Raw genomic sequence first — 72,089 nt, 5'->3', positions numbered from 1 at the left:
CTGGACATGTGCTTTGTGAGATATCTTTTCGTCCTTGTTATAAATCCCCCTCCCCATTTTACTTCCACCAGGCCAGCTGGGTTGCTTCCCTTGTAACTAAGCATCTTAACTATCGCAGAATGCGGCAGAAGGTAGCTCAGTATATGGAAGACATAATGGTGAATCCTATTCAGCCATTTAAAGAGTAGCCTCAGGAAGTAAGGATATTTCTGTTTCTGGGATCATTCACGTAGGAGCTGAATGACCTTAGATAACTGGAAGTCATAACGAGAATCTTGCACTTGGGCTTCAGAAAGTCTTGGAATTGACCCTGGGCCCTGCCACTCTCTCGCTGTGGGTCCTTGAACAATGTTCTTAAGCTTTACTGAGCCCGTTTCTTCTGCAGAAAGGGGAGAATTGGCATACCTCATAGAACTGTTGTGAGGATTAAATAACCTATTAGTTTGCTATTGCTGCTGTAAGAAATTGCAACAAACTTAGTGGTTTAAAAAAGAATAAATTAATTATCTTTCGGTTCTGGAGGTCAGAAATCCAAATGGGACTCACTGGGCTAAGGTCAAGGTGTCGGCAGGGCTGTGTCCCTCTGGAGGCTCTAGAGGAGAACCCACTTCCTTGGCTTTTCCAGCTTCTAGAGGCTATGTGCCTTCCTTCACTCATGGTCCCTTCCTCCATCTTCAAAGAGCATCACTTCAACCTCCGCCTCTATCGTCACATCTCCTCTGACACTGACCCTCCTGCCTCCATCCTTCACTTCCAAAGACCCCGTGATTACACTGGACCCACCTGGATGATCAAAGATAATCTCTCATTTAAAAATCCTTAACTTCATCACACCTGCAACACCTCTTTTGCTGTGTAAGGTACCATATTCACAGGCTCCAGGGATCGGGATGCAGACATCTTTAGGGGGCCATTACTCCGCCTCCCACACCTAATGATAGAAAGAGCTAACTTTTATTGAAAGCCGTCTAGGAGGCACTGTGCTAAATGCTTTCATGCAGAGTGTTTTATTTAAGCATCACCACAGTGCCAGGGGAGAGACTCAGAAAGGTGAAATGATTTGCCTTAGGCCACCCGACTAGGAGGCAGCAATGCCAAGAACCAAGACTTGTCGTTGGACTCTCCAGAGTCCTCTCTTAACCACCAATGAGAAATGGCAAACCCACAGGCCTTACTTCAGGCACATAAAGAGTCTGTGGTGAACCAGAAAGTACTCACGCTGTCTTATGAGGTCAGCGGCTCCAGAGCTCCAGCCCATAGGCGCCAGTGTTCCAGGAGATGCCATACATCTGGATTAGTCATGTGAAATGTCCCAGTTTTGAAACTCTGGAAACAAGTTCAAACGTTTAAAAAACTCTGTGCTGCCAAATAATACAGGTTGATGGGTGCACCTCACCCCTACACTATTTAATAATACAGGTTGATGGGTGCACCTCACCCCTACACTATCAATTTAATAATACAGGTTGATGGGTGCACCTCACCCCTACATTATTGATTTAAGATATCTTTAATAATATACTATATATATTTTTTGTATTTGAAGATCTCTGCCTCATCATAATGACTAACAGTTAGTTAGCATTTATTATATGCCTGGCATGATGCTACATGCTTTACTGTCTTATTTCATTCACTAGTATGTGTTCTTAATTAAGAATTTAATTCCATACTTGGGAAGTTATTTTTATTTTCAATGGGATTCTTATTGGCAAATGGAAGACTTTGATGAAGGATCTTACAGAGCAAAGGTTCAGTTGATCTTGGTTCCAAACTTGGCTCTCCCATTTCACTAACTGTGATGGTGGGCAAGTTAATGCACCTCTCTGAAGTGATTTCCTCACCTATAAAGTTTGTTCATAGTTTTCTGGAAGGGTTTCTATGACAATATGATTGTAGGTAGAATTCACTTTCCAAAGCACCATACAGATACTACTTATGATTCACACATAATTCACCAGAAGAACCAAATCAGGAGGTAAACAGCACAGAGACGGTGGACCCTGTTATAAATAGACGATTGAGGTTAAATGTGACATTTCCAGCTAGAACTCGTCACATATTGGGTCTCAGGGCTGGAGGGAGCCTCCATTGCACAACTTAAACTGTCCTGGAACGAAGACAGACATTTGCTGGCTGGGAAACAGGAGTTATGAGTACTACCTTCTTGAGTTTCTAACTCATTGGAAAGGTCTGTGTTCTACAGTGGAGACTTACATGCCCAAAGTGGCAGCAAAGACTGGGTCTCGGGGAATCTGGGTGCTAGTTGTAAACTGGTTACCAATCAGATGGCATTAGGACTTTTTCATTTTCTTGACTCAATATTCCCATCCAGCAAATGGGGCAAATTGGAAAAAAAATCATGTAATCTATGATCAATCCTGTTACTTTAAAAAACAGACTAAAAAGAGACAAGGGAATTCCTTGCCAGTGGATCTCAAAACTTTTCGTATTTTCTGAAGCTGTTTCTGTTTTGGAGAGTAGAACGGTGGTTACCAGGAGCTGGGGTGGGAGCGGTGATGGAATAAGAGAGATGTTTAAGGTACCAACTTGCAACCAGTAGATAAATAAGTCCTGGAGATCTAATGCAGGGCCTAGTGATTGTAGACAACATTACTGTATTATAAACAACAAAAGAAGAAATGATAATTTTGAGACTCTATAGAGGTATTAGCTAACACGACAATGGGAATCATATTGCAATTACAAATTAATCAAATCAATATGTCATATATCTTAAACTTATACAATGTTATATGTCAAACATATTTTAATTAAAAAAGTGGTTTCTGTTTTACAGGCATCTGGACATCAGAAAAAATGTAAATGAAACTTTTATTATATTCGTGTTTTAAAAGTTAAAAGTTCAAACAGGTGAAAATAAACTTTCCTTTCCTCTTTTGGTTGTGGTCTTCTAGCTTTCATCTTCAGACAAAGCCAGTTACAGGTTTCTGGTATATTCTTCCAGAGATGTTCTATGCCAGTGGTTCTCAAGTGGTGGTGATTTTGACCCTAGGGGACAGTTGGCAATGTCTGGAGACATTTTTGGTTGCGACAACTGAGGGAGGGGTACTACCAGCATCTTGTGGATAGAGGCCAGGGATCTTAAAGATGCACAGGGCTGGCCCCCCAGAGCAAAGAATTATCTGGCCCCAAATGTCAATACTGATGAGGTTGAGAAACCTTGTTGTATACCTATATTAGCAAATACAAGTATGCATGCACACACAAACACATGCACACACACCCCCTTTTTATATACAAATGGTAGATACACCACACACTTTACTTCATCTTTTCCTTTTCACTTAACCATGGAGATTGTTCTGTATCTGCACAAATAGATCCTTTCAAGCTGCAGAATGTCCTGCTGTATAAATGATCATTTATTTACTCAGTCTCCTATTGAGAGACATTTAGATTGTTTCCAGCTTCTACAAACAATATTGCTATGATTCTTGTTCACAAATGCCCAGATGCTAGCATATCTGTCTTATAATTCCTCTAAGTGGGACAACCAGATCAAATAGTATGTGGCTTTAAAATGTCGATTGGTGTTACCAAAGGTTACAACTAATTTTACATTCTCACCAAGGATGGAAAGAGTGAATCTTGCTGGCACGTTAACAACGAGAATATGGTCCTTCTGTCTTTCAGTTGACTTAGCTTCAACTAATCACACACTTTAAACTAACTGTAATTTCCAACCACTCATTTTTCAACAAATATTTATTCACTGTGTCAGGCACTGGGGTGAGGTGGGAGAAGAGGAATACATCTTGGTGTCTCTCAAAGGTACTCGCAGTAGACTAGAGGGGCGCACAGTTTGTACTAGAGTGTGGTAAAGTCTATAAATTAGGCCAGCGTAGAAGGGTACCTCATTCTGCTTGGTGCTTTCATGGGGACCCAGGGTGTGTCTAATCTTCTAATTTTTCAAGAAATGCTTGGAAATTAGAGTTTCATGTGACAGCTCCTCATTTTTAAATGCAGGCAAAAAATTCAAATGATTTTAAAACATTTTGAGAGTCAGAGAAACCAGGTTTGAAGGGTGGAGCTAGCCTGTGGACTGTAAGCTGTAAACCTCAGACGTTCAGCTTCTATTGCTTCTCAAGGAGACTAACGGATGCAAAACCTCCCTCCACAGGGACCAGTGCTGTGGTATATATGTTTGCATGCATCCTTATTTCTTCAGGATAAATTCTCACAAGTGGAATTGCTCAATAAAATATGGTTCCAAGGCATCTGATATATATTGCCAAGGTGGCTCCCAGAAAATTATGCTAACTTCCATTTCTACCATCAGTACATGAGTGCTTTCCCCGGTTCCCTTGCCAATGCTGGGTATTAATAATAAAAACATCCTTCTGCCAGTTTTACAGTTAAAAATATTCTCATTGTTATATTATTTTTATTATGTATGATATTCCTGGCTAAAGTTAAAATACTGACTTTATGAAAGTTTGGTGAGAACACAGACCTGGAACACTCATACACCACTGGTAGGAATGCAAAATGGAACAACTGCTTTGGAAAATAGTTTGCCAGTTTCTTAAAATGTTAAACACACATCTAACCTATGACTCAGCCATTCCATATTTAGGTGTTTATTCAAGAGAAGAGGAAATAGATGTCCATATGAAAACTTGTGCACAAATGTTTGTAGTGTCTTTAATTGCAACAGCCCCAAACTGAAAATAACCCACATATACGTCCATCAACAGATGCATGGATAAACAAATTGTGGTTTATCCATTCAATGGCATACTACGTGGCAATAAAAAGGAATGCACTGTTGACACATGTGATAATATGGATGAACCTCAAAATCATTATGCTCAAAGGTGCCAGGCAAAAGTGTTACATACTGTATGATTCCATTGAACTCTAAAAACTCTAGAAAGTACACACTAACCTATAGTGACAAAAAGCAGCTCTGGTTGCCTGGTGATGGTAGTGGGGAGCGGAAAAGAGGGATTACAAAGGAAATTTGCGAATAAAAGATATACTCACTAAACTGATTGGTGGTGAAGGTTTCATAGGTATACACATAGGACTGAACACAGCAAACTGTACTGTTTAAAAATGTGCAGCTTATCGAGCGTCAATTACATGTCAATAAAGCAGTTAAAAAAATATCCTTCCACGTGTGACAATACTCTCGTTGTTGTTTTGTTACTGTCATTGTTGTTGTTTACCAAGCAGGGACACTGAGCAGGAGCAGCCTGCCTGTGAACCGCAGGGTTCTGGGAGCGCATTCCAACTAGGCTAGGGTGTAAGCCCCGCCCCCTGGAAGTGCGCCACGAAGGCAGCAGCCTCACTCATGAGCTGGGTGAACATCACTGCATTCACTGACAGCCTCTTCTGTTTCTTCTTGCGGTAGTTGCCTTTTAGAAACCATCTATAAGCTCTCTTCGTATACTAAGTAAGGCTCTCAAATGAGTGTCTGTTGTCCAAAGATGTTTTCCAGCTTTGCATTTTGGAACTGAGTTTTGCTGCTCATAAACCGGTCACATTTACTTCTGATCTGATAACTTATTTCTTGGCAAAGCACTGCCCTGTGAACTCCTTTCTTGGCACCTAGGATCATGGCTTCAGCACCTGTTATTTTAGAAAACAGGTTTGTCCAGCAACTTGTATTTGTAATCTTCCTTGTGATTTGTTTGATCAAGCCCATTGTCTCCGAAGTCGGGGTGCCACTGGCTTACAGGGCAAATGCATTAAGCTTTGATGGGCATTCTGAGGTGCTTACCAAAAAACCCCACTCTTAATAAAATAACTGTCAAGAGTGCTTCTCCTTTTCTCTTCTCTTATTTTTATTTCTAGCGATCACCCTCATTTATCTAGGTACTGTTAGGTCCATTTTTTCATATAAGGACACTAACTTTAGGAGAAGTGAAAAGTCTTATCCAGGGTCACATGGGGAACAGGTGAGGAAGCTGAGTTTTGAGCTCATATTGGTCAGACTCCAAATCTCAAATTGTCTCCCACTTGCCACCCTGGGCTTCAATCAGTTCCTTAGGGGGTCTGTCTTTCTTTATCTTAAAGGACAAAGATAGAAACATGTTTCATCTTTTAACCCTGATAACAAACCTAAGATCTTGTGCACAATAGGCCTTGAGGTCTAGTGGGTTTGAAGAGGAAAAATAACAGTCTGTGTGGAGTGAGATGGGGGGTGGTTTCTAAAATGTTTTCATTTCAGTCCTACACACAAACGTACAATGGATCAAAAAGTAGTAAGACAATAAGCTCACTTTGTCACACACTGTTCCAGCGGTCAGATTGTGCGTGATAACACCAGGGTGAAGTTTCTCAACTTCGGCACTACTGCCATGTGGGGCAGGTAGCTCTCGTTTACAGCGTCCTTGGCCTCTACCCACTAGATGCTCTGTGGCGACTGCCAAAATTGTCTCCAGACGTTGTCAAATGTCCTGGGTGGTGGTGGGGGGGGGGTGGTGACTAGAAGAATTGCCCCTGGTAAAGAACCACTGGTCTGTGATTAATAAACGCTCAACAATGACTTTCAGAGCTCCAAAGAAATATCCTTAGGTTATAGGGCCAGTAAAAACACACCGGGCATTTATCTCTCTCTCTCTCTCTGTCTCTCTCTTTCTCTCCCACTAGCAAAACTTCCTAGTGGAAGCTAAATGTTTGATTAGCACGCTTAGAAGCCTGAGAAATGTTTACTTAAACATATGGTTGATTCAAAGAAAACATTTTATCATCCTTTCCTCATTACAGATGATACTCATTGAACTCATACTATTTGCCAGTCTCAGTGCTAAGTCCCTTAATGCGTGTTATCTCATTTAATACTCAGAGCTTTTTAAAATAGGCATGAACATTATCCGCAAGTTACCGATGAGGAAACAGATTTAGGGAGATGAAATAACTTCTTCAGAGTCACTCAGAAGAATTGATGCAGCTGGGATCTTCACCCGAATTTGTTTTATGCTGGGGTTCACTCACCATACCGATTTCCAAAATTATATTCATTCACAGTAGGGCATTTAAAAAAACCCAAAACAAAAAGAAGAAAATAAAATCACTGCTAATCTCACCATCTAACAATCACCAGTGTTGACATTTTGTTAGGAATCCATCCAGTCTTTTTTCTCTGCATTTAAAACGTTTATGAAAGGTGGGATGTGTTTAATATTCTAATTTTTCTCTTGACATTTGGGACTGCTTTTCCATCATGATGTTAAATATTCTTCACCAGCATCATTTAAAAGGGCTGTATCATATTCCAGCAGGGAACATTTAGGCAATCTCCCAATATCAGACATTCTGGTTATATATTTTTTCTCCCTCCCTTTCTCCCTCCTTTTCCCCTTCCTTCCATCCTTCCTTCCTCTTCCACGTTATTTACTCAGGATAAATTCCTGTCACTTGAATCCTGGTGTAGTGGTTGTCATATTTTTAAAGCTTTTGATGCATTCTGTCAAATTGCATTCTCCCCAAAGGCTGTATTGATTTACAGTTTACCTGCACTGTGTGGATAGATATATTTGTTTCTTCCAAGTAACTCAGGACTTTAAACTTAAAACACACACACACACTTGCAGATATTACAAAGGAAATCGTATTTGGTTTTTATTTGCATTTTTTGACTCCTAGTAAGTCTGAAATCTCTTTATGAAACACATGAGAAATGTATGCACTTTAAAAAAAGTAGTTGGGGCAGCAGTGGTGAAAGACAGAGTCTCTGAAATATGAGCAATATTCAGATACCTTTCAAAGAAAAGAAGTCTTGTAGACGCCAAGTGTTAACATATATATATGTAACTATACAACATAAACGCACAGTAACATAAGAGAAGGCTTACGTCCCTTACACTCATAGTTCTTCGGGAACCCTAAGATCAAAGCAAATTTACAGATGAACACAAAACAAAACTATGAAAACTGTTAAACCCAAATAAGCCACAATAATTTAATATGGTGGTTGAAACAACTGCACAGAAGTGAAATCTGGAAATCTCTGCAGGCAGCTTGGAGTCCCAGTCACAGGCACTTTCTGACGGTGCAGTGACTCAGCCCGCCCACCACTTCTCAACTTCGGGACCAGAGGGAGAGAAACAAAGCCTTCCTGGGGCTCAGATGCACCCTTTACAAGTTCAGCCTGCCTCTCTCTTCTTCCCATTCACTCCACAAATAAAGTAATATAACTTGGAGCCAGTGACCGTCAACCCAAGCACAGGAACCAGCAGCACGCTCAGTTAGAATGCGGAAAGGTTATTTTTAGATGATTTGCAAAAGGGAACATAACATGTGAATGATTTTCTTATAGGGAATTCAAAAGCCTCACTTTGCTGGACTTTGAAATCACTGAGCAAGGATCAGACAGACTGAGAGCAAGTCAGAGCCACAACTTTCTCACCTGTAAAGTGGAACAGTAATAGCTACCTTATGGGACTGCAGTGGGTTGTGTGAGAATAATGCAGGTAGGCTGCTCAAAACATGCCAACCTGTCCTCAGTTCCTCAGTTGGTTTCTGTGGGATTTTAAAATGACTTTGGCTACGTTGTCTTTACAGGAGAAATGATGCATTCCAAATCGGGATCACGAGTTATTAAAAAAAAGTCCCTAAAATACAAGCTCCAGGGTCCCCACTTTGCTCCACTTAGCCCAGGGGTAGCTTGAGGGCTCTACACCAGGATTTGTATTCATTTTTATTGGTACAATTCAATTTGATTAGTCTCTGTGATCAAACAGTTGGCTGCATTCGGAGGGATTTTCTAAGTGAGAGAATTACTGGCTTCTATGCTGCACAAACACCAGGAACCTGATTCACAACTTTCTGCGTGGGGTCTGACTCCTACGGAAGGCTCCCCAGAGATCTCTGCTCTCCTTCCTGCCATGTGACTCCAGGAAGGCGGCGTTTCAGCCTCTCGCCAGCAAACTCTTGGGAAAATAAAGCTGGCCTCACTGGAGGCACATCCCTGTCAGCCCGGCTTGCTGGAGTGAATCTGCATGCACATTTTGTTGATGTTTCCTGCGTGTCTGCTGAAAATGTAGAAGAATTATCCTCCTTTCTGTCATAGCAGGAGCAGGTGAGGACGCATTTAATGCTTACAGGTTTCCCCATGGGCCCTCTGGCCCCCTATTTCGAGCCTCCCTATTGCTGTGACTCAGAGTCTCACACTCACCGTGAAACCCTGCCAGTCCCTCCAAACCTTTCTAAGAAAGCCTCTGGAAGCCCGACTTGATGATGATGATGGTGATGAATTGGGGTCCAATTTGTATACAATAAATTGCAAAGATTTCAAGTACAGTTTCATGAGTTTCGACAAATATCTACAACATTGTAACCACCGCCCTAATTGATATAGAACCTTCCATCACCCGCATATACTCCTTCACGCCTCTTCCCAGTAAAAACCCTCCCACCCCCATAGCTATCCCCATAGCTCAGGTTTGCCAGTTCTAGAGCTTCATGTAAATAGAACCAGGCAAAATGTACACTTTTGTGTGTGGCTTCTTTCAGTATTATAAGGTTTTGGAGATTCATTCATGTTGTTGTGTGTCTCCTTAGTTCATATTTATTTATTTATATATTTATTTTTGTTTCTTTTTTTGGCCGCATTTTGCATGGCGTGTGGGATCTCAATTCCCTGACAAGGGACTGAACCCGGGCCGTGGCAGTGAAAGCCTAGAATCCTAACCACTGGGCCACCAGTTCATTTTTAAATTGCTCCTGGGTCATAGTCCTCTGTGTGGAAAACCAGCACTTTGTTTATCCATTCATCTGATGATGGACATTTATTACTTCTTTTCCAGTTTTTGGCTACTCTGAATAATGCTGTAATGGATATATCTATATAACTCTTTTTAGAGACATGTATGTTTATTTCTCTTGGATAAATACCTAGGAATGGAATTTCTGGGTCATAGGGTAGATGTAAGCTTAATGTATATGTAAGAAACTGCCAACTGTTCTCCAAAGTGGGGAACTTACTTGGTTTTGAGATTCCTGATTAAAGTGTGTGCCTCATTACCTGCCCTTTAGTAACACAAGAGCTTGTATTTTTCTTTGTCTGGGTAGAATGACTGCAAAAGATGGCTGTATCTCTTTACCCCTCCTTATATTCATATCCTTTGCAATGTCACCTTTGCAGTGCCTTCCATCAAGAGGTGGAGTCTACTTCCCACTCCTTGAATATCAGTTAGATTTGTGTCTTGCTTTGACCAACAAAAAGCAGGGGAAATAACAGTAAGCCAGTTCCCAGCCTGTACCTCCAAAGGTCTCATGTATTCTGTGCATGTTTTGGGACCCTGCTACTGCCATAAGCACAGGCCTGGCATGGCCTTCTTGAGGATGAGAGGCCGCACAGAGCCAGGCTCAGTTGTCTCAGCTGAAGCCACCACGGACCAGCCTACAACCAGCCGACCTCCTCACCTGTGAGAGGACCCACTCTACGTCGGGAGAGCCACCTGCTCAACCCACAGCTGACTACAGAGGCCTGAGTTTAACTCTGAAGAGAGGAACCACTTGGCTAAACCCACAGACTCAGAATCAGTAATAAATGCTTATTGTTTTAAGTTACTGAATTTTGGGGTGATGCGTTACACAGCCATACCTAACTGACACATTTCTATTAGGACAGGTCTTCACCTCTTCCTCTACCACTTACTACTTGGGTAAACATGGTCAATTTATTTACCACCTCTGAACCTTAAGCTACCGCATCTGTAAAATGGATATTGTAATGCTTACTTTACAAAATTGTTTTGAAGATCAGATGAGTAACTGAAATAAAAGAATATAACAGTGCCCAGCTGATAGTACGTACTCAATAAACTCTTGCTATAGTAATAATAATAATTTTAAAAAATCACCACATGCTCTTTGTGCCGTAACACATTTTCTTGCAGCAGAATCTTCCATATTTTAGAAGCAGAAGTGTCTACACATTCTGAAGGTGTGTCCTTCCAGGTTGGAATATGAGCTCATTTTTTTTTTCACCAGACATTTCATAGTCACATGATATAGTTAAGCTATTCGTTTTCATTGACTGAGAAAAATATAATGGCAAATGCACAACTGTAAATTCTCAAGGGCTGTTGCAGTGGATTTGTATTATGGGAAATTACAACAACATTGCCAATACATTTAAAAGCTAGTGGTACATGAGAAGTGAGATCCATGTATTTAACTGACAGATACTATTTTATGTATATACCAAATCTGGGGTCTTTATAATAATTTCCTCTCTTCGTGAATCCATCCATCAGCTTTCACCACTGCTGGGGACTATAGCCCAAAGGTTGGAAACCACTGATCTAGGTCAACAGTGGCCTATAACACAAGGTCCTGTGTGGCCCAAGCTTTCCTCAAGCTGCTTACTTTTGGCCCTTATGTCTCTATATTCACCTCTATATTCATTCATGTGTCTCACTTATTCATTTTGCTCCATCCGTGGCAGCCTTCTGGCCGTTCCTCAGCCACCCCCCCAAATTAGTTTTTTGCTCTTTTACTGCCCCCCCACCCCGACCCCGGCAGCTCTTCACACAGGCGGCTCATCCTTTATTCAGACTGATGCTCAAATATCCCCTCCCTAAAAAGGCCTTCCTCAGCTCTCCACGTAAAGTACATACACCTCCTTCTACCCATTCTTCTATTTCCTCTGGTTTTGTTTCCTTTTGTGCACTTCTCTAATACTGTTTAAATGGCTTATTTCTTTATCTTTTTCTTGACTGTTACACCCTGCTACAGGATAAGCCTCATGAGAGAAGGCAACAAGCACTGTGCAATGCCTGACATGTAGTGGTGCTTAGTAAGTTTTATTCTAATAGATTAATCTTATTTTACAGATGAAGACCCTGAGGTCCAGAGAGGAAGAAGACAGCCAAAGTCATGTCGCCTGCGAGCAATTAAAATCAAGGTTTCTAAATCTCTTGATAACGTTCCTTCACACCATCACCCAGCCTCATCCAACCTGAATTAGTAAGGATTCAGTTTAAATGCAAGAAAAGCAATTGTTTGGGACTTCCCTAGTGGCGTAGTGGTTAAGAATCTGCCTGCCAGTACAGGCGACACGGGTTCGAGCCCTGGTCCGGGAAGATCCCACATGCTGCGGAGCAACTAAGCCCGGGCGCCACAACTACTGAGCCTGCGCTCTAGAGCCCGTGAGCCACAACTACTGAGCCTGTGTGCCGCAACTACTGAGCCTGCGCTCTAGAGCCCGCGAGCCACAACTACTGAAGCCCAAGCGCCGAGAGCCCGTGCTGCGCAACAAGAGAAGCCACCGCAATGAGAAGCCCACGCACTGCAACGAAGAGTAGCCCCCGCTCACCACAACTAGAGAAAGCCTGTGCGCAACAACAAAGACCTAATGCAGCCAAAAAAAAAAAAAAAAAGAAAAGCAATCAAGCAATCGTTTTAATGAATTAAATATAGTAGAAAAATATTTTTCTTTCACATCATCTTGATGGTAAGCAAAGATTATGGGTATCACTGGGTAACAAACCATGTCAAAATTTTGTGGCTTAAAAGAATAATTTATTTTTTTCATGATTCTGAGGTTCACGGGGCTCAGCTGGTCACTTTTCCTGCTCAGTCGGGGCTTTGGCCACTGAACAGAGAGTTGAGAGGAGATCTGCAATAATACCATGTATTATTTCCACCATACATGTAAATAATCTCAAGAGCAACAGTAAAATGTAGGAAAAGCGTTAGAAAGTGAAGAATTCTGAGTATCTGTTTCCTTTAAGTTATATATATACACATGTACATATATATGTGTATACGTATACAACACGCATGTGTATTATTGTTGTAAAATATACATAAAATTGACTTTAGCCATTTTTAAGTGTACAATTCAGTGGCATTAAGTACATTTACAGTGTTGCCTAAGCATCAGTACTATTTCCAGAACTTTTTCATCATCCCAAACAGAAGCTCTGTCCCCATCAACCAATAACTTCCATTCCCTTCTCCCTCCCCCAGGCCCTGGGAACCTCTGTTCTTTCTGTCTCTATGAATATACCTATTCCAGGTACCTCATAAAAGTGGAATCACACATTTGTCCTTTTGTGTCTAGCTTCGTTCACTTAGCATATCCTTTGTATTTAATATCCTTCATTTAATCGTAAGCGTGTAGAATTTAATTTTTTCAAAAGCTGCGTTTAACCACCAGCTTGTGAGATTCCTGAAGATTTAACCACCAGCTCCTGCACGCTGGCAGAGCGGGCTCCAGCGCAGCCCTGAGCCAGCCCCCGGTCCAGCCATCGTGGGTCCAGAACTCCAGCGTGGGACGCTCGACTCCACAGCCCTGCTCTTCATCACTGGTCTCAATGGATTTCCTGACCCCATTCTATTCCATCACCAGCGACCTCATCACAAACCGTGGCAGATGTAGGCATCCTAACCCCCCTTTAGAAACGTGGGAGAACACCTGGGAACACGAATGGTGCTTCTGTAGCAAGGTCAACACTTACTGACTCATATTAGGCCAAATACATAGTAAATTTGACCCTCCCCAAAGCCATTCTGTATTTTTAAGGCAAGAAAATTGAGAAAATAACTTGCTCTTGAAATAGCAGTATCATGTAAATTTTTTTCATCACTTAGAAATGAAGTCTCTCGCCAGGAAATTGTATGCTCACATCACTCATTCACCTGCACCTAACTGGACTGTGCACCCACCCTCATTCGATAAATCTCTGGACAGAAGATGAGGACACGATTTACACACTACAGTTTTTTCCCCGCATTTTCTTTGCAAGGGTGCAGCCATTTTCCTCGTAGGAACACAAGTTCATAGTGAAATGACTCAGTCGGTGAATCTGACAATTAGATTCGAAGGGTTGAACAGCGGGTAGGGCAGCAAATGATGGCGGACAGCCCGCACAGCAGCTGGAGCTCGGACTGGGTGCCCTCTCACGGCAGATCTTCAGCTCTGTTGGGGATTCTTGCCTGTGGGCCTCCAGGCAGGTTGCTCAGCCCCTCGGAGCGTCCCCTGGTCATCGTCCCATGGCCGTGCGATGGGTGGCTGCCAAGCCAGCCTCTCAGCAGTTTTCCCCTTGTTCCCTCTGCCCAGCCACACACTCCTGCCAGAGGGCCTTTGCCCTCGAGGCGCCCTCTACCAGACACTTTTCCCCAGACACCCACGACGCTCAGTCTCTCACTTTACTCCATCTTGGCCGAGATGCCACCTCTTCATACAGGAATTTCTTGACCACTTCAGCTGAAAGAGCACCCCTCTCTGCCAGAATCACTCTGCCTCCCCTTCCTGCTCTATTTTCTCCACAGTCATTTTCTCCGCAATGGTCCAGGATGTAATTGTTTTGTTTTGTTTAATAGCTTTATTGAGATATTCACATACCATGTAATTCTTCCATTTAAAGTGTACAATTTAACGGTTTTTAGTATACTCATAGCCTTGTGTAACCATCACCACAGTCAATTTTTAGAACATTTTCATCATCTCAGAAAGAAACCCAGTACCCTTTAGATATCATTCCTTATTATCCCCTTTCTTAGCCCTAAGCAACCACTCATCTACTTTTTGTCTTAGATTTGCCTACTTTGGATGTTTCCTATAGATAGAATCATGTAATATGTGGTCTTTTGTGACTTCTTTCATTTAGCATAATGTTTTCAAGGTCCAGCCATGGTGTAACATGCATCAGTATTTCATTCCTTTGTATGGCCTAATAATACTCCCTTGTATAGATATGCTACATAATTTTTTAAGTCATTCAGTAGTTGATGGACATTTGGGTTGTATCCTCCTTTTGGCTATTATGAATAACGTTGCTATAAACATTCAAGTTTTTGTATAGACATGTGTTTTCATTTTTTTCTTGGGAATATATTTAGGAGTAAAATTTCTGGGTCCTAAGGTAACTCTGTTTAATCATTTGAGGAACTGCCAGATGGTTTTCCAAAGTGGTTGCACCATTTTACATTCCCACCGGCAGCATATCAGGGTCCAACTTCTCCACATCCTCTCCAGCCAGGACGTATCTGTTTACCTGTCTGCCATATCCACCCCTGGGATGTAAGTGGTCTGAGGGAAGGGACTTTGTTGAAGCTGTTCACTCCTGTACACCCCTCCCCACTCTGGAATATAGATGATAACATTGGATGAATGAATGATTCTATCCTTCTTCTTTTCCTAGAACCTAGCATAGCACTTGGCATTTATGATGGGCTTGGAAATCTTTAAAACTGAAAATACTGGTGATTGCAGAGTCCATTCGAAATGCATCATATGTGCATTTAATTTTTAGGCTGAAGTTAAGGTCATCCACCCCCCTTCCCTCCTACCATAAAAATACACACATTTTCACAAACAAATCCCACTCTCCCAGTTAATTCTCACAACTGCAAACAAATCTATGAACTCATATCAAGGCCACAGAGACTTAACATTCGAGCACCTGGAGGTAAGCCCCATGATAAGCAGGCCACTTTCAAGCTCCCCACCGTCCACCATCTACTGCTGGGACAGAGTCGTCGTGAAGACGAGGCGATGTGCGTGCCTGCAAGCACACCGGCATGGACAGGCTCCCTCCCTGTGCTCGTCTCTTTAGTCCAGCTCAGAGGATCTTCAACCTGGAACGCGCATAAAAAGGATTCCAGAGCTGTATGTGCCAAGCCATACCTACATCACGGGAGATTTAGGCTCAAGGGGGTTTTCAAGCGTAACTTGGATAATGTGATTTTAGGTTAATCCTGACTTTCAAAATTATCTTCCACCCCACATCCTGCCTCAGAAAGGATGCCTCTTCACCGTCGCTCCAGAAATGGACTCCAGCAACAGAAGAGGGTCTGAGGGCTTAACTGGGGGGACTGTTGAATCTTTCATTTATAAATGATACAGCACCTGCCAGTCACACTGATAAGTGAACTGGCACGTATCACACGAGCACACACAGGTACCAGTAGACCTTCCTAGCATTTCCCAAAGGACTACAGGGGAGCAGCCACAAGGATGGATACCATTTCCCAAACTCAAAAGACCCTGTTGCTGTGTAGGATGTGTTCATTTCTTTCTAAAAGTACTGCTGGCCCATGCACTGTGCTGGGCACTGTCCAAGACATCGGGGGGTGGAGTCAGTGATTAAAATCGAGTATCTGCTTCAGGGAGTTTACAGACTAATGGAGAAATCAGGTAATGAACAACTAAATGTGTTGATTTATAATATAGTATCAGGTGGTGACGAATGCTGTGAGGGAAAAAATACAGCATGTAAAGGAATAGGGAGTGACAGGAGGGAGAAGCTATTTTAGATGGTGTCCAGGGAAGAACTCTCTGCAAAAAATGTCATCTGTGTAGAGGCTGTGATGAGGGTGTCTGGGGAAGAGCATCCAGGCAGAGGGAACAGCAAGTGCAGAGGCCCAGAGGAGGAATAAGCGTGGTGTGCAAGGACCAGCGTGAAGGCCAGTGCTTGCAGTGAAGGGATCAAAGGGAGGCGGGAGACATGAAGGATTAAGTTGGAAGGTACCCAAGGGCCAGATTGTGTAGGACATCATAAGCCACGATAAGGACTTCGGGTTTTATTTTATTAAGTTTTATTTGGATGGAAGTCATTGGAGGGGTGCTTATATATTGCTTCCCTTAATCCTTATTAAAAATATTATCTTACTTAAGCCTTATAATAATACTGTGGGGGTAAACATTGTTATCCCCACTGGGACACCAGAAAAGTAAGGCTCAAAGAGAAAAAAATAACGTGTCCAGGGTCACGCAAATGGTCACTACTAGAGTCAGGATTTGATTCCAGATAGCATGACCACCTGGCCCGATTTCCCCAGGACTGGCCCAGTTTTAGCACTGAAAACCCTGCATCTGGAAAACCTCTCCCTCCCAGGCAAAGCAGTATGGTTGGTTACCCTAATTCCAGGTTTCTTTGCCTCCAAACCCCATATGCAAGGATGATTCCAGAACCCTGGAAGAAAAGGATCAGAATTCCAGGGCCTGCAAGCTCCCTTTCTGAATTCTGCCAAGGAGGGAAAAAATGTCATGTTAACTGCTCCCTCGAAAGAATTTCATCAGGGGCTTGGCAGCTAAGAGAGAAGGGTACTCCTTACCTACAGTGACTATCTAATATATCATACAAACTGGGATGCTATGAAGGTGAAAAGGATGCTATGAATAATCACATGGAAACTGCAAGCATTGTCCAGGGCAGTCCTGAGTAAACTGGGCCAGAGGACCACCCAAACTGTATCTGGTTGCAGAATCTGCAGGGTGGATCTCACCAGCAAGGCTCCAGCACCGGTGTGTTTCTCTTCAGCCTTTTAGCTCCAGAAGCTCTGATCAAAGTCTTTGTCTGATAAAAAGCCTGAAGTCCTCTTAGCAGAATCAGTTGAGATACATGTGCCCTCTGCTCTCTGTCCCATGTTACAGTTTTCAAGCTTCAATAGTCACAGGGATAGTTTCCCTCCCTTAAGTCACCAATGACTCAGTTTGATTCTGTTAAAAGCACTGGAGCTTCCCAGTCAAAAAGAACTGGCATAAGTAAAACAGAAATAGTAGCTACTATTTCTGAGCATCGATTACATGTCAGGCACGGTTCTACATCATTTAAGCATCAGAACATTCCTTGGAGGTGATGCCATTATCCCCATTTTACAGAAAAGGACACTTAGGCTCAGAGTAGTTAAGGAATGTGTCCAAGGTCACACAGCCTGTATGAGGCAGGCATAAGAGTCTGAATTCAGGAACATCTGACAGCAAATCTTGGCTTTTCATTAGTACAGTCTCTATCTTGTGTGGAGATGTTTGATCTATATTCCCTTGAACGCTTGTGCTAATTGCTCTCTCCACAGGAATCTTTAACCTGGTGCCCATGATCTCCCCAAGTGATCCTTGGATAAAATTCAGGATAAATAAACAAACACATAAACACATAACACTAACCTGAATATTATTATTTTTCTTTTCAAAAATGAGAGGAAATTAGCAGTATTTGAAACTTTGTCACCAGTGGAAACCAGATACGTTCATATCACATCAGTTAAATAATTTGAAATATCATTTATAGTTATTTCCACTTCAGAATTACTGATGTTATTAGACTTCATATTGGTCTTGTCATTTAGTGTGTTAATAAAAAAGCACATATATTATCATAGTACGTATTTGTTAAAAAATTTTGTTTAGTAACTGCGTTTTAATATAATTGGTTTTCTTTGCAAGTCTATGCATTTTTATAGATTTAAAAACCATTCTGGGCTTCCCTGGTGGCACGGTGGTTGAGAATCTGCCTGCCAATGCAGGGGACGGGGGTTCGAGCCCTGGTTTGGGAGGATCCCACATGCCGCGGGGCAACTAGGCCCGTGAGCCACAACTACTGAGCCTGCGCGTCTGGAGCCTGTGCTCCGCAAGGAGAAGGGCCATGATAGTGAGAGGCCCGCGCACCGCGATGAAGAGTGGCCCCTGCTCGCCGCAACTAGAGAAAGTCCTCACACAGAAACGAAGACCCAACACAGCCAAAAATAAATAAATAATTTTAAAAACCATTCTGAGAAGGGCATAACAGGCTTCCCCAAGCCCCCAAAAGGGTCCACGACATAAAAAGACTGAGCTCCTGTAAAGAGCTGGGAAGTGGGTCATTTGTTTAATAAATGATTCACTGTTTGGGCACAAAGTTTTAAATAATTTCTTTACAATATCACCAAAACTTGTACATGTAAGAGGCAGGGAAAGCCTTAATGGAAATATCTCATTCATTCGTGCGTCCCTTAAACAAACATTATTTGGGCACCTACTGTGCATCAAGCCCTGTGAATGGCACGGGAGACGGGACAGACCAGAAACTCTGCTTTCACAGAGCTGACCTCGCAAAGGGTCAGGGCAACCATACAACAATCATCACACATATAATTAGGTAACACAAGGGTGACAGGGCCTGGGGTGGGTGCTCTGGGAATTCCCTGACTGCTCGCCTGAGGTCTGAAGGACGGGTAGGCATTAAATGGGCAAACAAGGTGTGGAAAGTGAGCTGAAGTTGACTTACACAGGCTCATAAGAGCCGACTGATAGATCTGAAGGGATTTTGTGATCTGGTTGTTAAACACAGCCACTATTAAAAATTAAGCTATAAAACTAACAATTAAATGAATTATATTTAAAACAGAAAAGAAATACCTCTAGCACTGCTCCAGACGTCATAGCTGGTGGGGCCTAGTGTACTCTTACATCACTCGACGATGCCGGTGGTCAATGCTACTCATTTCAAATGTCCCCTTTCCACTGAGAGCTCTCGGGAACCCCTACAATTCCCATCACCTCCTATTTCTCTCCCCTGCTTGCTTTACTTTCCTCCATAATTTTTATCACCCTCTGCCCTACTGTATAACTGGATTATTCATCTCCTGTCTTTACCATTCTAAGGTTGAACTCCATGAGGGCAAGGAGTTTTTTTCCTGTTTCCTTCCCTGCCAGGTCTCTAGTTCTAGAACTGTCCTGGCATATAGGAAGCCTAAATAAATATTTTTTGGACGCATGAATGCTGGGATTTGAACACTTGTTACGAGTTGACTGATGATTTTAAGAGTCTGTTTGCTTAACCCCCATCCCTTCCTGGCTAAACCAGGGGCAGCACTCTGCCCTGCAGCACACTCCATTCTGACTCACGGGTTCCACCGCCATCCGAATCCACTTGACGGTTGGGAGCCTTCCTCATGGAGCTCATTTTTTAATACCAGAGAAACTCTTAAAGTCAAGACTCTAATCTATGACTTGAACTTGAATCCTAACTCTTCTTATGCAGGAAACTAAAGATACAGATCCAAAAGGCTTTACAGAATTTTAAGGAAAAATCAGAAATGTAACAAAGTGTCTCCTAATGATCCCTTCAACTGCTCTTTGACATTAGGAGTGCACCTCCTTAGCTAGAAGCACAGTAGTCAGATGTGCAGTCCTAGAGCAGCCTGCCGGGGTTCAAATACTGGCTGTGCCATTGGCTTTGCAACCTCGGGGAGTGAATTAATCTCTGCCAGCCTCAGTTTGCTCATCTGTCTAATGGGAATAATAATATCACAGTTCAACCACTCCAAGAAGCCGCCGAAAGGCAACACCATGAACCAGTAAGAAAGAAAAAATTGTTACTAATTATAAAATAACCCACTGACTCTAAGGCTTACAGGGACTTTAGAAATGTTTTAAGTAGAGTTGCTGCATAAAATACAGGATGTCCAGTTAAATTTGAATTTCAGATAAAAAATGAATAATGTTTTAAGATCAGTGTATCTCATTTGGGGCATACTACTTGGGACATCTCTATATGAAAAAATTATTCATTGCTTACGCAGATTTCAAACTTAATTGGGGTCCTGAATTTTATTTGCTAACTCTGGTAATTCTAGTTATAAAGGCCAAAAACGTTATGTCCTAGACTCTGTGAAATATGGTAGTGCACATCGCGTTGGGAGGTGCGCGTCGAATGGATTAACATAGGAAAAGCCTTAGATCAGTGCCTGACACACAGCAGACCCCCACGAAACGTTAGGCGGTGTTGTATATAAGATAGCTCGTACCAGTTCACCAGCCTGGACCTCCTGGAGAACCCACCATTCCATCCCCAGGCCTTGGCTCAGAACTTCTCACCCTGCAAGAGTCCAATTTATTTATTCAGTCAAAAGAGACTCCTTTTTCTTTCTCAATGAATGGAAAAATACCCCTCTAAAAAATGCAATGAATGGAGAGCTTCAACTTTGTTTTTCGCCCCTTTTCTGGACTGGTTCCCCCACGGTCTCAATCTTTTGAACGCCCCCAGGGTGGGAGGTGGGGGAGTCTGTTGCAAATCTTCTCTGAAGTCTGGAAAGAGAAATTTTAGATGAGTCCCTGCAGTGAGCTCCTCTCCTCGATGGTGCCTCCACCCCTCCAGGAGCCTTCTAGCACCTACCTGTGGGAGCTCAGGTGTCTGTGGCCAATTACATTTCTTTTTTTTTTTTTTTTTGGACGTGTTGGGTCTTTGTTGCTCCACGCGGGCTTTCTCTAGCTGCGCGAGCGGGGGCTACTCTTCATTGCGCGAGCTTCTCATTGCAGTGGCTTCTCTTCTTGCAGAGCACGGGCTCTAGGCAGGTGAGCTTCAGTAGTTGTGGCACACAGGCTCAGTAGTTGTGGCTCACGGGCTCTAGAGCGCAGGCTCAGTAGTTGTGGTGCACGGGCTTAGCTGCTCCGCGCCACGTGGGATCTTCCTGGACCAGGGCCCCAACCCGTGTCCCCTGCGTTGGCAGGTGGACTCTTAACCACTGCGCCACCAGGGAAGCCCCTCAATTACGTTTCTGTCCTACTCATGAAACTGCTTAATTAGCCTAATAGCCTAATTGCAGGGCTGCGGTCAGCAGGCTGCATGGGAAGGGGTATTAACCCTGTATTTCCCTTGCACAATGCAGGCTCCCAGGGTCCCCTGTGGCCCCTTTTACCAAGTTCCCTTGCAGTGGCCAGAATACACTACAGTTTGCTCGGAATCTGTCTGTTTCAAAATAACAACAATAATGTAAAAATAATAGTAATATGTACTCATGGTCAAAAATTTTAAACAGAAGTGTAAAGTGAGACCTCAAAGTGATCTGAACACTCATCACCTGCATTCCAGCTCCACTTCCCGGAAGTAAAAATTGCCCACAGTTTCTAATGTACACAGGAATGTCCTACACTCAAATTACATATACATATATATGTATTAGTCTGTAAGCATATGTGCATATTTGGGATGTATTTACATTTTTGATACATAGTACCAAACTGGAAAATACAGTCTTTCTTCTGTTGATGTTTAGTTTTTCTAAATAATAATAAACGACATCAGTAGAACGCTATGTACAGTGCACTGCATGTTTTATATATGCATATATAAAAATATATACATATATTGCATATATTCACCCATACATGTCTGTTCCATTTATTTTGCACAAATGGAATTATACAGTATATATGCATAGGTGACCTGCCTCGCTGGCTGTCTTTAATGTCTACACTTTAGAGCCACCAGTTCTTTCGGTGCCTTTTTTTCTTTTTGGTCACACCCCTCCGCACGTGGGATCTTAACCACTGCACCACCAGGGAAGTCCCCGGCCGTTCTTTCTTATAAGGCTGCATGATATTCAATAGGAGGGACATGCCACAATTTATTTAATGAGCCTATTATGAAACACTTAGGTTGCTTTCAGATTTGTGCTACACTCACACACACACACACACACCACGCAAAGAAGCAAATGAAACAGGGAAACATCCTTGAGTTGGTGGTGGTGGTGATGGTGGTCGTGCAGCTTCAAAGTAGCCCTGTTGGCTGGACCAATCGGAAGGCAGCAGGCAGTGGGACCCTTTGTTGGCCCTTTAGCTGCTGGACCCTGGGACACCCCAGATGGTTCCAGGGAGAGGCCAAGGCAGCCTGGGTGGTGGATTGATGGGCCTGAGGAAGCAGCTGTTGGCCATCTGGTATGGAAACCCTCCTGTATTTTAAAGTCAATATGCTTCTCCTGGTCCTCCTTGTTGGCTATTGTCCCTGTTTGAACATATCCACATATTTCTAACCCTGGAACTTCTGGATCAAATGGTATGAACACTTCATCTCAATTACGCTATTATCAAAATTTTCTTTGGAGTCTTTTTTTGGGGGGGGAATTAAAAAATAATATTAATAGATGACATTTATAAGAGCTAGGCACCCACTAAGCGCTTTATACATCTGATAGCCTGCAGTCCTCCCAAGAACGCTGTGGGGCTGGTTATTTTCACCACCCCCATTTTACAGGTGGGAAAACTGAGACTCAGAGGCTGACTTGAGTCACATAAGTCAGAGGTGGTGCTGGGATTCAAACCTATTTCCATAGGGCCCTGCAGCAGCTGCTTGATTGACTTTCTATCAGTAAATCCTAATGAGACGTGAAGAGAATGAGAGGGATGCCCACAGTTCCCGCCTGAGGGGGTCACGAGCTCACACACATACATGCACACATACGCATCCAGGTGACAAAGAGACAAAAGAACAGGACAGATGTCAGGTTCCTATCAACAGCATTTGTAGTGTTATGAGGGGAACTCCCAACAAGTGGCTGCACGGACTTCACTTTTCCAAGCCTCAGGTTCTTCATCAGGAAATGGGAACCATAACCCAATCCAGCTGAGCTGCTGGAGGGAACTGAGTCAACACACATGAATGCCTGTGGCCTGGCACTTATCCTTAGGTCGGTGTGTGAGTCCAAGGGCCCCTTCAAACTTCTGAGAACATAGCTCGGTGATATCAGAACCAAAGGGGGAAGAAGGCTGTCCTTTAAGGGCTGACCATTCCTCCCAACAATGTCCTACTCCTGCTCCCAAGTACACTAAAAATAAAAAATTTCCCCAATTCTATAAATGTCTCGTTTACCATATGAAAATCGGAAAATATGATTAAGTTTTAAAAGACAAAAACAAAAATCACCTGCAATGCAGTCTACTGCTAACATTTGGCATTTATGTTGATATACATTTATATTCACACACTTTAAACTGACCCCAAATATTCCATCACAACGTACTATGCCTCCCTCCTGTCTGGTCTTTGCACTGTGGCCTGTGTGGCTTTTCTGGGACACAACGGGGACCACTTCATGCCTTGGATGGAACCCTTTCAGTGGCTCTCACTGCCCTCGCTGTTCACGCTCTTTCACTGAAATATAAAGTCCACACGTCCTGGAGGGTTTCTCTTCCCACTGTCTTCTCTCTCTATTCCCTTTCTCCCAGACTCAGTGTCTCTGCTTGTCACTGAAGAGCTCAGCCCACTTTCCCTGTTGAACCCAGTGATACAAGGGAAATCCAGTTTCACCTTCTCTGGGAATCCTTCCCAGCTCCCTTCCTGGGGGTCTGCCCCTGCTCCCCTAACCCCTGTCATCCCAATGATCCCTGATCACACTTCATCGTTCTGCCTGGTTATCTGTCCTCATCACAGTCTATGAACCTACGAAGGCAGCCAGCCATGTTTTGTGAACCAAATTATATCCCCGATGTCTAGCCTGAGAGCTTGGCACTGATATCCTCATTATGCGCTTAGCAAAGTGATGAGCAAGCCTGGAAAGCTTTCACTTAATATAGCAGGACAGACTGAGGGCAGCATGTGTATGTCTTCATACTCCATGAGAAGGGGTGAAGCGGGGCAGTAAAGGAGGGACCCCCAGGTTATCTTAGACACCGGCTTTAGACACTCTCCCAAGAGTCACGCAATGTCCAGCCTTACTGTGACTCACTCCCAGCATCGTGAGTGCTGGCTCCACCCCTGGAGTTCATGCCAAAAAAGATCTAGGGAAACAGGAATAATATTACTGATTAATGTTGCACTGCCCTCCCCATAAGGTACCCAGATCCTACAAGTGTTTCACCCAGTTGCTGGTGCACAGAAACCAGAGTTTCAACCACATTGCTCTGCACACAGGTTTCTTCTGAAGTTCTCACCACCACTACTTTCAGCTTAACAGGTGTGCACACAGATGTCTTGTTTTATTTTTCGAATATCTGATGCGCCGTGGGACACTGACATCGGCACCAATGGACTCAGTAGGCAGAGACCATCAAGAAAGCTGTGCGTGTGAGAGTGTGTGGGTGAGAGTGAGCAAAGGCATTCGAAGTGGTTGCGCGGGTGTGTGTTCACCTCCAAAAGAGGGGACGAAGCCCCGAGACAATCCTACTTTGGGAAAAGCTCCTCGGCATCTCCCGTGCGTATCAGGGTGTTCTTATCTTTAAACATGGGAGTGAGCAAACGTGTTCGGAGGGACTGAAAAGGTGGAAAGAAGAGGCCGTATCAGAGCTGAGCTCTGGAAAAGAACGACCGTACCGTTCTCACCACCCAGAGATAACCGGCGACAGCAGGCTGGTGTACTTTCTTTAGAATTGTTCTGTGTGCGTGCGTGCGTGTGTGCGCGTGCGCCATACCATGTTTTACACGCCATTTTCCACGGTTTAGTCAAGTACGTTATGAGCATCTTTTCATGCCACTAAATATACTTTTATACCTTAATTCTTAGGGCTATCGAATATTCTATTTTCTATTTCATGACGGGACTATATTATTCCCTCATTGTGAAATATTTAGGTTTCTAACGGCAAAGCCCATTAACAATTCCTGGGAAATAAAAACAGAATCTGGGTAATAAAATAAAGTCTAACCTTTTTTTTCCTTTGTGCTTGGTCTAGTTTCACTGGCTGGCAGAGGGCCGCGTGAAGATGCCTCGCACCTGGAACTTCAGACCAGGCTTCCCACCGTGAAACGGCTGCGCAGGAGCCTTCCGTGGGGCTGCGCATGCGTAAACACTGCACACGGCACTGCAATTCAAGATGGCGGCGGCGGGCTGTGTGCAGTGACTGCGCAGGGCGCTTGGATCCAGAGCATCGCGAGCCGTACAGCCACGCTCATCCCGCGAGAACTCCGCCCCCTCCCCGCTGACCCTATAAAGCAGTCCTGCGCACAGCCTGTTGGGAGAGCGTGTGCTGTGGAGCGCGCGAACGGGTTGTCAGTTCTTTTCTCAAAGAATGACGCTTTCCTTTGCTTCTGAAGCCACCTCGGTCTCCTTCAATTGGCTCCAAGGACACCAGGCCGGAGGACGCTTCTTCACGCCCCACTCCAAAGGTGGGTAACAGGTTATTTTCTATTTGTCACTGTATTACAGTGCAGTTTGGCATTTAAAAATATCTGTTTATCAAATGGAATGGCGTTTGGGAAAGGCTTAGTGAATATTCAAGTTTTTTACTTTTTGCTATTTTCATTGTTCTCGTTGGCTCATCCGGGTGTGTTGCTCTCTTGGCCCCGACCCCATGGAAGTTTTCTGAGGGCAAAGACTGATCCTAATTCCGCCCTTGAGGTCCCCAGACCCCAGCACAACACAGGGCATGTGGTGGGAGCCCAGGAGGAGAGGTCAGGTGTGACTTGGTCACTGATGGGCAACAGCTGACCACTGCAGAGACTTGAACACATATGGCACAGTTTGTAGTTTTCTTAAATTAAGAAGTAGATCCTTGAGAGAACTTTCTATTATGCATAGGTACATTTTAAAATGTGTATGTATCGTAAACGTACAGCTCAATGGAATTTCACCCATTGAACAACAGGTCTGTGTGAACAGCCACCAGATAGAGACATAGAATATTCTAGCACCCCAGAAACTCTTCTCGTACCCCCTTACACTCCATGCATTAGTTTGTTTTGTTTTGCTTTGTGGTCGTTGTAGGTGCCTTTTTTCCCCCTTTTCTTTCTTTTTCAGATTCAACCTTAGCAAATGGAATCTTGCCTATAGCCTTGGGAGAGCAAGCCCTCCTCACTGTCTGTTGCTCTGGGCCCATAAGGGGGGCTGTTGATGGAAACGCAGAAAGACAGCATTTTAATAACAAAAAATTAACGCATTTAAAAGAGCTGATGAGATACAGTTGGAGGCTAAGAACATTTACAAGAATATCATCCTACTAACCTCTTAGTACAGACCTCCACGGGAGAAAATTTATACGCGGCATTATCTGCTCCTGTGTTTAGTAGTCAATCATACATTCATTTCATCTTCATTCTTCATTCATTCCATCCAGCAAATATTTTGATTGATTGCCTGCTACAGGTCTTAGACCAATTGTGTGTGCTGGAGAGAGAGCAGGAATCAGAATCGATAAAGCCCCTGCCCTCAGGGACAGACAAACAAATAAGAAAAGCATATTGCATGTGAAATGGATGTGGTGCTACCTAGAGGGGACAGGGAACTCCAGCAAGTGGCCCTGTTTTCTGCAGGCAGTCAGAGGAGGATCTCCTACGAGGAAAGCCTTTAGAAGAGCCATACGTGGGAAGAGCATTCCAGGAAGAGGCCCCAGCAAGGGCAAAGGCTCCGAGCGAGGCTCGGGCTACCCGGCATATCTGAGGAGTGGGAATGAGACCCAAATGGTTGGAGCCAGAGGGCCAAGAGGAGGAGACTGGACGTGAGGTTAGGTTGTTTTTTTCCTTCTGTTTTTGTTTTTTGTATTGGGTCTATTTTATGGCTGGGATTTCTCCTTCTACGGGGCGGGGAGGGTGCGGGAAATATGACATCAGGATGTGTTAGGTATGCCTTAAATGTGAAAGCACAAAGAGGAGTTGACTGTGCTTCATTTTGGGGGGCATATGTTTCACCAGGTGGGAGGAGAGGCACAGTGTGGAGGGCCCCGTAGGTGATTGTTGTTGTTTACTCTGAGGGAAATGGGAAGCCATGGGAGGGTTGGGAGCCTAAGATGTACATGACCTGGACTAAAGATCACTCTGACTGCTATTGAGATATTTATAGGGGGCAAGAATGGAATCAGGAAAACAAGTTTGGAGGCTAGTACAACACTCCAGAGGAGAGAAGATTTTTTTTTCTCCCAGTTATTTATTATTGTTTAACAAACCACCCCAAAATTTGTGGCTTAAAACATCAATAGTTTATTATTTCTCATGGTTCTGTGGGCTGCCTGGGCAGTTCTTTTGCTTCACAAGTATCAGCTGGGTCCTATTTTCCTCCATCTTTGCAGGCCTAGTTTTTTTGTTTTTTGTTTTTTTAAATGTTTGCCCATATGTATTTGACCTTGTTGGCTGTGGGGTGTTTTTATGTTTCCATGAATATTCCCAAGCTTTGTTCTGGGATGCAGTTAAATGACCTGGAAATGGTTTGATTCTTTCAGGTCTTGCTTTTAAGATTTGTTTGGCAGGATCAAAGCAGCATTTAGCGTCCAAGGCTAATTATTCTCTGCTACTGAGGCAAGACAGTGTTCTGCCCACTGCCCCGGGAATTGTGAGGTGGTCCGTCTGGGCTGTGGGAGCTCCCGTGTGGTTTGCTCGAATCCAGGGTGGTTGTCTCCGAAGCCTCGAAGTTTCTTCTGGCTTGTGTGCTGACCCATAGTCAGCCGAAGACCTCACGCGCGTCCTTCGCCTGTCTCTGGAGTTCTCTCTCTCCACCCCACTCCTCTCTAGGTTCCCTGCCCTCTGAACTCAGCTGCCTCAGTCTCCCCAGCCTCTCAGCTCCACCTCTTCAGCTCAGAGTGCATCCTGCTTCTCCTGGGTTCTCCCTCCCCAAACATGTTGACTTTGAGATGCCTCTTAACCATCCCAGAGGAGATTCCTTGAAATGTTTTCTGGAAGAATCCCTCCTGACACCCCAGACTTCTCGTGTTCAAGGTGAGTCAAAGACTCAGGTGCATCTCCTACGCAATGTAACGTTGCCTGTCAAGTGATTGCCTTGACATTTGGAATCTGACTCTGGACTCAGTCTGGCAGCTGTAACTCCTTAAATTATTTGATGTACTGGGTCTTTGATTGGGTTGATGAGCCTCAAAACTTTAGCTTTGTTTCTTCCCTGATCAGGTAAAGGAAAACAATACATTGGTGATTCTGGTTATCCCTTATTTTAAATATACATGGAAGAGACTTTGCTTTTGACTAATGGGCTGCAGTGCTATTTGTTAGTAGTAGCAGCTAATGTCCTGGCATTGGTGAATGACGTAGTCTTAAAAATATTAGTTAGAAAGTATTTCAGGTATTCTTATAATATCACTCTCACTCGCCAGCTTCTATATTAGCCAAGACTCTTGCTTGCAATTCATGGAAGTCCACCTCAAACTAGCTTAAGCAAAAGTCCTAGAAGAAATCCCCTTACATAAATGGAATTTATAGGCTCCTATAGCTCAAAAGCTTAAGAGGTGGGGAGGCGGAGCCTGATTCAAACAGTCTTCAAACCTCTCTCCTTCTCTGTCTCTCTCCCTCTGTCTCTCTCTCCCTCTTAGTTCTCAATCTGGTGGGACCAAGTTTTGGTTGGCCTTAAGGTTTTGACCTGCGAGAGAAATAGAGAGCACTCTTCCCAGTATCTCTGGCAAAAGTCCTGTGGGGAAGGGGATCCCAGTTGGCCAGGCTTGGGTCCCCTGTCCGTCCTTGGTGCAGGGTCAGGAGGAGGTCAGGCCCACAGGGTGATAGTACCAGAGCAGCACTGATCTTCTGGGCCCTAGAATTCTTTGCTGTGGGGGCCGACCTGTGCATCGAAAGACATGTAACCGCACCCCTGGCCTCTACCCACTAGATGCCAGTATTAACCTCCCTCCACCCACCGTGACCGCAAAAATAACTCCAGGTATTGCCACATGTCCCCTGCTGGGCAAAATCACCCCCGTTGAGAACCAGTTCTATGGAGCGAGAGTAGTTTTCTATGGGAAGAGATGCCGGCTGGGAAAATAGGCCTGTGACCTATTCCAGTGTGTTTTCTGAGCAGAACAGAAGGAGGTGGACCAGTTGTTGGGATCTGTTAATGTACAATGAACCACTGACGGGTGCAATTTAGTGCAGTGCTTTAATTCTTACAAAATAATTTTGTGACAGGGTACATAAAAATTGGGGGATACCTGTGAATGTGTTCGAGATGTTATAAATGTTATAGCAGGACCAGAAAATTCTCTGGTGTCATGATAAAAACCAGAAACTAAGAGTGAAATACCGAGGTCTATTTTTTTTTGGCTGTGCTGCGCAGCTTGCGGGATCTTAGTTCCCTGACCAGGGATTGAACCTGGATCCCCACGAGTGGAAGCACAGAGTCGTAACCACTGGACAGCCAGGGAATTCCCATACCGAGGTCTATTTTGGCTCAATCTTGTACTAGGTGCATGATCTTTCTTAAATTATTTAATCTCCTTTAATCCTCGATTTTCTTCAATATAAAAAATGATTAATGATGTCAGACAAAACAATAATATATGTGAAAGTCCTGGGTAAACTTTAAATGGCATTCAAATTGGAGGTGTTATTTAAACGTACTTTTCAATTAATTGAACATGGACGCTACTTCGGTGATTTCTGAGTTTTTAGAATAGTGCATTCAGGTGTGTTTGGGTTTATTCTGTGACTGTGGAGCATGGTATTCTTTTTCTTATTCTCTCTCTTCCTTTTTCCTTCTCTCCCCTTTTTGGTTAACGTAGAGATGTCAACGTTATAAGAAAGAAGACGGTTATTTTTAGTTTCTAATATGTTCCAAAAGGCAAAAGAATTGCTCACCTGAGAATTATCAGTCTCTTCTGTTCCTGCTGTTTAAAAAAAAAAAAAAAGAAAAAAACATTTCCAGTTCATTTAGCTGACTGGTGGGTGAGAGTCCTAGTAATGATCCTGTCCTCAGGAAGGCAGACACTATGTTCCAACAGCGCATGGTGTATACGTTTTCAGCTTTCTGGCTCTGTTCCACCTTGGTAATAACCCACCCGGTTAATTCAGTGGGATTTAAGCTTCTGGTCTTTGTCTGAACAAATCAGAAATTTCCAGAAAACGTTTGAACAAATCGTGGAACCTAGTCATATTCAAGCGTAGAATATATCCCAGAAACAAACAGATGACCTAATCCCATGTCAGATGCAGGGGCTAAATGATTCATCTCTTAAAAGAGTCTTACAGTCAGTGTTTACTTCCCAAGTGAAAGAGAGAAAATTCGCTTCGTGATCTAAACCAGTTGTAGGAACATTTTCAGAGTGTCACCTTTTGGAGCAAACGTTGTTTGACTTTTGGATTAGATTCGTGATTTTTTACGCAAGACCGTCTTTAGAGTTTTGGGTTAAGAATGCTGTGTTTTTTTCTTTTCTGTTTGTGGAGACAGGCTTTCCTGGGTGACATCTCTTGTTGTGATCACTATTAGTGGATCGTTTTTCATACTCTTGTTTCAAATCTAACAGTTGCTGAAATGAACACATACATTTCTCAACCAGTGAAATATCTCCTAAAAGGTGCTTTCTTCTCAGCAGGAGGCTTTGGTAACTTCCGGAGAAATTCAGCATTCTTTAAGTCAGAGACTACACTAATAATCACGATTTACATGTGAACATATAAACTACAGGAAATCAGAAAGAGAGGGAGAAGAAAATTTTATGTGCTTGGCTAGGAGTCTTTGAATGTTTATAGTCTGGGAACGGATACTGTGAAAGTCTTTCTGGGATTGACATATATACACTAATATGTATAAAGTGGATAACTAATAAGAACCTGCTGTATAAAAAAATAAATTAAAATTTTTAAGAAAAGTCTTTTCTGTTGTTAGGGCCCACATTCCCACCCCACGCCCCCAATCCTCAGCCTTGGCTTTGGAGTCAAAATAGCACTCTTCTTACACTTGATAGTATTAGAGGAGATTTTTTTTTTCCCCTTGGCATATTTCTACAGCTGGAAACTAGGGAAGCAAGGAGGCTGATTAATCGCTTTCTAGCTAAGCACATTAATACTATCCTCTTGGCATCTTCCAACAGTTTCTGTTTTATTTTGCTGTAAGGACCTGTTTCCTTTCTAATGAAATTTTGGTGCGACCTTCTTGTGTGAATGCTTCTTTCTGGGCCCTTTGGGGTTTCCTTTACCAGTATTGTTTTTTCTACCAGAGAGCTAATATCGGTGGACTGCTGCAGGCCCTTGAATCGTGGGTGAGTTAGAGATGAGATGGATGCAAGCGTGTGGGGTGGGGGAACGGAGGAGTCAACCTCTGCTCTTCCGAATATGTCCTCAAATACACGTAGCTCTCCATTCATGGTGTATATGATGACTTGGCCATTCCAACTGCTGTTAAGTTTTGAAGGGCCAGTCAACAGAGATAATAATCCAAATCATTCTTCTTCTTAAAGGGTGTCTGAGAACTCTGGCCACAACCTAGTTTTTAAAAACATAACATATTAGTGATTAGAACAAAATTTTTTCCCAGGGCTCTTCTAGATAATGCCTCCCTAAATGATGGCTCAGATGTATGAGTCAGTCTCAGGAGCTGACCATTAAGCCACTGGCCAAGCTTCTATTTTTAAGAATCACTAGGAAAAACTGGAAGCAACTTTAGAAAATAAAGGAAATACTCTCTGTCCTTTCTTTTTTTTTTTTCCTTGTGGGGAATGAGAGGAGACAGTCTTTGATTCATGTACAGCCAAGATCTAGGAATAAAACAAATACAGTAGAACCCTTTCCTAAGTGGTAGGCACAGTTCTAATTCCCACAATTTAGAGATCTGTTCTACATCAAGGTTTTAGTGTATGGGGCTTGTTGTCAACCACACACTATGATCTGTGATATACCTAGGGTTGCCTGAATATGAAAGCAAAACTTTGCAATAATTTATTTTATTGGATTTGAACCCACTAAACACAGCTCTTGAGTTGTGTACACAGTCTCATTGTTCTAATAGTAAACATTGTGTCCATTGTCAAGTTTAATTAAAATGCAGTGAACCTGTGGCCACTGTGGACGATGGAATCCATGAACGGATAAATAGCTCTGAGATTGTACACACCTGACGTTTTAAGGGCTTCCTGATGATCAAAGTTCAAGCACATTTAATAGTTTCAGCAGTTGTACTGCTTCGATTTGTGTTTATTTTCATTTCCCCTGGGCAGAACTCTCTAATCTGGGCTTAACTTTTTACAACATACTTTTGAGAGGGGCTTAAATTACCCTATTCTCCTAATAGCAATACTCTTAATATGGAAGATTTTAAAAGTGTCTCTGCCCACTTGAAACAGAATTTCCACTACTGTGCATTTATTCTGTAGATACAGGAAACCCAATTATTGTTTGGAATTGAACTAGGCCCTTGAGGAACGTGAAACTCTCCTTGTTTTCTCCTCCGCCCCCCACCCATCATCAGACATGGGTTTTATTTTATAAAATTAAATAAAAATGGATGATGTGAGTGCAAATAGCTACAGGGAAGGGAAAATCTATTTGTAAGATCTTTACACTTGTGCCTAAATAAGATTGTTCTCTGATTATTTGCTGGCTGTTTATAAGGGAAAATCATTATTCCTGGCTCCTAAGTCTAGAAGTCATTCATACAAGGAGGCACAAAATATTCCAATCGTTTTTATTCCCTCAGTTTTCCTATGAGTATTCATTCAATATTTTGGCTGATAATACAGTGAAAGAACAGGCTCTAGGCAGTTTTTCTAGAAATCAAGATTTATCTACTTCTTTGGATAATCAAATATTCCTTGCTCAGAAAGGCCTTCCAAGAACAACCTTTATGAAATACTGCTAGAGCCCTCACCTCCCATCTCTCTCCATGTTCTTGCCCTGCTTTACTTTTCTTCAAAGCATTCATCAATACAGGTTATTTATTAACACCCGTATTTATCTGCTAGCTTATAAACCTCTAGAACAGCGCCACCCAACAGAAATCCAATGCAAGCCACATAGGATATTAAAAATGTTCTAGGAAACACATTCTAAAGGTAAAAAGAAATAAGTGAAATTAATTATAATAGTGTTACCGACCCAGGCCCTTGGACTGTTTAATCAATAGAAATTGCTAAGAGGCCAGACGAGAATTCCAGGCAAGCCTTTATTGGGGCTCGGGCTGCAGCACAAGGGAGTGAGAAGAAGAAACAGGTGCCTTTGCACTCTCCCTGAGAGGAGCTGCCTAGGTCCTTAAATGGGGTAATGACGGTGGGGGGGGGGCGGGTCTGTGGGGCGGGAAGGTGGCTAGCTTAGGTGGTCTGCCCACCCGCTCAGTGGTGCAGCATGCAGGGATCATACACAGTCCCCTGCTTTTGCTCCCAGCACTGCAGAAATGGCAGTTGGTTTGTGGCCTTTTTGTATCCTATTGTTCATAATTGCCCCAAATGCCCATTCTTGCAGTTATTTTAGCCCCTTAGAGTTACTTTGTATTCTGTTGCCCAGAGAGATGTTAGCCCAAGTGCAAGCACTCCGGTAGAGGGTCCCAGGTCCCAGCCTATCTCAACAGTATGTTTTATTAAACTTAATACATCCATAATATTATCACTTCAACATCAAATCAGTATAAAATGATTGCTAATGTGATATTTCATTTTCGTTTTTTGGACTAAGTCTTCAGAACCTGGTGTCTATTTTATACTCCCAGCACCTCTTAATCCCAACTGGCCACCTTTCAAGGGCTCAAGGGCCACATGTGACTTGTGGCTGCCATGTTGGACAGCATGGCTCTAGGATGTCATCTCCACATGGTTAGTGGCTTTGCTTTGTTAACTAGAGAAAATAAATACTAAGCACATTCTAAGTGCATAGTAAATAGTGAAATAGCAAATGAATATTAAAATTATAATGATCACAACTGTTTAGCCAAAGGTCTGTGTATTATATGTCATCCAGCATGCTGCAATGCCTCTGGTTTTCTCTTTTTCCTAACATTTCCCTCTTGTCTACTACTCTAAGAATATCAAAATGTAAGAAAAGTCACTGTGATCATTTATTCTGCCACTGACCTACTTTTGCTGGGAAAAGCCAAAGGCTATATCCTGTGGTGACTCTTCTGCCCTCCCACCCCTCAGAATGGACCCATTCGAGTCTTGTTTCTGCTCATTGCCTCTCCTCTTAGTTCTGTGCTCCCTCCCTTTGATAGTTCTCAAGCTCCCTAATCAGCAGTGCTTCCTATCACTTTTTAAAAGATCATACATCCCTTAATATTTGGGCAACACCTCCTTCCCTTCTCTTCCTCCTGTCAAGTCCAGTAAATAAAGAATGCATTTAGCACCTTCTTTGTGCCAGATACCATGGAAGTAGGCACTGCACATACACCTCAGGGCAGTGTAGACACTGGCCCTGCTTTTGAAGCACTTTCAGTCCAGTGGCTGAGAAAGACAAACAGTCATTACAGTGATGACACAGGAGAGTGTCATGGCAAAGGCACAGGCTCTGGGAAAAACAGGGTTCAAACCTTGGCACCACCACTTACTAAGTATATGGGCTTGAGCTGATCACATATCTCTATGCCTTAGTTTTCTCATCTGTAAAATGGAGCTAATAAAAGTATGTACCACATAGTGCTGTTGTAAGGATTAAATTATAGTCGGGTGGGGTGGGGAGAAAAAAGATTATCTACAGGCATACCTTGGTTTTTTTACACTTTGCTTTATTGCGCTTCACAGATACTGCGTTTTTTACAAATTGAAGGTTTGGGGCAACCCTGTGTCGAGCAAGTCTGTTGTTGCCATTTTCCAATGGCATCGGCTCACTTCATGTCTCTGTGTCACATTTTGGTAGTCCTCGCACTATTTCTTTTTTTTTTTTTTTTTTAATAAATTTATTTTTATTTTTGGCGGTGTTGGGTCTTCATTGCTACACACGAGATTTCTCTAGTTTCGGCGGGCGGGGGCTACTCTTCGGTGCGGTGCGCAGGCTTCTCATTGCGGAGCACGGGCTCTAGGCGCGCGGGCTTCAGTAGCTGTGGCTCTCGGGCTTAGCTGCTCCGTGGCCTGTGGGATCTTCCCGGACCAGGTCTTCAACCCGTGTCCCCTGCATTGGCAGGCAGATTCTTAACCACTGCACCACCAGGGAAGCCTTCCTTGCACTATTTTGAACTTTTTCATTATTATATTTGTTACAGTGATCTGTGACCAGTGATCTTTTTTTTTTAATTTTTATTTATTTATTTATTTATTTATGGCTGTGTTGGGTCTTCGTTTCTGTGCGAGGGCTTTCTCTAGTTGCAGCAAGCAGGGGCCACTCTTCATCGCGGTGCGCCGGCCTCTCACTATTGTGGCCTCTCTTGTTGCGGAGCACAGGCTCCAGACGCGCAGGCTCAGTAATTGTGGCTCACGGGCCTAGTTGCTCTGCGGCATGTGGAATCTTCCCAGACCAGGGCTTGAACCTGTGTCCCCTGCATTGGCAGGCAGATTCTCAACCACTGCGCCACCAGGGAAGCCCGTGACCAGTGATCTTTGATGTTACTACTGCGACTTGTTGAAGGCTCAGATGATGGTTAGCATTTTTTTAGCAATGAAGTATTTTTAATTTTATTTTTTAAGTATTTTTAAATTAGGGTATATGCATTGCTTTTTTAGACATAATGCTATTGTACACTTAACAGTATTTTAAAATTAGGGTATACGCATTTTATTTTAGACATAGTGCTCTTGCACACTTAACAGTGTAAGCATAACTTTCATATGCACTGAGAAACCAAAAAATTCACATGACTCACTTATTGCCATATTTGTTTTATTCCAGCGATCTGGAACTGAATTGGCAATATTTCCAAGGTGCCTGTGTATATCACCATTGCACCATTATACTCTTGTAAAGAGATGACCTTGGATCATTGCCAACTGTGGTTAAGAGACATGCATATCTAATGTATTAGACTTACTAGAAGAGTGTCTGGCATTAGCATATTTCTAAGTGTTAGATATTATTATTATTATCCGTATTGGAAGAAGATGGACCTTTGGGAGAATTCAGGGGGCACAGCAGCCCAGACAGTGAAGGGTCAGGTGACATTTCCTGGAGGAAACCCCATCACCAGTGAAGCCTGATGAGGAGTTTAAGGGGGAGGGAACAACATTTATAAAGACCTGGAAGCAAGAGCTCTTAACGGCAGTTTGAGGAACTGAAAAAAGTTAAAACTGCCTAAAACGCAAGCCCAGAGGCCTCTGAGGACCAGGTAGAACATATGAAACTGTTGATATTCGACACTTTTCAAACTATAAAAACGAAGGTTATTTATGGTTTAGCCTAATAGTATGGCTAACGTGAGCTGTGTAAAAAAAACAAAAACAAAAACAAAAAAAAACCAAAACAAGAGCGAGCTCCTTAATACACGGTGTGTCGTGGGACACCGGGTCTCATCGGGACACCTGCTGCCCCTCGGCTGGGAGGGCTTGTGGGGAAGAGAAGACCTGGGCCCAGGTGGCCTGGGTGCATGGCCGGCTGCAGGTGCCCTGTGGGACTGACTATACTCGGCGGTGCCCATTTTAAAAGTCCAAAGGGTGAATTTTATAGGTTGTTTTTTGATTTTTAAAACGTTAGCTCAGATTTTGGGGAGGGGGGCACAGTAGGGACCAAAGCATTTGTCGATCAAACATGGCTCCTTAACTACTAGCTGGTAATCTGCAGCCTGAGTTTAGACCTGGGGGCCAGGCGGTGGGGGTAGGAATGAGGCTGGACTTCTGAGTCCAAGACTTTTTCTTAGGAGTGAATTACTGAACATTTTCCCCACTTTCTCTGGCCCCGCCTGCTGCCATCTCTGTTCAAAGTCATTTCCTTCTGAAGCCCTCCAGTGTCTTCCCACCACACTTAGAATCACATTCAGACTCTACACCCCGGTTTATAACTCCACCCGATCTGCCCCGGCCACCTCCCCACCCTGCATGGTGTTCCTACTACACTTAATTTTTTTATTCCTGAAACCCACCAAGATCATTTTGGCCTCGGGGCTTTTGCACGAGCTATTCTGTCTGCTTGAGATACTTGTCTTTCAGATAGTCCTAAGACTGGCTCTTTCTCGTTCAGGGGTTGGCTCAAATATCACATCCTCAGAGAGGCTGTGTTGGAGGTCTCCAAAACCACTTCCGGATTTAAGGATTTGCTAGGAGGACTCCAGGACGCAGCATGGCCGTGATTTTTACAGAGAAAGGACACAAAGGAAAATGGGCAGTCAGCAAATATCCGATGGGTGGATGGATGGATGGAGGATTTTACCTGTCCCGTTGCTCAAGGGCAATGCTTACTCCCCCATCTGTACTGTCCTAAGACTTCTCTTTCAGGCTTTTCCCTTTGGCCTGTAGGTACCAACATGTGTACCCGACACGTGTGCCCAGCTGAGAGGCTGATTTCGTGAGTGAGAACAGTTGGATTTTATCCCGTCCTTGACCAGACTTCAACTTTGCAGACTGCAGTGTTTTCGGTTTATCTCGTAGCTGTGTCCTAGCATCCCCCTGCCCTTCAGCCTCCCTCTCCTCCGTCATCCCTTTGATCAATGGCATTATCCTTCTCTGGCTGAACTGTTTACACACACACACACACATTTTATAAGCACTGAAGCAGTAAAAAAGCAGAACTTTGACCCATACTCTGTCTATATTTCATGGGAAACCTTTCCAAAGAGATTCAGCTGAAAGAGTTTCTAAGAAACTCCCTCATTCCTCCCTCCCTCCCTCCCTTCCTTCCCTCCCTCCCTTCCCTCCCTCCCTTCCCTCCCTCCCTCCTTCCCTCCTTCCCTTTATCCACTTTTTTTTTCACTCTTTCATAAAACTCTGAGCCAGGCACTTTGTCAGGCATGGGAGACAGGTGTGAACAAGACAAACACCTGTGGTTTTTATCCTTAAAATCTGGCTTTCAGATGCTGCACGCATGGACACTAAGAGGTAAGGAAACAGCAAGCGGCAATCATTTTGTAAAAGGTCCCAGAGGTGAGGAAGCCACTGAGGTTATAACTGTTGGCTGCCCTACTCTGCACTCAAAGTAAGGCCACGGGTGCCAGGACTGGCCGTGTGAGGAAGTAAAAAAAAAAAAAAAAAAAAAAACACCTCTTTCCAGCTAAGAAACTTAAACGAGCACCGCTGTGTCCAGCCCTGCTCGTTCAGCCTGTGTCTGGACCTCAGTTTCTCCACCTGAGGATGGCGCTCTCCCAGGCTGTGTGGCTATGGGGTGTGTTTTCTACTTTTTTTAGTGGTTGCCCTAGAATTTGCAGTATACACTTAACGTACCTGTGCATTTACTCACATTTATAATTGATCCAAGTCCACTGCACCACTTCACAGGTAACACCAGTACCTTAACAATCCTAATTCCTCCCCCACCCCTTGCATCATTGCTGTTGTTCTCTTCACTCATGCAGAAGCGCGCGCGCACGCAGGCATACATAACTGAATACATTGTTGCTATTATTTTTTGAACAAGCTGCATCTGTTAGATCAATAAAGAATAAGAAAAATAAAGGTTTTTATTCCACCTTCACTTTTTCCTTCTCTGATGCTCTTCTTCATGTAGATCCGAGTTTCTGATTTTTTTTCCTTCTCTCTAAAGAACTTTTTAAATTTTAAATTAATTAATTAATTAATTTATTTATGGCTGTGTTGGGTCTTCGTTTCTGTGTGAGGGCCTTCTCCAGTTGTGGCGAGCGGGGGCCACTCTTCATCGCGGTGCGCGGGCCTCTCGCTATTGCGGCCTCTCTTGTTGTGGAGCACAGGCTCCAGACGCGCAGGCTCAGTAGTTGTGGCTCACGGGCCCAGTTGCTCCGCGGCATGTGGGATCCTCCCAGACCAGGGCTCGAACCCGTGTCCCCTGCATTGGCAGGCAGATTCTCAACCACTGTGCCACCAGGGAAGCCCCTAAAGAACTTCTTTTAACATGTCTTCCAAGGCTGGTCTGCTGGCAGCAAATCTTCTCAGTTTTTCTTGGTCTGAGAACATCTTCATTTCTCCTTCACTTTTGAAGGATAATTTGCCTGGAACAGAATTCTCAGTTGGTCAGTTTTTTTCTCTCTCAACGCTTTAAGTATTTCCCTCCACTCCTTTTGTGTGTTGGTTTCTAGCAAGTCAGGTGTCATCATTATCTTTGCCCATCAGTAAGGCGATTTCCCTTTCCTTCATGAGTTTTTCCTTTATTTTTGATTTTCTGCCATTTAAATATGATATGCCTAGATGTAGTTATACAATATGAAGAAATAAGATGTAGCCTAGACATAGCATTTATCCTGCCTGATGTCTCTGAGCTTCCTGGATCTGTGGTTTAGTGTCTGACATTCATTTAAGGGAAATTCCCAGTTATTAGTGCTTCAAATATTTCTTCTGTTGCTTTTTCTCTTTCTTCTCCTTCTGGTATTCCCCTTATACATATGTTATACCTTTTGTGGTTCTCCCACAGCCCTTGGAAATTCCATTGTGTTTTTTTCTTTTTTCAGTCTTCATTGTCTATGCTTCTTGGCTTATGAGGATTCTATTGATATATTGTCAAGCTCAAAGATGCTTTCCTCAGCTGTGTCCAGTCTACTAGTAAACGAATTAAAGACAACATTTCTGTTACAGTGCTTCTTATCTCTAGCATTTCCTTTTCATTCTTTCTTAGAATTTCTCTGACTCTCTGCTTACATTGCCCATCTGCTTCTACATGCTGTCTACCCAGTAGAGTCCTTAGCATCTTAATCATAGTTGTTTTAAATTCCCAGTCTGAGAATTCCAACATCCTTGCCACATCTGAGTCTGGTTCTGATGCTTGCCCTCTCTCTTTCCAAACTGTGTTTTTTGCTCTTTAGTATGCCTTGTAATTTTTTGCTGATAGCCTGACATGATGTACCCAGTAAAAGGAACTGCTATAGGTTTTTAGTAAGGTGGTGATGAGGTGGGAGGGGAGGGGGGAAGCGTTTTGTAGTCCTGTGTTTAGCTCTCAGTCTTTTTGCGAGCCTGTGCCTCTGGACTGTGAATCCCCCAATGCTTCTCAGTTCATCTTCCTCACCCCCTAAGGTGGGACAGGTGGCTAGAGTGGGCTGAAGCTGGGTATTTCCCTTCCTCCACGTGGAGAGTTATAGGGGCCTGGAGTTAGGTATTTTCCTTCTCCTAAATCAGTTAAGTTCTTATAAAATCCCAGCAGGTGAAGTCCTGGTTAAGAAGTTTCTCCTGAGGGCAGACCTTGTTAAGAGGTACAGAGTGGTCTGGCCTATTTCAGAATGCTTCCTTTTCCCCTCCCCTGCTGGAAGAATGAGGGGACTTTTCTCCAATATTCACTGTGAGTACCTGGTCCAGTAAAACAAAATGTGGGGATCCCCCCATGACTGGGTACCCCTGGAGTTTTTGACTCTCAGATGTGTCCACAGCAGCCTCCAGCAATTCATCAATTTCAATACCGGTTTCCCTATGCTGGCTGGCACTGGCTTCCACCAAGGTTGATGGTCCAATAAGTGGTGATTTTCTGTATTCAACTGTCTGTCTCCCCAATTTTGGGGCAGTGGTTTGCCCTGTGACCTCATTTCTTCTACTGATCTAAGAAGAGCTGTTAATTGTTTTCAGTTTGTTCAGCTTTTTGCCTGTTTCTTTGATGGAGAGGTGACTTCTAAGCTTCTTACATGATGGACCAGAAACCGGAAGTCTGCCCACCAGTTTTAAGAACCAAAAAAGTGACTGATTGAGAAGGTCAAGAATTTTTTTTTCGGGGCGGGGGTGGGGGTTTATTGGGTTAGAAATGGAAATTTTAGGCTTCTGTTGGAAGTTTCAAAGGTGCCTGAAAGAGAAAGTTTTGAACGATATTCTGGCCACGTGCAGGAAATGGTGATATTGCAAAGCACATGAGTCCGGGGACCAGCAAAAGGGGAGCTTGAAATCTGCTTCTCTCAACACCCTGTTGTGTGCCCCAGGTCAGTCACTTCCCTTTTCTGAGATTCCTTATCTAAAACTGGGTGTTGGGACATTTACCGGAAGCTGTTCAAGGGATTAGAGGTAATTTGTATAAAGTACATAGTAGAAGGTATATTCCCAGTTATTTTGTACATAATAGAATAGAAACATTATAGATCATTATAGACATAAAGTTTTTTCTTCCTTTTACTATGGAAAAAAACCCCTGAATGTTCACTTAGCTCGCCAAGGACACAGGAAGAGATTCAAGGTTAACACAATGCAAACCAAGCTAGAGAACGGTATGTGGAAAAGCGAATTTGAGCAATGTAGAAAACACAATTCATCATTCAGATCTGTCCGAAGATTCTGGGCACGTGGCAAAGTGTAAGAGGATGAACTTTTCCCCTCGCAGCCTTGTCTTCACTGGGAAGTTTCTCCCTTGAGGGAGTCACTTTATAATATAGTAATTGAGTAGGAAGAGAGAAATCTCTTGCTAAAAGCAGTAAGTGGCTGGGTAGCAAATCAGTTATCAGAAGCATCACTAAAAAAAAAAAGAAGTCCGTACTACTCAGCACCAGGGTATTCTTTTGTGGCTGGGAGAGTAAACTTATATAAAGCACAAAGGTACCCCCTCCCACTTTGAAAAATCTCCAACTTCTGTTTCCTCTGCACTTGGAGGGAAGCGATACACTAAAATTAAGCGGTGGCTTCTCATCGCGGTTAGCAGCCTACACTTGGAGCCAGTCTGTCCTGGGTTTGCAGCCGGGCTGGCCACCACTTGTCCTCATGTAACCTGGGGTGAATTAACCGACTTCTCCAAGCCTCCACTTCTCACCTGTAAAACGGCAGTTGTTGCAAAAATGAAATTTTGATAATCCCTGAAAAGAACTTAGCTCAGTGCTTGTGAAGGTTAGTCATCGTGATTTCTAGAAAAGGGCGGCTTCAGGACGTTTTCAGACTTGAAATCCGTCTCTGCAAACAGTGACTCAGAAAGACTTTTGAAATTAAAGGAACAATTTAGAACAGGTTTTAAAAGTTGGGAAAAGATGGCAGTGGGGACGATCAAGAGTAATCTTGCCACCTGGAAGAGAAGCCAACATCCTCCTGTGGTTTTGCTTTCCTAGAATCACTTCTGCTTCTAGCCTGGAAGTGGACAAAGATGGAGAGAGATTGGAGATGAGCAAAATGAAAGCAAAGCAAAGTGTTCCATCTTCAAGAAGGGTCCCCAGAGTTATGCAGCTTCCCAGTTCTGGGTGGAACCCAGAAGCTATTGCCTCTGAGCAGAGGGCTGGATGAGCCGATGCGTGTGAAGCCCTTAACAACAGTGTCGGGCGCCAGGTAAGCCCCGTTTCATACTGTGCTGCTGGGTCTGCTCCCCCTGACACCCACGTTCCCAAGGGGCACAGAGCTGCCCTCCAGGGAATCACACAGTTTCTCGATTTCTCAAAAATCATACTCTTTTTATAGATAAAGCACAGAAATATGCACAGTACATGAACAGATATATAGTGTATATGTGGTATTAACATATCATGGGGGGGTAATTACAAAAAACAGTCTAAAAATATTCCTTATAGGGGGGATGCAAATGAGAAACATGTTAAATAACACTGGCTAACACTGATATAACGGGCTGCGGGGGATGTGGGCGGGGCAGGCACCCAATATAAGACTAGAAATGGCGGGACCTCAGATGGCAGGAAGGTGGTGGTGGGGGATGGGAGGAGGGATTTCGTGTGTGCGGGAAGCACGTTCAAGTGGGAAAGTCCCCCTGAGTGAGCGGCATCACCCTCTTTGCTGCCGCTCCTACTTCCTAGTTGGGAAGGCAGCGTTGTGTAAGGAGGAGAGAAGGAACATCTTGGGAATTCCGGCTCTGCCATTCATTTGCTGTGTGGTCTTGGGCAAACCACTGACCTCTCTGAGCCACATCTATAATGTGAGACTAGCAATATGAGAGTCCGAGTGAAGTACCTGAGGAACAGCAAATGTTTAGTAAATGTGATGTCATTTTTACACTGTCCTCTTTGTCCTGTAAAATGGCAGATGACCCAGTAGTGTTTGAAATTTTCAGGAAGGGAAATCACTTCCTTTGAGGTGAACTCCTATCCACTGACATTTTATTCAAATTTTAGTCCCTCTGTCTTCTTTTTAACCCTCTCTTGCAAAGCTCTGGTTCTTAGTTTTCTTTTGAAATTTCCAGTAACACATGTATTAGGGATGCATTATTTGCCAAGTATCAAACACACATTATTTTATTTAATCCTCACAACAGTCCTATGAAGCCAGCACTTGATATATGTTTTTTTTTTAATTCAGCTATTCTAATAGGTTTGTAGTGGTCTCTCATTTTGGTGACTAAAGATGTTGAACATTTTTTCATTTGCTTATTTGTCATCAGTATATATTTTATTTATGCCTGTTCAAATCTTTTGCCCACTTAAAAATATTGGGTGGTTTGTTTTCTTATTATTGTAGTTTGAAAGTTTTCAAACACATATTCTGGATACGAATCCTTTGTCAGATATATGATTGGCCAACATTTTCTTCCAGTCTGTGGCTCATCTTTTCATTTTCTCAACAGTGTCTTTCACAGAGCAAATGTTTTAAATTTCGATGATGTCCGGTGTATCAACATTTTTTTCTGTGGATGAAGGTTTTGGCGTTGTAGCTAATGTTTTTAAACACCGTGAGCCAATCAAGATGCATCTGTGGGCCACGTGCATCCTGCGGGCCCCACACTGGGGTGGGATTTTTAGACTAGAAGGAACCTCGGGGGATGTGGAAGCCATGACAATGTGCTTCTCGGGTCTCCCGCAGCAGGGCCTGTAATTGACCGAGGGTCCGGATGCCCTGCTCTGAAATCCACCTTTGTGCCAAGACCACATTTCCCCCAGGTTTCTCCTTACCAGTGACTGCCTGCGACAGGGGTACTAAAGCAGGCTCATTTCTGGGAGACGTGGCTTTGCCAGAACTTTCTTAGAATTGTGCCACAGGCTCAGACTACTCCTACCCACCTGTTCTTTTTTCTTTTCTCCTCTGCGGGGGTTAGACAAGCGTTGTGGTCTAACTCTTCTCCCAGCTTCCTCTGGCTCCTTTATCGTATTCCCATCCTGTGGGTTCCCCCCCCATGAAATGTCTTGTATGTCTTTTCCCAACTTGGTATCTGCTAGTATGACTGCCTCACCTGCCGTGCCTGGCAGGTAATATAAATGGATAAAGTGGTTCAGGTGAGGCCTGAGGTGAGTTAAAACCCTACCCCTGTTTCACGAGGACAGCTTGTATCTAATTGTGATTGTTGCCAAGGAGAAAGTGATCCCAGGGCAGAACATCATTAGTTTTTAAGGAGAAAAACTACAAAAAATTATAATCCTTAATTCACCCCTCTCCTTTGACAGAAGGAATTGAGGCAAGGAAGGGAAATGCCTTTTCTAAGATCACTCATGTAGTGGGTGGCAGAATGTGGCCAGAATCCAGAGATACTAGATCCCGACCCAGCTCTTTCCCTTCTTCCTATTTATTGATTAGGTGGGTCTGTATTCGTCATGTAACAAATCACACACACACACACACACACACACACACACACACACACACACACACACACACACACACACCCTGCGCCAAATGGCAGCTTATAACAAGGTACGCTTACTGTCTCACAGTTTCTGTATATTGGAATCTGGACTCTGCTTAGCTGGGTCTCTCACAAGTCTGCATTCAAAGTGTCAGTTTAGGCCAGGGTCTCATCTGAAGGCTAAGTTGAAGAATCTGCCTCCAAGCTCATGTGGCTGTTGGTAGGACTCCTTCCCTCAAGGGCTGTTGGACTGAGGACTTCAGGTCTTTTCTTGCTGTCTGTCAAAGGCCACCCTCAGCTCCTTGCTGCGTGGAGCTTCCCAACATGACAGCTTGCTTGCTTCGTCAAAGTGTATAAGCTGAGCAGGCGACAGAGAGCGTCTGCTAGCAGAGGTGGAAGTCACAGTCCTCTGTAACCTAATCACGAAGTGATATTCTACCATGTTTATTGTATTCTATTACTAGACAGTCACTAGGCCAGCCCACACTCCAGGGGACATGAATACAGGGGGCCATGTTCGAATACTTCCTTGGACATTAAGACACCCCCAGTTGTGTTGGATCTTTCCCCTGTAAACCAAGACACTACTTTCATGGGGAGAGGTCGGGGATCTATTATATTAAAATGAAAACAAGTGCTGATGTAACTGCAGGACAAGATTGTGGAGGGAGAACTAGATCAATGTGGACAAGAAAGGAAGCGGTGGCAGGGGACAGGGCGGGGGTAGAAAAAGAATCTCCAAGCCAGGGCAGCAAAACCCTCTGTTTTCCCCACCAGGCACCTTCACCATGTTCTGTCTTCACTTTGTTCTATGCCATGGGCACGGAAAACATTGTTGTTCGCAAAATTCAGGACATGGCTTTTGCAGAGATCGTTTGCTCTCGGATTACTACACGTTCCTTCTAGTACTGAGAGCGCTCATAACTGTCGAGGAGAAATACGAGGATCAGAACTGTCTCCTTTGCATATAGGGAAGAAGCATGGGACGGTAATGAAAATAATGATCACCACTAATATTTGTCAAGGGCTAGCTGGACAGCCTGCCTGGAGCCCACCAGCTTTGCCCCATTGAGTCCTCAGAACAATTCTGTGAGGTTGTATTAATATTGTCTCCATTTTACAGAGGAAGAAACTGAGGCTTAGAGAGAGTGGGAGATTTACGTAATGTCACAGCTAGATGGGGCTAGAGCAGGAATTGACCCATGTTTTATTTCACTTCAGTATCTACCACTAGAGTATTTCCCAAATTTTATTCATTCATGTATAAACTGTCAGAGCTGCTGCCATATCCAATATCATTTATTCTACTATCACATACAGGATACATTTTAGTACTCTACCCCTACCTTGCAATGATGTAGACTCTGGGCTATGGCAGAAGTGAGTTTAACCCTGCTCCTATCACCTCTCTGAGCTGCAATTTTCTCATCTCTAAAAGGGGAGCATGGGCTCAACTTGTCTGACAGAGAAACAGATCATGGGAGTGAATTAGGAGGCATATTGTTAGATTCCCTAGAAATATTTTGCTGAAGGGACCCTCAAGGAATAGGATCTATCTTTATTAACTCTTCTAAAAGATATATACATGGTTAGCATATTTTCAACATCATCATCAATATTAAGGAATTCCTTAGCACTTTCCATGACCTCCGAGAAATTTGCAATTAAGTGTTAAAGTCGGCATGTAGATTTAGTGTCCTGGAGTTCGAGGCAACATTAAATAGTCTTGTTACTCTATTTGGAGCACATACATTTGCTCTAGCGTTTTTGCTTACTTGAGGGAACCATAATGACGGTATAACATCGTGATTAAGGGTACGGATTTTAAGGTCAATCAGATCTGGTTTTGCTTTCTGATCGCTCCATCCACTGGCTTTGTGACCTTGGCTATCTAAACGTTCTCTGCTTCAGTTTCATTAAATCAGTTGGGAATGCTTTCAGCTGTAAGTAGCAACCACCATAACAAAAAGCCTACAGAGACTTAGGTTGTTTTTCCCCTCACTTAAAAGGAAGTCCAGAGGCAGGAAGTTGTTATGTTTCAATGGCTCCAGAATGTCAGAGCTTTGCGATTCTCTCTTCTTTACGCTTGCAGGATGCCTAACCGCTTTACTCGCAAGTCGGGGAAAAGGAAGGCAAGTAGAACCAAGGACATCTTTTCCTTTTTGAGACAACACAGCTGCCCAGAAAACTCCCAGCGATCTCCTTCACCGGCCTGAACTGTGTTACATGGCCAAGTTGCAAGGGAGACCAGGGAAGGCTCCAGAATGGAGGTGGGTGAGGGAGCGGGGGCTGTGGTGGGGATTATGTCAGATAATGCATGTAACTGGAACAGGGAAATGGAGGCTTCATTCCAGTGTCCTGCAGTGAGGGCACTTCACATCAGAGACAGGGCAAAAACCTGGTTTTCTACCAGACTGGAAGCTCCCTGCAGGGAGGGTTTTCTGTCTTTCTCGTTTATTATTCTAGCTTGATGCCTAGAACACAGATAACCATATGGTGCTTCTCAGTAAATATTCGATAGATGAATGAATGGGTAGTAATCTGATACATTTATTTGATTTACTGTCATTCATCATTTCCTCAGAAAACATTTATTCATTGCCCCTAAACAAACATCAGAATGTAAGAATCATTAAAACAGGACTTTTGGTAGTGTATTATTTATCTCTTGCTGTGTAACAAACTACCCCAAAACTCAGCAGCTGAAAATAACAAACATTTCTTATCTCACACCGTTTCTGAGGTTAGGAATCACTGAGAGCAGTCTGGACAGGTGGCTCTGGCTCAAGGTTTCTTGTAAGTAGTCACGATATAGTCAGGATGTTGGTCGAGGCCGCCAGCATCTAAAGGCTTGACTGGAGTTGGAGGATCTGCTTCTCAGATGGAGCTCACAGGGCTGCTGGCTGGAGGCCTCAGTTCCTCCCCATGTGGACTTTTCCATAATGCTGCTTGAATGTTCTCAGGACATGGCCGTTGCCTTCCAGAGGGAAAGAGCAAGGAGGAAGCCACAGTGTGTTTTCTGACTCGTCTTGGACGTTGCTCAGTGTCATCTGCACAATATTCTACTCCTTAGAAACAAGTCATGAGGTCCAGCCTAAGCTCAAAGGGAGGGGCTTCTGCCTTGTGAAGGGGGAGTGTCACCGAATATTTTCCCCCAATATGTTTACACTTTAAAAAATTCTTTTTATTGAAGTACAGTTGATTTACAGTGTTTCAGGTGTAGAGCAAAGTGATTCAGTTAGACGTATATATATTCTTTTTCAGATTCTTTTCTTGTAGACATTTTAAAACCACCAGTGTCTATTCCATTCATTGTTGTATTTCTAGCATCTAGATATGCCTGGCTCCTATAATAGATGCTTAATCAGAGCTGGTTCCAGGTTGGTAGGCCTTGAAGGTTATAAAATTTGGGGGCTTTAAGAGAAAGGATGTAGAAAAGTTATGAAAAAAGTTATAAAAGTTAGTATTTATTTAGAATAAAAGAATATACTACAAATTACCCAATTTTTAAAGCTGAAAATATCACTGACATCACAAAATCCTCCAAATACCATCTTTATTTTTTATTAACTACCTGACTTTTCCTATTATTATTATTATTTTTAAAATAAATTTATTTTTATTTATTTTTTTTTGGCTGTGTTGGGTCTTCGTTGCTGCACACGGGCTTTCTCTAGTTGCAGCGAGCGGGGGCTACTCTTTGTTGTGGTGCATGTGCTTCTCACTGTGGTGGCTTCTCTTGTTGTGGAGCACGGGCTCTAGGCGCGCGGGCTTCAGTAGTTGTGGCACGTGGGGTCAGTAATTCTGGCTCGTGGGCTCTAGAGCGCAGGCTCAGGAGTTGTGGTGCACGGGCTTAGTTGCTCCGCAGCATGTGGAATCTTCCCAGACCAGGTCTTGAACCCGTGTTACCTGCATTGGCAGGCGGATTCTTAACCACCGTGCCACCAGGTAAGTCCCTCATATTATTTTTTATTGACTACCTGACTTTTCCTGTAATGTGCGTTTCCTATATATTTTGGCTACACACTCTTGGATTACCTGTTAATATGACAGTGATCTTGGATTATCATTTTCTTTAGAGAGACTACTAGAAAGAAGATTTAATCTTTCCACCATCAGGATTGATCAAAATTTGTTACTGTCGATTTAGAAAAGTTTCTTTTGGCTTTGCAACACATTACTGGTTAGGTGATGTAAATTTTTAGGATTGTTGTGTCAGATTTGGGAAAACATCTGTCCAGTTTTTTATAATATGACCTGTAAGATTTTAGGCAATTTGAGTTTTCTAGGGCAGTGATGAATCTCAAGTACTCTTTGAATGAATGACACCCATTAACTAGTTTGTTGCTTTCCTTTTTGTAAAGATGGAGCATTTCTTTTATGTTATCTTTGTCAATGCCAATATTTCTTCTTCCTGGGTGATCGTTATCATTTGCTCCTCTTTAGCAGGTTGTAATGGTTAATTTTGTGTGTCAACTTGACTGGATCATGGGTTGCCCAGATGTTGGTTAAATGTTATTTATGGGAGTGGCTGTGAAGGTGTTTCCAGATGCAATGAGCACTTGAATCAGTAGACTCAGTAAAGCAGTGCGCCCTCCCCAGTGTGGGCGGCATCATCCAGTCCACTGAGAGCCTGAATAGAACAAAAAGGCAGAGGAAGGAAGAGTTCAGCCCTTCCTGGCTCACCGCTTGAGCGGGGACATCGATTTTCTTGCCCTAGGTACTCCTGTTGCTTAGGCCTTTGGACTCAGACTGGAACTACACCACTGGGTCTCCTGGGCTGCCAGATTATAGACAGAAAATTGTGCAACTTTCCAGCCTCCATAATGGCGTGAGTCAATTTCCTAATAATAAATCTCTTCCTATACATACATATCCTATTGATTCTATTTTTCTGGAGACTCGTGATTAATAGAATGATTTAAAAAAACCCAATAGCCTAGTTCCTAGTTTTATGCAAAATTATCTCTTTTACTGGTATCACTTATACTTTGACAGGGAACTCACCAGAGTTCCAAGGCCAAGGTGTATCAAATATAAGTTACCTGATATATGGGAAATGCACCAAATTTGACTATCCTGTGTGTCTTCACACACATCCTTGCTGTTTATGGAACTGTCACACTGAAATTTAAATTTCAGAGTCCATCTATACAGTTTTATTGGAACTTAGACATGCTCAGCCATTTACTTACCGTGTACAGCTGCTTTCATGCTGCAGCGTCAGAGGTGAGTAATTGAGACGGAGCCCACAGAGCCGACAAAGCTTAAAGTATTTAGTATTTGGTGCTTTACAAAAAATCTGTTGACCAACCCCTGTCCTATGGAAATGAGCAAGAGACACACTCACCTTCTTGGCCTCCTGAAGCAATGGCCATTTTTCAGTCCCTAAAATATACCAAACTGTGTACTGACTCGAGACTAACCCCTCCGCTCTTCTCTCTGGAGAACAATCTTCTCTCAGCCATTTTTGGTCTGATCATATTCATCCTTCCAGCAATTTCCCCTACCTAGAGAAGACTTCTCTGGCTACCTGTCTAAAACAGTTTCTATTATTCTTTTTTTTTAAATTGGCTGTGTTGGGTCTTTGTTGCTGCACGCAGGCTTTCTCTAGTTGTGGCGAACAGGGGCTACTCTTCGTTGCGGTGCTCCAGCTTCTCATTGCGGTGGCTTCTCTCATTGCAGAGCACGGGCTCTAGGCGCGTGGGCCTCAGTAGTTGTGGCTCGCGGGCTCTGTAGTTGTGGCTCGCAGGCTGTAGAGCACAGGCTCAGTAGTTGTGGCGCACGGGCTTAGTTGCTCTGTGGCATGTGGGATCTTCCCGGACCAGGGCTTGAACCGGTGTCCTCTGCATTGGCAGGCGGATTCTTAACCACTGTGCCAGCAGGGAAGCCCAGTTTGTATTATTCTTAACCCTAGTTTCCTGTTCTTTTCAATAATAGTCCTGCCCATGGTTTGTAATTATTGACTTGTCTTGTTCATTAAGGTTGCTGCCCCTTTTACTCTGCAAATTCCCTGTCAACATGTCTGTCTTTCCAGGGTGGGTAAGAGTGTGAGCTCTGAAACCAGACAGCCTAGGTTTGAATCCCAGCTTTGTCACTTACAAGTTGTGGAAGCTTGGGTAAGTCACTTATCTTCTTGCTTCTTCCATTTTCTCATCTGCAACATAGGGATAATCATAGTAACTACGTAGTAAACATAGTAAGTACTACATTAAGTTTTGAGGATTAAATAAATTGTAGATAAAGCATTAAGAAGGAAGCAGCAAAGGAAGCCATGAACAAAACGAAAAGACAATCTACAGGCTGGGAGAATATATTCGCCAACAATGCGACCAACAAGGGCTTAATTTCCAAAATATACAAACAGCTCATACAACTCAATATCAAAACAAAACAACCCAATCAAAAAATGGGCAGAAGACCTAAATAGACATTTCTCCAAAGAAGACATACATATGGCCAACAGGCACATGAAGAGGTGCTTAACATTGCTAATTATTAGAGAAATGCAAATCAAAGCCACAGTGAGGTATCACCTGACACGGTCAGTATGGCCACATCAAAAAGTCTACAAATAATAAATGCCAGAGAGGGTGTGGAGAAAAGGGAACCCTCCTACACTGTTGGTAAGAATGTAAATTGGTGCAGCCACTGTGGAAAAGAGTTTGGAGGTTCCTTAAAAAAACTAAAAATAGAGTTACTATATGATCCAGCAGTCTCACTCCTGGGCATATATCAGAAAAAGATGAAAACTCTAATTCAAAAAGATAATGCACCCCAGCGTTCATAGCAGTACTATTTGCAATAGCAAAGACATGGAAGCAACCAAAGTGTCCATTGACAGATGAATGGATAGATAAAGAAGATGTGGCATATATATATATATATATATATATATACACACACACACATATATATATATACACACACACACACACACACACAATGGACTATTATTCAGCTATCAAAAAGAATGAAATAATGCCATTTGCAGCAATGTGGTGGACTTAGAGATTATCATACTATGTGAAGTAAGTCAGAGAAAGACAAATACCATATGATATCACGTATATGTGAAATCTAAAAAAAATGATATAAATGAACTTATTTACGAAACAGAAATAGACTCACAGACATAAAAAAACAATCTTATGGTTGCCAAAGGGGAAAGGGAGGGGAAGAAGGATAAATTAGGAGTTTGGGATTAACAGATACGCACTACTATATATAAAATAAACAACAAGGACCTACTGTATAGCACAGGGAACTATATTCAACTTCTTGTAATAACCTATAATGGAAAAGAATCTGAAAAAGAAATGTGTGTGTGTGTATATATATGCGTGTGTATGTATATATATCTCTGAATCACTTTGCTGTACACCTGAAACTAACACAACATTGTAAATCAATTATACTTCAAAAAAAAAAAATACTAGTAAAAAAACCAAAAAACAAAACCCAGTACCTGGTAAGCAATTGATAAGGGTTAGTTATTAATACTTAGTACTGTATCTTCAGGGTTGAACACAAGAGTACAACCAGTATCTCTTTGAGTGAACAAAGTTTTAGGAATGAAGCATTTGTGGAAATGAAGGCTTTATCTAGTGCCTCATACCTCTTTTATTTTTTAACCATATGCTGTTTCATTTAAACATTATGGACCTCAAGTTTCATTTAGTCCATGAAAGGCTATAACTGACCTTGATTTACGTAACAAATCAGTAAGGCAAGTGTTTGAAGCATTTTTTTTAATTACTTTTTTTGTGGGGGGGGTGGTAATTTAGTATCTGTCATGGTATGCCCATGGACAGATTAAGACCTATAAGCATTATGAGGCCTACATCAGTCAGCTATTGCCATGCTAATGTCATGTAACAAATCACCCAAAGCTCAGTGGCTTAAAACAATAATTATTTAATCTCACAAAAGCATCTGCAAATTGGCTGGTTTTCAGATGATCTAGACTGTCTGGGCTGGGCTTCAAGGTGTGGGTTACATCAGGGTCTGCTCTAGGTGTCTCTCATCCTCCTTGAATGAACAGGCATGTTCTTCTCACGGCACTGTTGGACATGCAAAAAGAGCAAGACCCGTGGTGTAAACACGTTCTGAGGCTTTGCTTGCATCCTGCTTGCTAACAGCCTATTACCAACAAAGTCACATGACTGAGTCCAAGTCAGTGGGTCAGGGAAGTATATTCCATCCAAAGCAGGAATGGGAGAGGTGTATTTCCTGAACAATAATACACACTATCCCAAGACCCATAACCAAATAAAAGTTAAAAATCAAACTAAAATGAAAAGTTATATTTTTCAAAGAGACAAAAACATGTACATGTCAAAAATAGCTTTTCTGAATTTTCTGGTTGTCTCCTTTGGTGGGCAAGAGGGGTTGTAATGGTGTCCCTGCTTTTCTGGTCCTTTAAGTGTGTGTCTAGTCTTCATTTGGGGCCAGCCAGCACTGATGAGTACTCCTTTTTGTATCCAAGTGCCCAGCACTTGGTAGGTATTTGACATAGTTTGTTGAATGCAATTGTTAAATTCTATAAATGTATGGCAATTGCATCAGTGCACGATAGCTCTATTTGCTATACAGAAATTCAGGAGCATTGTAGGTATTGCACGTTTCTACATCAAAGCTTTAAAAGTAGTTGTGGGATGTGGAGGTGCACACAACTTCTGACACTGCCGTGCGTACCTTGGAGGCCTCCAAGCAAGTCGTTGCCTTTGGGTTTCCTGTTTCTCTGTTTCGCCTGCAATGGAAAAGCGATCGCTTTCTCATCTGATGTTGCCCAAGGGAAATGTGTGCCTGGAAGATAATCAACAGAGAGGAGAGTGTAGACAAGTAAATAAACAGTTTAATGAATATAAGATAAAACATGAATTAGGGCTTCCCTGGTGGCACAGTGGTTAGGAATCCACCTGCCAGTGCAGAGGACACGGGTTCAAGCCCTGGTCCGGGAAGATCCCACAAGCCGCGGAGCAACTAAGCCCGTGTGCCACAACTACTGAGCCTGTGCTCTGGAGCCCGGGAGCCACAACTACTGAGCCCGCATGCCTAGAGCCCCTGGTCCGCAACAAGAGAAGCCACCGCAAAGAGAAGCCCACGCACCGCAACGAAGAGTAGCCCCCGCTGGCTGCAACTAGAGAAAGCCCGCGCGCAGCAACGAAGACCCAACGCAGCCAAAAAAAAAAAAAAAGCCAAGAATTAAAGCCAGCTTTCAGAACCTCACATTTTCCTTTCATCTACTGTTTATTCAGTGATTGCACAATTACAACTTGCATAAATGATTTTATATACCTAGTAGTCTATAAATATCTCCAGTATGTATATGTTTGTAGATAAGGAGGGCAGGGACGATCATGATTGAACAAACATGTTCTGACAGAAATAACCTTGCAAATACTACGATGTTCAGATTCTACCAATGCTAGTTTTTCCTGACCCGGGGAACTCAGTGTTACGAATTTTATTAATAACTACCTTTGAGAGACTAACAAATGCCACACATTGGGGTGAGATATCTCTATATATTATTATTTTTAACCCATGTAACAGCACTGCCATGTTAGAACATATCCCTATAGTAAAGAAGGGAACACAGAGATGCAGTAAGTAGCTTGAGCCTGTATTTGAGCTCTAACATGCTTCACTAGAAAATCAGGCTGTTTTGAAAGTTGACTACCCACCTGTGTACAGGGAGGGCCAGTTGAGGACAAGCAAGCGTGGCATATAGATATCCATGTGACTGTCGCATCTTATTTCTTGCACCAGGATTAACGGAACAGAACACCCAGTGTGGGAAGCCACCTCAGGGCCACCCTGCAAATATTTGTATACCTCCCCACCATTCTGTTTTCCTTCAGTTTTGTAGTGCAGAGCTTCTTTATTAGATGACTAAGATAGGCATGGTAAACATGTCACCCGGATTGTCAGATGCCTCTGGTTTGGAAATGTTCACTCAGAGCCATCAGTGAAGCCCAGAGATGACATCTTACAAGCTGGTGACAAAGCTTCAAGTAGCTTCCACTGTGAGAAGGGCTTAATTATGTGTGATTTTTCAAGCAGTATCTGTAGATTATACAGATAAGATGTCTCCTTTCTGTCTGGTGTGTGCCTTGTACTAGCACCCTTATTGAATCATGACTGCTAGCTCTCCTTGGTTGTGAATTAGGGCCCCAGGAGCCTCCAATCAGGTTTAGCCATTGTCCTCACAAAGCTCATTATTGCTCTTTTGGTTGAAATTTGAGGGGCCGAACAACCATTAGGTAAGTATGCAATGTCAGGGGAGCAATTTGGTTAGAAAAGTCTCAGAAACGGCCTTTAAAAAAAAAAAAAAAAAAAAAAAAACCTTCTAGGGCATTTCTTTTTTGAAAAAATAAGTTGAGTATCTCTGTTTAAAAAAAAAAAAGGAGGGTTTCTGCCTTTGCAGTTAAGAGCAATCCTTAGAAGGCATCCAAAAAAAAAAAAAAGTTGGCTCTGTTTTCTGAATTGCTAGTTGGGAGAACAAAAGCAGCAAGGGAAAGTTTGACTTGACTTCCTCTGCAATTTGTTTATATCATCGGAGCAGAAAGAATCTCAGGGCTCAGCTCGCCACTTCCTGAATAAAGAGAGAAAAATGCCCAGAGTGCTGGATTCATTGAGAAGTGCAGAGCGGTCAGCAGAAATCCTGACCGACTGTGGGGCCCCGAGGGCAAAGGAAGAACTTTCTCCATTCAGCTACGATCTAAGATAACTGCGAAGTCCCCAGTCACCAAATACTCCCCCAGCCCTCCGAGTGGCCACAGAGAGGCCAGCTGGAAGGAAGGTGCAGGCTTCCCTGGCTTGTTGCTATGGAGTCGGCTTCATCCAAGACAGTATTGTCAGTCCATCCAATTCAGAGACAGCAGTGGCAGCAGTGGAAGTGCATTGAAATTACAAATATTTACTTGAAAAAAAAAATGTCCAAATCAGATGTAACTGAGATGATAAGGTTCTGTTTACTTCTCTAGGTAGTAGCCGGGAAACAGCCAAACCAGTTAGGTAGGAAACTTTCTTTTTTTGGTCAGGTATGTACTGAATCACTGGCAGCAAACTTCAGGGATTTTTAGGAGAGAAGATTTCTTTCTCTCTAGGTTCTCCTGGGCAGAGTGCCTGTATTCCTTCCCCTCCGCACACACACTTTTTAAAAACAATTCGAGGCCAGCTGAGCTCATTTTGATTATTGCTGTTAGTTTCCTGCCACTTGTCTTTGTAGGCTGGAGTGAGGCCGAAGGATTTAGATGAAAAACATCAGGCTGCTCTCCTCTTCAAGAAATCTTACCTGTGTGGTTTCCTAGCTTGCCTTTTCATAACTTACTCGGTTGAGGTCTGCCATGGCTGGCCTATTTATTAAAGAGAAATTTGAAATCAGTGGGTGAAAGGGCTAAGAAAGAGAAAAATACAGTTGAGCAGTGAATGTACTTGGCTGAGTACCCTTATGGGAGACTGATTTCATTGGCCTTTGGAACACTGGAGGGGATTGCAAAACATGCAGCTAGAACAGAGAGAGAGAATGCAGATAGAAGGTGGGGGGATAGAAGAATGGGGAGACAAAGAGGGTTTCCCTTTCCTCAGAAAGGGGGGATCATCCTTACTAAAGTGCGTTTCTTGGGGCAGCTCAGAAGCAGGAGAAAATGCCAGGTAATAAGGCTGGTGGCCATTTGAATAATGAATAGTATAACACGCAGTGATTTCAAACCTCACAGTTTGTTATTGGAAGTTTTTCTTCCCATTTGGAGGGCAGGTTTCCATCAATTCTCTTGTCTAATTCCTGCTTCCTGCCAAGCTGCTGCTGTTTTCAAGAAAACACTTGGGTCATCGTTTGAGAGCTTCAAAAATCTCAGTGTTCAGTTAGCCTTCTTTTGAATCCCTTCTGACGGTTGGTTAAATATGGGTCCAAAGTCCTTTCTGTAAGTAGGGCGGATCCTGGGGTGAGGAAACTTAATTTTCTGAGTGTTAAGAAACAAAAATAATGTTTTAACAGCACCATTACTAGAAAACTTGGAAAATGCATTCTTCTAGTCTGTTCTGTTCAATTCCATTTTATGGACCTCTGAACATTTCATAGTACAAAGGGCTATTATATAAAAAGGACACTCGGATATTCTTCTTAAAGGTTCCCTTGTACTTTCATAGCATGTTTACAAGGTTACTAAGTATGCTTTCTCATCACTGTGTTTTAAATGGCTCGACTATTACTCCCACGTTTGAGAATCATTGAAACTGCCTGAATGGAACCGGGATAGCCTTTGTTCCCCATTGATTTGGAAACAAAAGACACAGGAAAAAAAGTTTATTTTGCTGCTGCATGCCATATGCAGATGAACGCATTGTCGATTAAATTAAACCAAGGATCTGAAGACTTTTTCAAGCCTTAGAAAGAATGTTCTTATAGTTACGGTACATGTTAGAATTTGCCCTCCAGTTTTCATTTATTCCATTGTGCTTGTGTCTAACGTTGGGGTTATTTAAGTCACACACCCAAGTCTTCAGGAATAATAAAGCGTAATCAATAGAGGAGAATCAGCATCAAAAAAGACAAAAGTTGCTATGTTGTTTCTTAGGTGGGAAATACCAGATGGACATAAGTAGGCAGTGCCCTCCATTCATTTTCTCCCTTCTCCATCTTTTCCAGTTTCTCTAGACCCGAGATTCTCGTCTTCGGCACTGTTGACATTTGGACTGGGTCATTCTGTGTTGCAGGGGGCTGTCCTGTGCGTTGTGGGGTGTCTACCAGCTTCATGGGCCTAGACCCCAGATGCTGGCGGCACCCCTCCACGGTCATGACAGGCAGCCTCGGCTCCTGTAGCTGCCACATGTCCCCTAGAAGGGGGGTGGGGAGGACGTTTGGATCGCCTCAGGTTGAGAACCACTGTTCTAGAGCAACCCACCCACAGAATCCTGTTTGAAGGAGGAAGAGAAGATTAACTTCGTGTTCGGCCAGCGATAGTGAAAATCACTGGTTACAAAGCAGTTATTTTAATCAATTCATAGAGTTAGATCTCAAAATATGAGAGCGCAAGAGAAGGAATCAAAGGACTCAGACAACTTAATAGCCAGCCCTTCATTTTACAGGTGGGGACCATTGCAGGAAGTGCATCCCAGCGTACACAGCTAGGTGGTGAGCTAAGGCTAGTTATTGCTAGCTTTTTTTCTTGTTATTTCAAGTAGTTCATGGATTCACTTACCTATCATTGTGCCCCTCCTACTGGGAAGCATCTCAGAGTAGACGGGAAACAACGCATCTCAGGATCCTTTTCCTTATGACCGTGAAGTAATTAATATTCACTAATTTAATTTTCAGTGGCTAGAAATGGGCATGTACTACAGTAATAAAATACACATTTTATGAGATACTGTTAGAATAAAAATGTATCATAATGACAATATGGCTAAAGAAGTTTAAAACACATCTTAATAAAGATGTATCTCTATTTCACTAGGATGTATAGTTCGTATCAACTATTTTTATTAAATATCGAAAAAAGAGAAGCAGTGCCCAGAACCACATAATCTGAGTCCTGTATATACAATAATAAAGCTATCAGTGTTCATTTTTAGTATTTTTTTTTTAAGTTTTAAATTATGAAGTGTTTTGAACGCTGTGACAAGTGGACAGAATAAATGGTACAATAGTCAGTACATGTACTTACTGCTAAAATTTACTGGTTTCCAGCTCTCCCATTTCAGAGCCTTTACTGGTCCTTCTGGCAATCATTTATCTGCATGGCTCATTCCTTCCTTCCCTCATCCAGGCTGAAATGGCACCTTCTCAGACAGGCCTCCCAATCTTTCTTTATAGTGATAAAACTACAGAGTGTATGCTATATGATGAACAGAGGGCACTATCCGTCACTTGCCAGCCAGCCCTGCTTTAATTTTTCTTTATAGCACATATTATATATAAATAACGTGTTTGGTTTACTTATTTGTCTGTTTCCTCCAACTAGAATCTAGCCTGACGCCCTGATGGCTTTGTTTCATCTAGTAGTGCTCATAACAATGCCTACCTAGTACACAGTAGGCGCTCAGTAAATATCTGTTGAATGAAAGTGTTGTCCGGGCAAACTGTGGGCACGAGCAGGCTGGTAACAATTTAGTGTGGGTTGATGAAGTCTTGCACTCTTGTAAATGACCTTTGTCTTCTCAAGTGTAATATTTAATATTTAATTGGTTTGGCATGACAAGTTAAATATTGCAAGCAGTTAATCATTTATTCATTTTAAATAACAGGTTGTTTTTTAATAGAAGTCTAATGAAGAAAATAATAATGGACTCCCAGCCTACTGATCAGAGAAGCCTACTGATATTTAAACAGCAAAACAAAAGTACATGCTTATAGTTAGAAACTTGAAATTGCATAGAAAAGTTACAGAATAAAAAGTAGAAGACATTCCCTATCTACAAAAAGAAACACTTGTAACCAATTTCTCATGAATTGTTCCAGAAAATTTCTCTATGCCTATAGGTATACATTTACTAGCAAAATATACCTTAAGTTGCTTTAAATGCACACACACACATGCATACACACATACCAGAATGGTTTCTTTAACCCTTGCACAGTTTGTACTGAGATATTTATTTGCTCAACTATGTGTTGAACATCTGTCTTCCATCCAACTGTACCTGCCTATCCACCATTCTATCCCCCGTGCCTGGCACACAGCAAGCCTCATTACCTGTTTGTTGAACAATTGGTTAAACTGGTACACACTCTTCAACAGCAGGTGCTATGCTTTTATTAATGTACCGTGGCCAAAACACGATTCTTACGCCATTAGTGAAGTTCTTTAGGATTTGTATTCAATGAACATTTATAAATTTTTAAAAATTGTTAGCATTCTAGGTGTTCTCATGTGAATTAGCTCATGCAGTCCTCAGGCAAAATCTCCTAAAGTGATTATTTTCATTTCTGTTTTTCAAATGAGAAAGACTCAGATATCAAAACCAAACTATAGATGAAGATGTAATATTAGGAAAAAGTTCTAGGCCTCCATGCCCTATTTATATTTCTAGGTAACTTCATTTTTTTTTAACCAATCTCAGCAGTCAGAATGCTGTGAACGTTTGAGCTGAGCTCTAAATACCAAATATTTCTGTATAGTCTGTCATGTCACAAAGATACATTTCAAGTCTCTCTAATTAGCCCAGCAGATGAAACAAAGATCTGAAGACTTACTAAACACTAACAAAACAAACAAGCAAACAAAATTCCTCTAACACAAGAGAAACTTCTTGACAGTGTAAAAAATGAATCCACCTGGCTTCTAAGAAGCAGGCCAGAGCAGCTCAGAATCAAAACACAGGAAGTAAGTTGTAAATGGCAGAATGAATAAAACAACTATTTTGGGGGTGAAACAGAATCTGCTCTCTGCACTTTAGATGTCACCTTTCAAAGTGAGGAGGGAGCACGTGGGGTCAAAATGTTCACCCAGGGGCTCCATTTTCAAAACGAAACAGCCAGTATACAACTCGGTAAAGTAAAAAACCATCGAATTACATGGTTAAAAATGGGTGAATTTTATGGCATGTAAATTACATCTCAAGGTGTTAAAAAAAAAAGGAAGAGCCAAATTAACAGTTAAAAGTTGTTTTATCTTGCCAGCAGGCAGCCAGTACAGATTCAGGTGTCGTGTGTGTGTGTGTGTGTGTGTGTACGTGTGTACTGTGGTCTGTGAGTCCAGTATGTGGGGACTCGAAGGTTACTGTTTAATATTATGTAGAAAACATGTGCAGAGCCAAGGAGGTGAAAACAGTTCTCTCATAAAAAGACCATGGGGCTGGGGGGCTCCTGAGAAGTCAAAGTAGTTGAAAAGATGAACCTTTTGTCCTGGAGGTGTCATCACGTCCTCCTACTGGGGTGAAACCACAGAGCTTAAAGCTTGCCTCCCGCTTGCCGCTTCCCTGTTGATTCTGTTCCCTCGTAATAGCAGCCTTGTTCCGTCTGCCGGGATTCAGAGATTTATGGAGGCAGAGTGTGAGGGGAATTATTTCCAAAAGAAATAATCGCAGGAACAGTGAGACGGAAGGAGGAGGAGAGAGAGAGGGAGGGAGAGAGAAACAGAAACAGAAGAGCGATTAATTTCCAGGACAGAATAAAATTGGCTATCATGTCATTAAAGTGTTAAAACACTGCCAGCACTATAAACTGACAGCGATGCCTTACGAAGAGCCTTCTGTTGGGACCGGACGAGTGAAATGAAACTCAGAGGGAAGGGGATGGGTGGGGAGGAGGACCTGCTCACCGCCAGGAGCAGGGCTGTGCAGTTAAACCTCAGGTCGTGGTTTGATGCCCTTCTGACTCGCGGAGACAAAGGCCACCTGCCAGCCTGGGGTCAGGCAAGACCTCACACTCCACGTGAGCACCTCCTGTGGGAAGAAGGAGAAAAAGACGCGTGAGCAAACCTCAAAATTACTGACAAAAGAAAACAAAGCCTTACTCAGTCTAAAAAACCAAGTGAGGTTATTTTTCTGAGAATTACATAAGCAAATGCCCCACGCTTACCTCTGATTATTATCTCTTAATCATAGGTTTAAAAATGTCAGTAAAACTATGTCAGACTAGGACAGAGGTTACTTTGGGGAAAGAATAATGATTAGGAGAGGACACGGGGGGACTTTCAGGGTGCTGATTTCCCGGATATGTGACAACTTTGGGAAAATTTATCAAGCTGGATATTTCCAATTTGCGATTATGTATATTTTACTAACATTAAAAAAATGCCAATATGATCTCCCTGTTCCTCCTTCCTCATTCATTTCAAAGTTGATGTGACCAAAGAGAGCTTGGATCCTCCTCTAGCTGTGTTGCCCCCACTTAGCTCATGGTAGCCTTCAATGACTTACCCCAAGACTTCAGCAGCATCCTGGATTCTTCTTTCCTCCTGCTGGCTCTACCTCCAAAGCAGATCCCATATCTCTCTGATTTCCTCCATCTCCACTGGCCTTCCAAGTCAGCGTCCTGTTTGGCTAGACAGTGGTTAATGGACTGCCAATCAGGTTTCCTGCTCCCTCTCGTGCTAATCCAGTCTCCAAAGTTACCTTTTTTAAAAATGGAAATCAGGTGACCACATCCTCAAAGTCCCCCGACAGCTTCCCGTCACGTGTAAAGTAAGACCCAGCTGTGGGTAAGCCTTCTGGAGTTGCTTTCCTTCTATTCCTCTAACTCACTAAGCTCATTCCTTCCTCCGGAACTTGGCTTTGCTGTCCCTGTCCTGGGTCTCAGCTCTCCCGTCACCTGCCCACTGAGGCCACCCCCAATCAACTATGACAGTCACCACTCCCCATCACATTACCGTCACGACACCTAGCACTATATGACAGGTTAGGTTGTCTCTTAGTTGTGTTGTTGATGGGATTTCTCCCTCACTAGGATATAGGTTCCCAGAGAGGCAAGGACTGTGTCTGTCCTGTCAGTATCTCCCCTTGGATGTTATAAAAATAGTCTGAAACATCACATGCCTGAAACCCAGCTCCTGGAATTCTCCCTCCCCACCACCACCACCTCCCTCCAACCTGCTTTCCTCATAGTACTCTGCTCGTGGCAACTTTGTTCATTCAGTGACTCAGGCTAGAAATACTGGAGTCACCCCTGACACCCCTTTCTCCCCTCACATCCCACCTTCAATCCATCAGCACTTCCTGGTGCCCTTACCTTCACAGAGCCTGACAACTCATCTACCACGTCCTGCCCCTGCCCTGGTGCGGGAAGAAAAAGGGTTCCTGGAGCTGCCTAACCACCCCCTACATCTCCCTGGGCCCCCCTTTCCATTTAGTCTCCAGAGTCAGGTTATTTGAAAATAATTTTTTTTTTTTTTTAGCCGCTCTGCACGGCTTGTGGAATCTTTAGTTCCCTGACAAAGGATTGAACCCAGGCCCTTGGCAGTGAGAGTGGAGTCCTAACCACTGGACCACCAGGGAATTCCATCGAAAATAATTTTAAATCCCATATCTCTTTCCAGATGTGTCTTTCCAGGGACTCCCCATCTCAGCAAAATCTAAAGTCCTTCGGTGACCTGCACGCATCTTCCCTGACTGCCTCACTCACCCACCCACCCTCTTTCCCTTGCTTTCTCCACTGTGGCCACACTAACCAAGGACACACCCCCTCAGACCTTTGCACCTGCTGCTCTTTCTGGAATTATCCCCCAGGTATCCCCCTCACTTGTGTTCCCTCACTTGTCGGGGTCTCTGCCCAAGGAGGCTTTCTCCAGCATCTCTCTTCAAAATTGCCCCCATCCTGACACTCCCTATTTCTCTCCTCTACTTATTTTTCTCCAAAGCACTTAAGGCTCCACAGACTTATATTTATGTATTCATTGATGGTCCCTTTCCCCCAAGTTCCATGAGGGTGGAGATTTTTGTCTCTTTGTCATGGCTGTGTCCTCATTGCCCACATTTGTGCCTGGCAGATAGTAAACACTTATAGTTTATTAATAATTAATTGAATGAAAAGTACATGCTAAAGATTTAAGTCCTCATATAGTGAGTGAATGAATGATAATTAATAGAACATTGCTGAAGTCATTAAATCAAAGATACACAGAGTTTCTATTGTGGATCTGAAACCAATCTAACCTGTTCTACAGTAGTATATACAACAGACAAGATCTCTGGTCACCTGGAACTTGCAGTCTACTTGGGGAAAGCAACTGATCCAACAACTGCAAAGAACATCTCATTACAAACTTGGTATTGCTGGGAAGAAAGAGGACCTTCTGAGATCATGGCTCCATTAGAACTGGGAAGGCTTCCTCAGAGGAGGTGACATTTGAGCTGAGATGAGAAAGTTTGGGTGTACAGGGAAGTGGGGGACTGGGGAGGGCATTTGTGGCAGAAGAAAATTCCAGTACAAAGCCCCCCCCACACACACACACCCAGACTTTTAATCCAACGGGTATGGATTAATCAGTTACATCTTACTGTTTCCAAGATCCTAGTGAGCCTTGGTATTTGGTTTCTGATATTTACTATTAAGTTCATTTTCTAGCTGCCAATATTAGTGATGGTTGTGATTCTTTTCCTGATGGAGGTGGGAACCACCTCCAAACTCAGGAATCCGATTAAATATTGGAGACCTCAGAGTTTATACAGTGTGTGGCTGGATTTTTACATCATCCTTGTTTGTTTTCTTCTTTTTCCAGTCCTTCCACACTGGCTGGTCATTAAAATTTAGAGCTCACCCTGGGTTAAGTGGATGATTTCCTGGAAAACAGCTGGTTGAGCTTCCCCCCGTGTGCCTCTGAAATAAACATCCCCTTTGGAGAAAGGCTTTCTTTACTGCCTTCCTGCTCAGCATCTTTTTTGCAATTTACATTCCTGTTTTGCATGACTTCTCAGAAGAAATCTAGAAGAATAATCACTAAAATAACAGCCAAAGGTTATTATGCACTTCATAGTGTTCCCAGCCCTGGGAGCTAGGTACTATGATTATCCTATATTCAGAGATGATGACCTGAAGCTTGGAAGTTAATGTGTCCCATATCAATCAATAACTACAAAATGGCAGAGGCAGGCTTTATGTCCAGACCAGATGACTCAAGAACTCGCGCTCTTAATCATCAGGCCACAAGGCCTCCTTGACCCCAAACTGAAAAGTCTCCTCTTAACTTCATTTTCTCCAGCTGTTGGATGAAGGTGTGGAACCCAAGGTTCTAATTCTTCCAGTACATGTGCAGACAGTGGGGTTGTATTTTCTCTTGCAAAGGCAACCAACTCTGGCTGACCCGTGCTGAGAGGAGTTTAAGGGACTGATACTGAGTCACTCACAGATGGGGAATTGAAAGCTAAGGAAGGAAAAAAGAGAGGAAGGGAGGAAGACAGAGAACCAGAGCTGTCCCATGCGTCTAGGGAGCAAGTAGATCTCTCAAAAGTATTCTTCTGGAGTAGGGGAGCTGCAGTTTGCTTTCCACCCTGCCTCACTCTGGTGAAGATCAGCCATCCCAGAATCTACAGTGTGTTGACTTAATCTTGGCCATGGATTCATCCCTCGGCTAGGAAAGGGCAGGGTGCCTTGACAGTCCCACCGGGGTGACTCATGATGGGGTGCGTATTTCCTCAAAGAAAAATCAGGGCACTGTAACCCAGGCAATGGGAAATGGATGCTAGGCTTCTCGAAAAGAGCTGACCCCACTCTACCGTCAAAAGGTCAGAAGTGAAAACTCTTTTCAGTCTTGATGAAGCCTTTTGCTCCCACTTGGAGTGGCTCATCCTTATCTAAAGGGTGTCTAGTGCAGGGCCAGGCAAAGAGCAGGTGCTTAGCAAGTAAATGTGGGATAAGTAAGTGAACTGAAAAGAAAGAACATCCCTGATGCTGAATCATTGCTCCCGCTTATAGACCAGACATCACACCTCATTAAAACTAGCATCCCCTGGGATGGGCTTTTTGGGTAGGTCCCTTCCCAGCCGGAGTTCTTAACCAATTGAGAAATAAGACAAAAGAACGAGCAGGTTGTCTTAGTCCATTCGAGCTGCTGTAACAAAAATACCCCAGACTGGGTGGCTGACAACAGAAATGTCTTTCTCACAGTTCTGGAGGCTGGCAGTCAGAGATCAGGGTGCAGCATGGCCAGGCGAGGGCCTCTCTGAGTTGCTGTCTTCTCACTGTGTCCTGCAGTGGTGGAAGGGGCAAGGGAGCTCTCTGGATCTCTTTTTATAAGGGCACTAATCCCACATGTGAGGACCCCAACTTCATGACCTGATGACTTCCCAAAGGGCCCCATCTCCTAATGCCATGACACCGGGGATTAGGTTTCAACATGTGAATTTGCGGAGGGGAGGAACACACAAATATTCAATCTATAGCACAGATGGGAGCCAAAATGTCACCTCTATTGCTGATAAATCTGGATATCTGTGGGCCACTGGGCTTCCCCACACTGACCCCAGAATGAAATGAATCTTCCAGTTCCAACACAGGAGCAGAGAACAACTCCCCCTCCACAAGGAGATAGGGAGCAGAGGACAGCTTGATTCTTTCCCAGTTTACCTACCAGATAAGTCTCTGCTCCTCTCCTGAAGGGGAGTGGGTGAAGGGCAGGGAGAGGCCAGGAGTTGTAGGAGCAAGGGGAGAAGCACTCTTTCCCAGCTTCCTGACTGGGCGCCAGGGGGCCGGGGGAAGGTACACAGGGGTGTTGACCCCAGGCTGATACCAATCTACTCTGCAGCCGTGTTCATATTCTTTGTGGCTATCTACCAATTATGTTTTCACAGCTGTGACCAGAAGTATTTCCATCACTCGGGACATGACACCAAAACACCTGGTTTTGAAATGTGGAAAATTTTGTCAAAGGACTGTGAAAGTTCTCTTAAAATAGGAACATTAAAAGCCCCAGAAAGGAAGGTATAATAATTATTATCATCAACTCAGGTACAATCAAAGGCCAGTTTGCCTGACACTGAATGGACTGACAGGAGAACAGTGGCTAAACTTTGGGGTCTGAGACTCCCAAGTTTGAATTGCTGCTCTGCTCCTTATTAACTGTGTAAACTGAGGCTTGTTGATGCCCCTGGACCTCATTTCTGCAGCTATAAAATAAGGATGATAATAGCTTCCATTCCATAGGGTTTTTTTTTGGTGAAGATTCTAGAGATAATGTATTTCAAATATGCATACACCTGGCACAGAGTAAGCTCTTAATGAATCGTAGCTAATGCTCTTATGATTTTTTTCTCATTGGTGATGATGTTTAGGGACCTCGTGTTGCCATGAAATACTCTTTCTGTTCACTTGCATTATCCTCTGGTTGTTTGCTAATGTGCAGTAGAAACAACCCTGGAAGAGGAGTCTGGGGGCCCAAGTTCAAATCCAAGTTCCGGTACTTTCTAGCTGCATCGTAATTGACAAAATCACTAGAACTCTTTGAGCCTCAGTTTCCTCATCAGTCATGGGTGACATCATAGACAAGCTTAATTTGAACTTGAAACATGAATTTTTCCTTCCTTGGCGCATTTTTTCCGTCACCCCTTCGTCTATGAACAAGTGTCCAGCCAGCGTCTCAGCTCATCTGCACGTCTGCAGGGCAGCCCTTCCCCCACCCACTGCACGTATGCATTTGTGCCAGACGTTTTTTTTTTGTTTTTTTTTGTTTTTTTTTAATTTTTTAATTTTTTTTAATTTTTAATTTATGGCTGTGTTGGGTCTTCGTTTCTGTGCGAGGGCTCTCTCTAGTTGTGGCGAGCGGGGGCCACTCTTCCTTGCGGTGCGCGGGCCTCTCACTATCGTGGCCTCTCGTGTTGCGGAGCACAGGCTCCAGACGCGCAGGCTCAGTAGCTGTGGCTCACGGGCCTAGTTGCTCCGCGGCATGTGGGATCTTCCCAGACCAGGGCTCGAACCCGTGTCCCCTGCATTGGCAGGCGGACTCCCAACCACTGCGCCACCAGGGAAGCCCGCGCCACACGTTTTTAATGAGCAGCTACACTGCGTGCCAGGCACTGTTCTCGAAGCAGAGTTACGTGTTAGCAAGACGTGGTCTCGGCCTTTCAGAATCAGAGGAAAATGTCAAGGGACTCTTCTCTGTATTGTGTCTCCCGGGGTCAGCCCCTCTCCCTAGTCAAGCTTGCTCTGAGCTGTGGACACGATCAACATGATCCAGACCTAGAAACGTACACACTGTCACACCCTGGTCCACTCTCCCTGAACCAGGGGCCTTGTAAATCTCCTTATTGGATTCCAGCTGATGATGCATTGAGTTCCCCCGACAAAATTCTCCCAGCCTCAGGCCTCCTCTCCACCCCAGAGTGAGATGATTCAGATTCTTTAACAAACTTCTTCTTCGGAGCAGCCCCGGGCCATGGTGATGTTATGGGAGCACCAAGGTCCTGACTCAATCAAGAGGCCTTGCCATAGGCAGACATGTACAGAAAACAAGACAAAACCAACAGCAGTGGGTAGGTCACGTCCTTTCTCACTGTTCCTGCTGGGACACCCTTGGCCAGCTTCCCTGGGTGGGCAGGCTGGAGAGCTGAGCTTGGACCACATGTGCCTGGGTACCCGCATACTGCCTCTTAGTACCAGTGCGGCCTTGGGCAAGCAACTGACTCTCTTTAGGCCTCAGTTGCCTCATCTGTAAAATGGGGATGATGGCATTTACACCTAAGATCATCATGAATGTTAATGGAGACAAAGTGTGAGAAGCATTTAGTGTCATGCTTGGGGCATAATTGCTCAATAAATATCAGCAACCATTCCTATTAGGACACGTCATTATTCTCACATAGGAAAAAGACCAACGCGGTTTGATAAAAATACATGACTCAGGGCTTCCCTGGCGGCACAGTGGTTGAGAGTCTGCCTGCCGATGCAGGGGACACGGGTTCGAGCCCTGGTCTGGGAAGATCCCACGTGCCGCGGAGCAACTGGGCCCGTGAGCCACAATTACTGAGCCTGCGCGTCTGGAGCCTGTGCTCCGCAGCAAGAGAGGCCGCGATAGTGAGAGGCCCGCGCACCGCGATGAAGAGTGGCCCCCGCTTGCCGCAACTAGAGAAAAGCCCTCGCGCAGAAACAAAGACCCAACACAGTCAAAAATAAATAAATTAATTAATTAATTAAAAAAAAAAAAAAGAATATACTTGGAATTAAAAAAAAAAATACATGACTCATAAAATGTATGGCCTGGAGTGAACCCTTCTCCCCCTCCCCCCATGGCTGACTCCTGTTCACTTTTGAGGTCATGGCTGTAACATCATCTCTGTGATGCCTTGGCTACACATTGGCAGCACCTGGGGAGCTTTTTACAGTTAGTGATGCCTGGTCCAGCCTCCAGAGGTTGATTTAACCAGGTGCAGCCTGGACACGGGGATTTTTAAATGCTCCCCAGGAAATGCTCGAGTTCAGCCAAAGCTGAGAGTTACTGCTTTTAAAGGCAGTGGATCGTGGTAGCTGAAAGCCAGGCTGCTGGGGTTTGAATCCTGATTCTGCAACTCACTAGATGTGTGACTTCGGGCAAGTTGTCAAAACTTAGTACCTCAGTTTCCTCACCTATAAAATGGGTATAATGATAATAACAGAACTTACCTCATAGTGTTGTAAAGATTAAGTAAATTGATATGTGATACATTTAGTACAGTGCCTGACAGACTCAGAGAAAGACCTTTAATTATAATTCCTTTAATTTCTAAAAATATGTATATTTTACCACAATAAAAAATTTACCATTTAACCAGTGTTCAGTGTACAATTCAGTGGCATTCAGTATGTTTCCAGTGTTATACAACCATCACCACTGTCAATTTCTAAAACTTTATCATCCCAAACAGGAACTCTATTAAATAACTCCTCCTTCCCCCCAGCTCCTGGGTAACCTCTATTACACTTTCGGTCTCTCTGAAGTTGCCTATTCTGTATTACTGCAGATAAGTGACATCATACAATATTTATCCTTTTGTGTCTGGCTTATTTCATTTAGCGTAATGTTTTCCAGTTTCATCTATGTTGGAGCATGTATTAAAATTTCATTTTTCTTTTTATAGCCAAATAATTTTCCATTGCATTTATACATGTTTATTCATTCATCTGTTGATGGACATTTGGGTTGTTTCCACCTTTTGGTTCTTGTGAATGGTGCTGCTATGAGCATGGGTGCACACGTTTCTGTTTGAGCTCCTGCTTCCAATTCTTTGCGTATTTACCTGGGAGTGGAATTGCTGAATCATACGGTAATTCTGTTTAACTTTTACAGGTTTTCCACACAGCCTGCACCATTTTACATTCCCACCGGCAAGGCACCAAGGTTCTAATTTCTCCACATCTTCACCAACACTTTATTTTTAAACAAGTAATAGCCGTCCTAATGGGTGTTAAGTGGTATCTCATTGTGGTTTAGTTATAATTCCTTTTGATCTCATCCGAAGTAGATTACCCATCGCCTATTATTCTCTCGCCCGCAGCACACAGCTCTTTACTCTCAGGCTGTTATCACAGCGTGTCCTTCTGTTTGTTGAATGTTTGCCTTGCCGAGTAGCCCAGGACTTGGCAACCTATGGCTTGAGGCTGCAGGTCAAATCCCGCTGCTGTTTGTTTTCGTACAGCCCACAAGCTAAAAATGATTTTTACATTTTTGAATGGTTAAAAAATAATCAAAAAAATAATATTTTGTGAAATGTAATAATTATATGATATTCAAATTTCATTGTCTGTAAATAGTTTTACTGGCACACAGCTATGCCCTTGTGTTTACATGTTGTCTATAACTGCTTTTGCACTACAAAGGCAAAGTAGAGAAGTTGCAACAGGAACCATATGGCCTGTAAAGCCCAGAATATTCACTCTCTGGCCCTGTTTCTATGTATAGAAAAAGATTTGCTGAATCCTGCACTAGACCCTGAACTTAGAACAGTCATCCTGATGAACTGGCTGTGGAATTTGTTGATCCCATCTCCCGCACTAACTCCAGACACACACAAAAATTTGAGATGGATCAGAGAACTAAATGTAAATGCTAGTACTAGAAATCTTCTAGAAGAATACATTTTAAAAAACTTCTTTGTAAACTTGGGTTAGGCAAAGAATTCTTCGGACACAAAATGAATGAATCATAAAATAAACTGGACACTGAAGTTTCTGCTTATTCAAAGATACTATAAAGAATATAGACAAGCCACAGATTGGGAGAAAATTTTTACACCTGTATGTGATAAAGAACTTGCATCTAGAATATACAAAGAATTCCTACAACTAAGAAAAGACAAACATACATGTTTTAAAAATGGGCAAAAAACTCAGACACTTCATAAAAGATATAGGCATAGCCAATAAGCACGTGAAAAAGTTCTTAACATCATTAGTCATCAGGGAAATGCAGTTTAAACCCACAATGAGATACAATTTCACACACATTAGAAAAGCCAAAAAAAAAAGAACAAACACACACACACACACACAAGGAGGAACAACTCAAACCTTTACTATGTCAGATCTTAAATAAAATTTGTTTCTAAAAAAAAAAAAAACCTTTACTATGGTTCTGTTATTTAATTGCTGACGGAAGTACAAGGGCTTTGGGAACTCTCTGGCAGTTTCTTATAATTCTACTCCTCCTCGGTATTACTCAAGAGAAATGAAAACAAATGTCCATACTAAAGGCTTATATGTGAATATTTACAGCATTCTTATTCAGAACAGCCACAAACTGGAAACCACCCCAATAGCATTAACAACAAAACAGATTTTTAAAAATAACATACATTCATTGGATGTACCTACTCAGTAATAAAATGGAAAGAACTACTGATCTATGACACAGATGAATCGAAATTATGCAAAGTGGAAAAGAAACCCAGACACATAGGAGCACATGCTGCCTGATGCCATTTATATGAAATTCTAGAAAAACTAATCTATAGCAACCAAAGCAGATGAGTAGTTGCCTCTGGAGAGCGGCTGGTGGCTGGTATTGCCCAGAACAGGGCACAGGTAATGAACACATTCTATAATTTGGTTTGGGTGCATGTAAGTGTCAAAACTGAGGACAATTAAGATATGTGCTTTGTATGTAAAATTGACTGCCATTTAAATAATGAGAGTGAACAGCTGAACTTCAAAGTGAGAAAATCTCCCTTTATAGGTGGACCAGTCTCTAAGGGTCAGCCTCTCCTGCCCGTGATGAAGCCAGTCACATTTGCAAAGGAAAAGGAGAAACCAACGGTGCCCTGATGTCTGTCAGATGCCAATGGCCCTACAGCTCGTTTCCTGTTTTAACCAGAGCTCTCGTGTGAAGGAAATAACAGCGATCCCGCCTCCTCTGAGCCCTGGAACTCGGAGACTAGAAAGCCCGTTTCCTGGTCTTGCAAAAAAAACGACAGCTCCCTCCGCCTAGCTGGAAACGCCTTCCACCTGCTCCCTCGTGGAAACTGCTAGCGGCTGGGGCCCGGGGGCACCCCTCCTCCGGCTGACTAGCCGGAAGCCCGCTCCCCCATCAGGCTGCATAGACGCGCCCCAACCCCTTCCCAAGCACAAGGGTCCGAGCACGCAGGCCGGCGAGCTGGAGAAGCAGAAGCAGTGGCTGCCTATGGTTTTATTTTTAGAGGGCAAGTGAAACCAAGCTGCCTCCGTGAAGCGAATTGCCCAGACCTCTGACTTCCTATAAATCTGAGGCCAGAGTCTGAATCTTTCCTTGCTGAATGCGTTTCCTAGGGCTGCTGTAACAAATCACCTTAAAACAACTTAAAACAATATAAACTTATCTGCAGTTCTGGAGGTCAGACGTCCAATCCAGGCCTCCTCGGGCTAAACTGAAGGTGTTGGCGGGGCCGCGTTCTTTCTGGAGGTTCCGGGGCGGGGGGGAGAATCTGATTCCTCGTCCCTAAGCTGCAAGAGGCGTCCTGCGTTCCTTGGCTCCTGGCGCCTTTCCGCATCTTCAAAGCCAGCAACGCCGATCCCGCCATGACTTGTTTCTAGGACCACCCTCTTCCACTTTTAAGGACCCTGTGATTACATTGACCCCACCTGGATAATCCAGGCTACCCTCCCTACTTTCAGCT

The 72,089-nt window shown here is 43.2% G+C and overlaps 2 long non-coding RNA genes across 4 annotated transcripts; one reads left to right on the top strand and one right to left on the bottom strand.

Moving 5' to 3' along the window:
• The first annotated feature begins 26,776 nt into the window (after positions 1 to 26,776).
• Positions 26,777 to 71,632, top strand: LOC132349432 (uncharacterized). The gene is made up of 5 exons (XR_009497671.1): positions 26,777 to 26,904; positions 27,906 to 28,109; positions 42,139 to 42,352; positions 46,681 to 46,858; positions 71,174 to 71,632. It is a non-coding gene; the product is annotated as an uncharacterized LOC132349432 (long non-coding RNA).
• LOC132349431 (uncharacterized) lies at positions 47,128 to 61,704 on the bottom strand. 3 transcript variants are annotated; one of them, XR_009497668.1, is made up of 8 exons: positions 61,458 to 61,704; positions 60,857 to 60,980; positions 60,434 to 60,555; positions 57,797 to 57,868; positions 53,286 to 53,396; positions 52,516 to 52,651; positions 50,691 to 50,745; positions 47,128 to 48,002 (listed from the first exon to the last, which is right to left on the bottom strand). It is a non-coding gene; the product is annotated as an uncharacterized LOC132349431 (long non-coding RNA). The 3 variants fall into 3 exon arrangements; XR_009497669.1 differs by lacking the exon at positions 52,516 to 52,651; XR_009497670.1 differs by lacking the exon at positions 57,797 to 57,868.
• Positions 71,633 to 72,089: the final 457 nt, after the last annotated feature.

This window comes from Balaenoptera ricei, chromosome 15 (genome assembly GCF_028023285.1).
Source record: "Balaenoptera ricei isolate mBalRic1 chromosome 15, mBalRic1.hap2, whole genome shotgun sequence".
Classification (NCBI taxonomy): domain Eukaryota; kingdom Metazoa; phylum Chordata; class Mammalia; order Artiodactyla; family Balaenopteridae; genus Balaenoptera; species Balaenoptera ricei.
The sequence above is the reverse complement of the archived record's forward strand: the minus strand, read 5'-3'. Positions and strand labels throughout refer to the sequence as shown.